This window comes from Cryptomeria japonica, chromosome 4 (genome assembly GCF_030272615.1).
Source record: "Cryptomeria japonica chromosome 4, Sugi_1.0, whole genome shotgun sequence".
Classification (NCBI taxonomy): Eukaryota; Viridiplantae; Streptophyta; class Pinopsida; order Cupressales; family Cupressaceae; genus Cryptomeria; species Cryptomeria japonica.
In genome coordinates, this window is record NC_081408.1 from 223663022 (window position 1) to 223735110 (window position 72089).

Sequence of the window (72089 nt, forward strand, 5' to 3'; positions counted from 1 at the left end):
TTCTTTGATGCTAGCACTACCGGGACTGCACATGGGTTGATGCTCTTCTTGATCAGTCCTTGTTCCAACAACTCTTGCACTTGCATTGCCACCTCCTTGTTTTGGTCAAGTGTGAGCTTATATGCAGCTTTATTAGGTAGGGATGCACCGGGAACAAAGTCTATTTGATGGCTTATAGACCTTCTTGGAGGGAGTGTTGCAGGTGCTCCATCACTCACTATGTCCTTATACTCTTGCAACATTTGCTTCACCTCCTTGGGTACCTCTTCCTGCAACTTGTCTTCCTCCTCCTTTGGCTTCACAAAGATGGCACACCCCACTATCTCCTCCCCATGTAGCAAGTGTAAGAACTCTTTGCCAGTAGTCAATAGGACACTAGGTGTTCTTGAGGTTCCCTCATCATTCTCTATCAAAGACTGAATCTTAAAGGTTTTGCTATCCTTCTTGAAGGAAATGGAGTTCTCCTCTCTATCATAGATCACCTTCCTATCAAATTGTCAGGGTCTACCTAGCAGTAGATGATAGGCATCCATGGGTAACACATCACAAAGGACCTTATCCTTGTATCCTCCAATGGATAATTCTACCCAAGTCTGTTCATTGACAAGCACACTCTGCTCTTGATTCAACCATGTCACCTTGTAAGGGTTAGTGTGGGGTATCCTTGTGAGTTTCAACTTCTTGGCTGCCCCATCTGATATTATGTTATCAGTTGACCCTGAATCAACTATCACCTTGCAAACTTTACCAAGGATCTTGCACCTCACCCTGAACAATGCTCTCCTATGCTTAGGTTCATTCTTAACTGGTTGTCTTATTAAGACCCTGTTGAACATCAGATTTTCACCAGTCTCTGATTCAATGTGATCCACCTTAGGTGTCTTGTTGCTTGTTGTGTCTTCATGAGCATAAGCAACCCTCTTTCCATTGTTTGATGAGATAGGCTTGTTAGGACATCTATAGGCCGGGTGTCCCAATTGACCACAGTTGTAACATTTCATGGTTGCAAAGTAGGAGTTACCCCTGCTGGTACCTCTACCCCTACTTGGACCCCCTTATGCACCTCTTCCTCTAGAATGGTCTCCTCTGAGATTGGTTTCACTACTATGTTCAGTCAACTTGGATTCTCCTTGGTTCCTTTGCTCATTTGCCTTGCTTTGGTAACCACCTCGGTGATTCATTTGATCTCTACCTCTGTCTCTACCCCTATTATTAGAGTCTCCCTTCCTTTTGTTCCTCTCTTCCACCTTGGCAGCAAGCTGATGACATTTTTGGACAGTGGTAGGAATCCATAGGCTTATTTCCTTTTGAATGTTCCACTTTAGGCCACTCAAATACCTAGCCACCTTGATAGATTCCTCTTCTTGGACTTTGGATCTAAGACAAAGCTCTTAAAACTCTTCGGTGTAGTAAGTCACATCAAGGTCTTTTTTCTTCAATCCTTGTCTCTTCTTATGAAGTTGGACTTCATAATCCTCTGGTAAGTATTTCTCCTTGATCTTACTCACCATGGCCTTCCAATTTGCAATAGGTAGCTTCCCCATGCTAACTCTCTCTTCCTGCAGGTACTTCCACCATGTCAAGGCTGCTCCCCTTAGTCTTGATTTGGTAACCTTAACCTTTTGAGCTTCTGTCACTCCTTCACACTCAAAGTGGTTCTCCATATCCTCAATCCATTCCATGATAGTGTCAATGTCCATCCTTCCACTGAAATGTGGCAATCCTTCAAAAGCTTTGGTATTCAAAGCCTTGATGGCCTTTACAAAAGGTTCTTCATTGAACAAGGGATTTGATTAAGGTATAATGTCATCTATGTCAATGGTTTTCTTGCCTTTATCTTTTGTGTCCTCACCCCAAGGTCCATGTGTCCTCTGATCCACCACTTCTTGCAGCTTGTCCCTTATCTCACTCATAGCTTCTTTAAGGAGTCTATTCTTCTCCTTCTGCTCTTCTACCTCCCTAGCCAACTTTTCATTAGTGACCATTATTCTCTCCCCTACTGACTCACTAGAATATAGAGACATGCATGGTCCACCAAATCTTTAACTTGCTCAGATACCAATATGATGGGATAGGATATGGGATAGACTAGCCTAGTCTATGCTTCTAGATCCTTTCCTTGGATCGCCAGGTGTTCTAACCACACCCTAGGGTCTCTAGGACTTCCCTTACTTGTGGAATCCCTTGACTTTGCCCAATCCACTCACCAACAACTTGAATTACTCCTCCTAAGGTCTCACCTACTCATAAGATTCAAAGAACCCTTACTTAGGCTAATAAAGGTTTAGCTCCTTCTTCACCTTCTTAGGTCCTAGCAAGGATAGGACAAGTCTTAGACATGGTTTTCCATCCATTCATGTTCCCCCAAGAGGTTTTCAACTTCCAACTCCTTACCAATTGCACTATTTTGTCTTTTTCCTACAAAATAGGGCTATAAGGAATGTGCCCAATTAGGCCTCCAATCCGGACTTTTAGGGCTCCCTCTTGCAAATGATGCATATGCTTGTGAAACTTCCCAAAAGATCTACTAATCATTTGGAAAGAGCTCAAGGATTTTTCTGGTTTTGGGCCTCCAAGTGTCCGTACACTGCCCTAGGTGAATTTTGGGGTTTTTAAGGGTTTTAAGAGGGTTTTTAGGCCTGTCAGGGTCATAGTGTTGGTTTGATGCTTTTACCACCTTGTCTGGATTGGTGGAAGCTCCTCCTTCTCACCAATGGTTCTCCACACACCCCTCTACAACTCCTCTAAAGGGTGCATCCTCCTCTGACCTTCCTTACTCTCACGAACCTCTGCAACTTTAACCCTTCCTAGCCGGGCACTGTTCAATCTCGCTTAGGAGTGGGTCTTTGGTTGGCTTTGCTGCATCTTCAAGGGCCCTGCTTTCTCTGAGGTAATGTACAGGGTCCGCACTCTCATTCCCCATGGTTTCATGGTGATTCCACAATGGGGAAAGGAGTTGTCAACCCATTTTCTCAAGACAGTCCAAAAACTGGACAGTGACTGAGTAATGCACAAAAATATTTACAAACACATAGAAATATACACACAAACCTACCCTAAGTGCTCAAAATGAATGTACATACACAATGAAAGATTATCAACACCATTTAGTTCATAGATTAATCCATTATCAAACTATTAGTGCTTCTTAAGTGCCGACTGGCAACAAGAACCCAATCACAGTCAAGATTTTTCTCTTGGTCGTACAACACTGACAACCAACCCATCATTTTAGGGTTTGCAACTACATATAATATCCTTCCCTTGGTCTGTGTGCCAAATTTAGGGTTCTCCATGCTAAACTAAGGGTTTTGACATACTAGGTGGAAAAGTTGCTTGACAACTTTGAAAAGTTGTCATGCAACTTTTGAGCAACTTTCTCAATGTTGCTTTCCTTGACTCCTAGGCCTACATTGGGCCATCCTATGGACACCACCATGCTAAGAAGGACCCCAAACACATCAAAGGCACACATACCCTCTACTCCACAAGAAAAGAAAACCTAGGACCTAAATTAGGACCTAATTTAGACTAATGAGCTCATGGCTCTTATTGCATTTACAATGGCTTCTTCAAGAAGCAAGGACACAACAAAATCAAATGGTGGGAGCCCTTTGAAGGGTGCTCCTGCACCACCTCACCTTTTTCATTCAGCTTGTTTCTAAAAATCCACTTTGTATCGATTACATTTTTGTCCTTCGATCTTGGGACCAGTGTCCATGTGTCATTCTTCTTGATTTGATCAATCTCTTCTGTTATAGCATTTATCCAATCTTCACTGTTAAATGCCTCTTTCACTATCCTCGGTTCAAATTCAGATATCAAACATGTGTTCTATCTCAGCTTTTTCCTTGTCATCACTGGATCATTCTTATCTCCTATAATCTGACTTGATGCATGATTCCTTCTGACATACTTGGCTAATATAGGCTTGGTAGATTCTGTATGATCTTCTTCATCACTCGATAACTGGATATTCTCTTCATTTCCTTCAGCAATTTTCTCGCTAGGACTTCTCAGTTGAACATAAACAAATCCTTCATAGTCTTCTGGTTCTTTGGAGTTTCCTTCATCATTTCTTTCTACAAATTCATCAATTTTCACATTTGCACTTTCTACTATTTTTTTAGATGATTTGATTAGACATTTAAATGCTTTTCTTCTAGAAGAATAACCAAGAAATGTTCCTTCTTCACTTTTCTAATCAAACTTACCATTTCTATCATCTTTGTGAACATAGCATCTACTTCCAAAGATTTTAAAGTAACTTACATTAAGTTTCTTGTCATACCAGATTTCATATGGTGTCTTCAAAGTTCCTTTCTTCAGTTGTACTCGGTTCAAGGTGTAAACAGCAGTGCTTATAGCTTCTCTCCAAAAAAATTTTGGTACTTTCTTTTCAATCATCAAGGTTCTGGCACAATCCACAATAGATCTATTTATTCTCTCAGCTATTCCATTTTGTTGTGGAGTTCTCGATGTAGAGACTTGTCTTTTAATACCATGATCATTACAGAATAAGTTGAACTCATCAGAAGTGAACTCTCCTCCTCTATCTGATCTAAGACATTTCAGTTGTCTTCCTGTTTCATTTTCAACTCTTGCCTTGTACCATTTAAATGTTTGAAAAGCTTCTAATTTTTCTTTTAAAAACATTACTGACATCACCCTTGAGTAATCATCCCCAAATAATATGAAATATTTATCACTATAATAACTCTGAACTTTCATAAGACCACAAAGATCAGTATGCACAAGATCTAAAATTCCTTTAGAAGTGTAGGACTTACTTGTAAAACTTGATCTTGTCATTTTACCCATCTTGCATCCTCGGCACATAGCATTCTCAGGTTTCTCAAGACTCGGTAGACCTCTTACTTGGTGCTTCTTACTTATTTTGATCAGATTATCAAAATTTACATGACAAAACCTTTTATGCCATAACCAGGTATCATCTATCTTTGCTTATAGACACTTATTCCGAGTTGAGTCAAGGTGAAATGTGTTACCTTTTGTTTGTGTCCTGGTAGTTGCTAACTTTCCATGCTTGTCATGAACTTTGACAATTCCTTTCTGAAACTCTATTCGGTATCCTGTATTGTTTAGATGTGCTACACTCAACAAATTGTATTTCAAACCTTCAACCCAATAAACATCATTACATTTAGCATTGTCAAGAAGTGTTATAGATCCTTTACCTCTTACTGGACATGGTGCATCATTACCAAATCTTACATAGCCTCCATCGTAATCTTCTAATACAACAAATTTGTATTTATCACCTATCATGTGATGTGAGCATCCACTATCTATGATCCAAGAATCATTAGTATTTATGTGAGATATTAAAGCTTTTTCTTCATACCTTTCTTCATCTGATCCATCTTTGATAGCCACATAAACAACTTCCTCTGTATCAGTTTCATCTGATTTATCATCATTTGATTCCTCATCAACTATTAGGCATGTCTTTTTATCTCTTCTTCTGAAGTCTCGGTGTCCTCTGTAATGATTATCTTTCTGTCTATCATCTTGGTAATCTCTCTTTTCACTAAATTCTTTGTCAGGATAGTTAGAAGCCATGTGTCCTATTCTATCACAGTTAAAACATTTCAAAGACAACTTTCCTTTGTACTTACCTTTTCCTCTCGCTAGCCTTTTGGCTAATAGTGCTTCAAACTCTTCTTGCTTTCTAATTTCTTCATATAGTTTGTGTACCTCTTTCATGTTTTTGCGAAATCTTTCACTTGCTCCACTATGATTCCCTTCAGAATACTTATACTTTCTATCCTTGTAATCATCAGATTCGTCAATATGAAAAGAACTAAATGCGGACTCAACTTTATTTACCGAAGACCCAATGTTATCAAAGTTACTTAACTCAAATGCATGTAGCTTACCAATAGTAGGATCCAAAGAAACTGACATATTGGGTATAGACTTCAATCCATTGATTGCAGAGACTCGGATTGCATAAGCAGGTAGATGGGTTCTCAATAACCTACTTGTGACATCCTTTTCTTCAATGGTTCCTCCTGCTCCTTTAATTTGATTGACAATCTCCTTTAACCTTGTACTATACTAGGTTATGTTCTCACCTTCATTCATTCTCATAGATTCAAGTTGTCCTCTTAGACTGTCCACTTTTTCTCTTTGAACATGTTCATCACCACCGTACACAGATATGAGCTTGTCCCACATTGTTTTGGCATCATTGCAGCCTTCTAGATCATTAAACTCTGAGTCGGTCAATGCAGATGTTATTTCAATCATTGCTTGAATATGTTCTTGCTTCGCCTTTATCTCTTCCATTGTCAATGGATAGGTGTTAGGTGTAATGAAATCATTCTCCAAAAATATACAACATATTCTCCAATTCCTGATAGGTGCAGCTTCATCCTTTTCTGCCATGTAGAGAAACTTGACTTGTTCAGCTTCGGTGCGTCCCTCTTATACATCTTTGGATCTTTTCCTCTAGTGCCTTTAAACTTTACTTCCGAAGTCCAAAGCTCTGATACCAATTGTTAATAAGATGAGAGGGGGGGGTGAATCATATAAACTTAATCTTCAATATATTCAACAGATTCAACCTCGATAACCTTATCAGAAAAACTATAAAACATGCAAACTCATAAATAGATAACACCACAAAACATATAACACTAGATTTAACGTGGAAACCCAAATAGGGAAAAACTATTGTGGGATTTCAGACCCACTAAGAAATATGCTCTTCTAGAGTATGCTCGGTTAAAAGCAAATCCTGTTAAAGATTACAAAACACATTGCTAGATGTGACCCGGTTAAGGGATTTCCCTCAGATCTGTTAGGATCTTCACCTTGTTAGAAGTGACCTTGTTAAAGGGTTTCAAACACTCAGTCAGAATGTCACCTTGCTAGAGGATTTACAAATAAGACTGTTAAGTCCACTCGGTTAAGAGATTTTCTATCACTTACAAATAAACAACAGTAATGAATATGTCTGCAACTTTGCATCTAAAATGTTGAAGCAGATTCTTATTTGCTCAATACAATCTAATCATAGGACTTATCTTGTCCCTCTGCTGGGCTCCTTACTCTGTTATTCAAACAGGTCTTCAAGCTTCTGTGCTCGGTAATCACTATGTAGCATCCCTGTGCTTACACTTGCCCGCATACATTGTTTATCAACAATTCCTTATTTATAAATAATTTGCTAATCGCTTAATCTCCTTGATCACATTTCCCATGATCAATCATAGCCATCAGATCTTCAATCTTGACCAAGTTCAATGTATCCTTCGATCTGAAAAATGTTTTACCTCACCTTAGAACTTGCATACATTTCTTGGAACTTGTGCTAGGGTATTGCGGTTCAATCTGAGTTGTACATCTTCCTGCCAATCTTCCATTGCCATAGATCCTTAACAAACTTCATACACGTTGTATCAATCATTTAATCATATCCAGCTCATCAGCTTCCTTCATTAAATAATGCTTTTATTCATTCAATGCATTATGTTATTACTCAGTTGCAACTCGGTAAATACTAAACTTCACTCGGTAGACATTTCGCCTTCATTAACTGATAGCGATAACCTTAGGGTTTACCGACTAGGTTCCTTAGGGTTTACTGACTAGGTTCTTTGCTCGGTAACATAGTATAGTATTAACCTTACAAACAATAGCATATGTAGGATATCAACACAATCTAAACATCATGATCTCATCATTGTCTAACTTGGTAATAGTTGCCTATTGAATAACTTATTCCTCCCCTTATTCATCACATACTTTTTGTATCTTTTACCGACATCTTAATTCTCTTTAAAACATACTTCTCAAGATATGGCAACATCATACTGAATCAGAAAATCAATTTCTTGGCATCAATGACAAAATAATATTGTTAAGACAGTAAACATCCTTGATCAGTTATAACCATAATCATCAACAACCTTCTCATTATCCTTAATGAAATGCCAACAATCTCTTAGTGTAATTGGAATGCCAACAATCTCCCCTTGTCTGTTATAATGCCAACAACAGTGGTGCGGCCCACTACGAGGGTCGCGGCCCGCACAGGGGGGCATGACCTCCTATGTGGGTCTCGGCCCACACAGTGGTCTGCAGGCCTCTATGAAGCCACGCCCCGCGGGTTTGGTTACCCCCAAATCCGCCCAACATAAGTTTCATTTAATATTTTTTTTTCTTTTTTTAAATTTTTTTTTCTAAATGCTTTCACACACACACACACAGATATATATATATATATATATATATATATATATATATATATATATATGTATATATATATGTATATGTATATGTATATGTATATGTATATGTATATATGTATATGTATATCTATATATATATATATATATTATAGATATAGATATAGATATATATATCTATATCTATATATATATAGATATACACACACATATATATATATACATATATATGTATATATGTATATACATGTATATATATACATGTATATACATGTATATATATATATACATGTATATACATGTATATATATATATATAGATGTATATAGATGTATATATATATATATATACATGTATGTACATGTATATATATACATGTATGTACACACACACACACACACACACACACACACACACACACACACACACACACACACACACACACACACACACACACACACATATATATATATAAACTTAAACAACAATCTGCATTAAAATATAAAAAATATCAGAGTATTAAAGTAAAGAAAAAGCATGTTTATTTCCAGCTTATTAATAGTCTCTTTTTTTTTTTAAGTATATATCTTTTTTTTTTTTTTTTTTTTTTTAACAGATTAGATTAATGCAAAAATAATAGGTATTGAGAATGTAAAATATACATGTATATAAATACTTAAATATACTATTAGTTTCCCTTAACTTAGAGCTAGTTATTTTTAATAGAAATAGAACAGGATAATTTTTATTTCCTTTCAATACATATAGATTTCTTTTGATTTAAAAGTAACAATATTTAGATTTATTTACTTTCCACCAACATGCTTTTACATAATGGAAAAACATGACAAAATTATTTTTATTCACAGTTGCAAATAACATTTTCTAAAATCCATTTAAACAATAAACAACAAGAAATAATGTATTTTCAATAATAACTCTTAAAATATCTATTTATGCTTTCTTTGAGTTTAAACTATAAATGTAAATCAATATTTCATTTCTTATTCAAAAGAGACTACTTTATTAACATTTAGATTTACACTACTTTTTTTAACACAACAACACTACTAGCTTTTAACTATTTTCATTTCTTTTCAAAAGCTTAATAAGGCATAAATAAATTTCTTTCCTAATATATTGCAACAAGTAAATATTAATAAAAACTATCTCAAATATCTATAAGGAAATAACTCTATTTCTTTATTCTTTTCTTTGCAAGAATATGCTCAAGTAAATTTACATCCTTATTTCATAATGAAACTAAGACAAATAATTACATTTAATACATTTGGTAACTTTTACAATAGGTAGATCTCAAACTTAGCCTCTCTTCCCAAATATATACATTTTGCAACTAAATACAAATAAAATTAGGATCAACTCATAGCCTTTTTCTTTCCTTCTCTTTCCAAGCAAACCTGCAATACAAACTTTTAAGCTGTGACCATGGAGGCTTACCTCCCAACCTAGGCTTACTAGAAGCCACCCCCGAGCTTGGAGAACCAAGACCTAAATGGGATACACACAAGCAATACACAAACAAGCATGACAAAACTCACAACAAACATATTCCCATCCCAAGGCTTAACATCATCACATAATGTGAATTTTACATGGGTGAAGGTGGACTAAGTACCTTGAGGAGAAACTGTAAATAGTAGAAACACAAAGCCATTACAAGGCAACCAAGAACACGTCACAAGTTCCAAACTTGTCCCAACCATCCTTATGACCCCCAAGGCATGCAAGCCATCAAATCTCCCCTTATGACCTCCAAATGCATAAACAATAACTATGCAGCAAGGGTCACAAAAATCCCTTGAGGTCACTCTCTTCCAAAGAGAGCCTCTCACTCTAAGGCTGTCAAACAACCCTTCACCCCAAGGCCACTCTACCCTCCCAAGGATGAGATGACCTTGAATACTCTCAAAACATAAATAAAATGCTCCACCAAAATAAAGGGAAGATCACAACAACTTCCTTCATAAATAAAACAACAATGGGAGAAAACAATGAAACATCATGCAATCTTTCAAAATCAACTACAACATACATAGATAGTGATTCATCCAACCTTAAATCTGCCAAAGGAATGCAAGGGATAGTTTGGAGTAGAGCTACTCAAATCCACACTTCTTTCTTCTCAAGCCTTAACCAAAATCCTATACTAAACTTTCCAAAACTTTTGGATTTTTGTCTCCAAAAATGGAGAGTGGGTGATTACCATCCTAAGTCTCAAACCCTTGCCTAAGAAGGCTTCTCTCACTCTTTCCAACCTCTTGGATAGAGTGTGAGCTCACATTGGTTGGTCTTCCCAACCTCTTACAGGTTACTAAAACTGGCAACTGAAAAAGGTAAGAGAAAGTGGGGAAGAGAGACTAACACAAGAAAGGAAGGTTATCTAACCTAGGAGGAATCCTCCAAGTTGGATTTTCGCTCATCTTGGGAGAACCAATTTTTGAGGCATCAAATCAATCACTTGGGAGTGGTTATATGCTTAAAAATACCCCTAACCAATAGGTATACCCTATGGACATTTGGAAAAACCCCTAAACTAACCCTAGGAGTCCATTTGTCCCCTTAGAAACCCTCTTGAAGTTAACCTACGGGTCAAACTTGAGTTGACCACTCCAAGGACTCTCTACCCAAGGCAAATCTAGGACCACACTCAAATATTTGAAAAAGGCTTTGGTTGAAACAATCTCCCTCCAAGAGACATTTCATATTCAAAACACTATTCAGCACGTGTCAAGTGACACAATAAAATACATTACTTAATCACACATGGAAATTGTCTCTTGTTGGTTAATAAATACAATTTAACACACATGCAACCATTTACGTTTACGAATAAAATACGATACATACGGGGTGTTATCTTTCCAAATAGACAACCCCTGGTTTTACAAATGCACAAAGGTCTAGGCTTGATTCTCCATATTGTTTCCATGGTCACATGGATAATTTTCCTGCGCATCTCAATTAAACATTAGTAATTCCCAAATAACCACATATAAATTTAACATATGAAAAGGAATACAATTCAATCACTCCGCATATAATTGCCATAATACAAATCAATTTACCATATATCCAATGAAATACACATAAAGCAATTCACTTAATGACATTATCATAATCCTCATAAATTTCAACCATTCATAAGACATGCATCCATATTTCTAACATCATAATAAGGTTTTGCAAATCAAAATAAATGGCATACATCATATCAGGATAATCCAATCAGTGGATCATATAAGATTTAAATCCATAACACATCAAAATGTACACCGCAAGGTGAAATGATTTTGTAACCTAGTTCAGTTACTTTTCTCACTAATCTATCCGTCTAACATAGCCCATCCTATTGAATTATAGCATTTATTAATAAGGTCAACCATGGTCAACTAAGTTAATCAGAGCTTGATCGAGGAAGGGCTCTACACAAGGGAAAACTGCTGTAATCCCAAGCCTATCCAGTCTCATCCCGGTGAGAACTCTATCTTGAACTGCTAGCCAAGCAAAAGACCCAGATTTAGGAAGATAAGTCAAATGCCAAAAAAGCTAAGAAGGCCAAGGGGAGGAAGAAGAGGGATGGGACAAGGACTTATATCTCTCCTTTACTGAATAAGAACCTGAAGCACTCTTAGTCCAAACCAAGATATCACTCTGAAGCTCTACCTCAAAAGCAACTCTAAGGTCATTAGCAATGGGCAGAAAAGCAATAAACTTTCATCGAGACACTGGGTAAGGACCCGCAAAATCAATATCAAAATAATCAGCAACAAAAACCCCCCAAAGACCAAAAAGAATATCAGACAAAGGAGACCAATCTCGAATGAAAGATAATGCAGGATGACCATTCCAAAATTCATCCCAAAACTGGGCCTTCTTCCCATTATGGACAACCCAAGAAAGATGCGAAAGGATAACCGGTCTACAGCTAACCAAGAAATTCCAAAAAGTTGATCCTTTCGGAAGAGATGAGGCTGTGAAAATCCTTTCTCTAGGAGCCCCCCTTAGATACTTAGCAAACATAATGGAAGCCCATTTACTCGAAGGATCCATGTATAGTTTCCAAACAAGTTTAGCCCCCAAGGCTTTATTCTGGGACACTAAATCTCTGATACCCGCACCCCCCAGCTCCTTAGGAAGGCAAACTTTATCCCAGGCTAAGAGGGGAAGGTTCTTTTTACCCCCAATGTTATCATTCCAAAGAAATGATCTTAAAGACACCTTGAGATCCTGGTCAACTTTGGGGGGAGTTTTCAAAATAGACATCAAGTAAGTAGGAATCGCATTAAGAACTGACTTAATCAAAAGAATCTTACCAGCTAACGTGAATCATTTATGATTCCAGGAAGAAATTATGGAAGATATCGCATGGACCACTTTATCCCAAAAAATAGCCTTATGCAAACCAACAAAAAAAGGAATGCTTGAGTACTTACAAGGGAGGGCACCCACTTGAAAACCCCAAAATTGAGTGAGCCTATTTTTTAACCATAGGGGATACATTTAGAAAAAAGACCTTTGATTTCAAATTATTAACTTTCTGCCCAGAAAAGGAAGAATAAGATTATTTAAAATAAATATTAAATTTGTACTATAGCTGCTTGTCTAAATATTTTAATTCTTTACACTGATTGGCTAAAGTAATTAAACAATTAGACTACATGGATGAAAAAGAACTAATAAGTCTATCATAATTTTGCAACAAACTATATACTAAAAGTTCTTATAATTTGTTTCATTTCCTATAACAATTTTTTAAAAAAAATTATTCTATTTTTATAACAAAACAATAAATAGGGATTGTGTTCAAGCTTATTTTGGTTCTATAACAATGATAAATGGGAAGTTTATTTAAAATTATTCTATTTTTTAATAACAATAATATTAAAAAATTTAACTTGTCTTAAATACTTCAATAACCAATAAACATTCATTTGTTTAAATTTATTTCATTTCTAAATTGTTTGGGATTCCTATTATTATAATCATGGAGATTGTTTATTTTAATTTAAATTAGAATAAGGAGTTGACAATTCAATGGTACAAGTATCTATATAAGATTCATGACACATTTATAACTTCTTTATAATATTTGTCTTGTAGACATCAACTAGAATGGTTTTAGAATTACTTGACTTTTCCAGCACTTCTATGCAAGAGAATAGTGGTCTCCCGATTTGCAACTACTTTAATCCTACACAAGGACATACACAAATATGATCCAATAATCAATGAGATGCTCATTTTCCAACTATAGGTATGTATGCATGCCTCCATTGAGTTAGGAGGCCTCCATAGGAATCACGTACACACACAAACAACAATTCAACCTTTACACACATGATTTACATATCCAAACCTCAAGGGTAGTTCACAACACCTTGGATCCATAACTAGATCTAAAAAAGGGGAAAAGTGGGGATAACCTCTCCTTTATCCTAATACTTTCAAAACACAACAATAAACTATTATCAACTATCATAACCCATTAACTAGAACAAATTCTTAGTTTCATCTTCACAAAACCTACATCACTAATGACAACCAAATGACACAGGAACCTAAAATTATACCCACATAATCAAGAACTCAATAAAGTCATCAACTTAAGGAGTTTGAGTGCCTACCTCTCAAGCATCCAATAGTTAGGTGAATAGTTGATCGAGCTCTCTCCTCCAAGAATCTTCGTAGCAGTCTAGCATACAACTCTCCAATCTTGTCCAACAAGTCAAAATAAAAAATAATCCAAAAAGCCCCTTCTTCATCCACTAAGGGATAATAAATAGGAATTTGAATTTAAATTCTTTGAATGGGGAAGTAAAACATGTCACCTTCTCATTCATTCCCAAAGCACATCCTCCCATAAATGCCCACACATGTGAGAGTTTGGGAATAGTGAAGTGTACTTTGTACACTCATTCCATCAAGCCTTACAAATGTGGCTTACACGTGTGAGACTTTGTGGGCTTTTCCCAACTCATACATGGACTTGAGATAATGGTAGGGGGGAGTGTTACAAGTCACATATTGGTCTAAGTCCAAGACATTGGGTTAAAAAGGTACGTAGCCCATAGGTACCACCCTAGGACCCTAAAAATCTTTAAAAACCATTTAAATTTTGACCTCTTATAGTACTTTAAAATCCCTTACAAGGCTAAATCCAAAATTGCCTACTTGACTCTAAAATCAAACTTGAAAACTTTATGACATCACAACACATATAAACATGGGTTGCCTATAAACATGTCCCTAAACTACATCACACAAATAAATTACAAATGAGACTTTACTCCCTCCAAATGGTCTATAATTAGTGTTAGATAGTCAATCGCATTTATGGTTCCCTAGAGACCTCTATTCCATTGGTCATAGAATTATCCTATAAACTTGATTCAACGTGTTAATATATGCTTGTAGTGATCATAGTCGAACCAAGTTTGTTAAAAACACACATAATCATGTGTGTGATCATTAATCAATTTCATCTAACAACTTAGTGAAAGCTTGTCATCGCATTTAATAATTTACTTCGATTTCAGTCAATATAATCCTCAATTACAATAATTGTTTAAAGTCATCCCGTAAGTAAACACTTTATAAGTAATACTCGTGAATTGAATTATCTCATCATAGATAGCAAAGTATTGAATAAATAATCTCGTATTTTTCATTTCAGATTAGACACCTAATTAACCTCCAATTTTAAAATATCATCAATATACAATTAAGAATATTCTTCGTAAATAAATCATCAATATTGGTTGCAATCATCTAAATTAATCTAATCCGCACATTATGATCTAGTTTAATATATCATTAGGGTAGTAGCCTCTACCTAAATGACCAAGGTATAGGTAAATCAATAATTTCTACTCAATAGAACATGTAACCCTAATGCTTTAGTGTGGGCCTCACTTTGAACACATCCTCATGCATAAACATAATGAAAATCAAGGCGAGTTGTTGGAGTAATTAGGACATTGTCTAATTAATTATATAATTGGGTTCTTTATTAGTTTATTTACTTAAGATAAACTAAGGTTCTTTTTCTTCTTATAGATTATGCTCATAATAGCTTATGTTGTCTCATTCGTTATGATTGTGATGTGTGGCACTAGCTAATTTAATCTTTCTCTAGGGTTTAGATCTAGGGTTGCATCCATCCTTTTATAAGAATTCGCTCATTCATTGGAATCATTCTATCTTATGTGCATCGGTACAATTCTTAGGTTCTTGAGAAAATCCATCTTGCTTGATCTTCATTTGTGACAGGTATTTTGCTTGCAGGTGATTCATGTGCTTGTGGGGTTTAACAAATAACTTCAACTTGGTATTAGAAGTCTAACATTGTATCAAAACTCCCAACCTACTAAGTTACTATCCAAATTTTGAAAGATCCAACCTTAAGATTTTTAAGTGCACTTTAACCTCAAATAGACGTTGTCATCATGTTCATAACATCCCAAAACCTATATGTTGTTTGTTATTTCATCAAAATTTGAGCAGTTAATTTTTTGGGCAATTCTTTTACGACACAAAAATCAAGGCAAGATCCATGAGTGAGAAATAAACTAAACACTTTGGGGCAAAATGGACCTTTCCATTATGCTTGTAATGACTAAAACCCCAAAAACGCATGTCCAAATGTCAATTTTCATCATTATCAAATTTGGACAAGATATTTGATGGGGGCATGCATATCTATATTGACTATACATTATTGAATGGATCTATATGGCAATACAATTCTGTCATTGAATTTAGATCTTCCTTTGTGTGTTTCTAAGGCCATATCTTACACATTCGTACTTCATTTTTGTGAAATAGTTGGCATTGGAAAGATGATTTTGTGCTCTACCCAAATCTAGTACTTGTTTTTCTAAATTTTTCACTAGGTACTTAAAGACGTCATTTATAGTAATTTCTATCTTTTATCATTTCTTTGCTTTAGAAGTTGCAAATGAGTTGGTTTTTCTTGTTGTGGGGGGGGGTTGATTATTCATCTTTTAGATCCTCATGCTACTTAGTTGTTGTCTAATCTAAAAACCAATTCTAAAGGAGGAACCTTCTATTGACAAACTTATGCCCCATAATTATCATACCTACAAAACTCACATGACTAGATTGCTCATATCTAGAGGTTTATGGTCAACCTTAGATGAAAACCCACCAGCTTTGGCTCATCAATTGATCTCTTTTAGCATATGAACAAGATGGATGAGGCTATGGGTTTGATTTACGTGCATGTTCCAAATAGTCTTGTGTTTCACCTTAAGTCTTGCACTACTACATTGGCTATCTAGGTCAAGTTTAAGGATCTTTTTGGGATGATTAATGAGTTCACGAATCTTCATCTTAAGTTAGATTTTACATCTTTGGTACCAGACTATATGGAGAAATTCAAACCCATTAGATCATTTTTACAAGGTTGCGGCAAGCACAAGATTGACAAAGAGTGTAAGATTTTAATTATGTCGAAGCTTTGAAGCTAGTTTTAGGTCTTTAATTCCATATTTTATTCCACCATGGATGATTTGTGTGTAGCCTTCATTCTTCCTTTATTTGAGGTGTTTTTTCAATCTTTGACACCGCAACAGGCTAAGTTGTCACAACTCGTTCCAATTTTTGGTTTTAGATCATAGGCTTTGGTTGCATAGTCATCTACAAGGGAGCACAAGATGAAAAAAAGGCACAAAGATTCCCAATCTAATCAGCAAACTACATAGTCTCATGCACAGGATTCAAATTCTTCTTTTTGTTCCAAGAGGTCTTCATCTAGGAACAACAAGCCAAAGTGTGCATAATGCACCAAGATAGGACATGATGACTATTGTTGTTATGCAAAATAGATAGTTGAGCTAAAGCATCGTCTTCAAAAGCACAAGATTCAGTCACCTTCATTTAGCTTATCCTCTTCTACCACTGCATGACCTATACATTTTGGTCAACTTCTATGGCATATGGTGAACAAGATGAAAGGACATGCTCTATTTGCATCCACATCTTTAGTCTAGCATGTGGCTTCCTGATTATGGGGCCTCTCATCATATGACATCATTTATGGGTATGTTCTCTTCTTTCAAGTATTGTAATTTTCCACACATTTTCATGGGTAATAACAGTTACGTGAGTGTTAATGGAAGAGGGTCTATTGATATTGATGTCAACATGTTCAATGATGTCCTTTGTGTTCCTTCATTATCTTCCAACCTCCTTTCTATCTACCAAATTACTCATAGTGAAATAGGCAAGATAGTCAAGTTCACTTGTAATTTAGTGCTCATTAGAAATTTGCACAATAGAGAACTTATTGCAGTTGGCAGTGTTGATCACACATCATTGTTATATGAGTTCTCTCATTTTTCTTCCATCGAGCTTGTAGTTCCATTGACTAGTCCTCACTCTCATACATCTAGAGTGGATCATATATCTAAGGAGAGGTTTGGTCACTTGAAGCTATGTGAACTTTAGTCATCCACCTTGGTTTTCAAGATTTGTGTTAAGCCTGCTCCACCATTTCTTGCTTCTTCAAGGATTAATTCAATTAGGCAATATCATTGTTCCCTTCAAGTTTTAGCATTGTGGTACGAGTAGTTGCCAAATATTATAGAATTATTTGTTACATCACATACTCTAGACATTGGGGAAATAACTAAGAATATTCACTTCCTCTTTGATGGCAACTTCAACAATTCTTTTCATCAATGACTTCCAAGGTTAGTAATCAAGTATCTTCAAATTTGTTTGGATTCACTTTAGTTGGTTTGTCATATCTTGATCTAGACGTGTGAACAGTGAATAGTCTTCCATTGCACACATCTTGATACAATTCCTTCAATCTGCTTTCATGGAGTTGTTTCTACCTTGGCCATTGGATATGTTTCTTCCTAAGGGGAGGAATGTAGTTTGCCACTCTTGGATCATCATCAGCTTTCATCTTCAAGCATTCACCATTAGCATTGAAGCTTCTTCCTTAAAGGGGGATACATCGTGTCCTCCTTACTCTCCTCTGTGGGGGATAATTATTATATGTTTGTGACCATTTTAGTACTTGGGGGGATTATGTTGATTCTGTACTTAGTCACATGTAGTCTTTTCTATTTCTTTTTTCTCTCTTTTGGAGGGATTTTTTCCCATAGGGTTTTTCTCCTTCTCTCTGGTTGTGAGAGTTTGCATTGGTTTGCACATGGGAACCTAATCAATCCTTGTTGTTAGGATCCATTCATGATTGCATTCATGCATACATCATTATCTCTTTAACTTATCCCTAAGTTAATATTAAGGGGGGGTGTCGGAGTAGTTAGGACATTATCTAATTAGTTATATTATTAAGTCTCGTATTACTTCATTCATTTATGATAACTTAGGATCTTTTTCATTAATGTATTGATAACTTTCCTAAAATAGGACATTATCTAATTAGTTATATTATTAGGTCTCTTATTACTTCATTCATTTATGATAACTTAGGTTCTTTTTCATTAATGTATTGATAACATCTCCTCTCAAGCCCTCTCAAGGATTGATAGCTTGAGATTGGACTGGATCCCTCACATGGATTGATAACTTTGAATCCTAGCCCTTGTTGAGATTATTCAATCTCAACCCTCCATTGCCCTATTTTTCCTATAAATAGAGCCCATTCCTTCTTCAAAAAATCAATTCTTTTGTGCATCAAACTTATAGTCATTTTGCAGGTTAAGGAGCTCTTTGTGTTATCTTCAAATTCATCAATCATTCATCTCATAGAATTTTAGTTTCATTTAGCTTAAATGCATATCCTTTTATATCTTAATTAACTCATCTAATAGCATTTAATCTTCAATTTGGAATTAACCTAGTTTCATATCTTCATCATTGTTAGAAATGTATGTGGGAAAATGCGGTGATGAAAACGAATAAATCGAGATCAGAAGACCCACACACCAATGAGACTCTTGGTGCAAGTATATGAACTAATTGAATTAGTTCAACTTCCCAAGGGGTGCCCCATTCTTCTCTATCTCACAGGATCCCTAAAATCAATGTTTTGCTCTCAAATCATTGAGCAACTGACTTAGGAATGACAACTCCAAGAACGAGTGATATTTGATCTATACGCATGAATGCATTCTAAGATATATATGCTATGTTAAAACTATGATGATTAAGCTAGTATGAAGAAAGTGATATGATAAAGATATTGCTAAATTATCCTACTCATGATATACTATCCTTGCATGGATATACTATTGATATGAAAACAAAATGCTTTTAAATATTTATGATGATGTTTTAACAAAGAGAGACTAAAATGCTTAGTAAATTAGACTATAAGGTAGATGCATGGAACTGGGATCCTGGAATGTGGTATCGGCCTGCAATAGGGGAAAACATCTCAAACATGCACATGAAACATTGCATTGGAGGTTAGAAATCCAAACAAAATAAATTAATGAATCTCAACTCTTTAAAACCGTTCCATGTTCCTCTATCTCTAAAGATCCTCAAGATTCAGGGTGGCCCTCACTTGAAAGAGCACTTGATCTCTTGGAGGACAACCTAGAGAACGAGATTTAAATGATTCTAGGATCAAAATGGATGCAACTAAGATCCTAATCAAAACTAAGATGAAATGCAAGATGCAAGACTAAATGCTCAAGATGATGAAGATATGAAACTAGGTTAATTCCAAATTGAAGATTAAATGTTATTAGATGAGTTAATTAAGCTAGAAAAGGATATGCATTTAAACTAAATGAAACTAAAATGCTATGAGATGAATGATTGATGAACTTGAACATAACAAAGAGAGCTCCTTAACCTACAAAATGACTCCTTAACCTACAAAATGACTATAAGTTTGATGCACAAAAGACTTGATTTTTTGAGGAAGGAATGGGCTCTATTTATAGGGAAAATAGGGCAATGGAGGGTTGAGATTGAATAATCTCAACAAGGGCTAGGATTGAAAATTATCAATCCATTTGAGGGATTCAGTCCAATCTCATCAGCGACTTCCAAGGTTAGTCAACTTCAACAATTAATTGAACAAGTTAATGTGGTCACACGTTAACTCAAAGAGAGGCAAAATGTAGACACCTAAAATTTGCACAACAAATTAAATAAATTTTATTCATTTAATTATCCTTAATTCTTCCAATTAATTAAATTAAGATTTAATTAATATCCATATTCTTCTAATTAACCTATTAATCAAATTAAAGATTTGATTAAACCTCTTTCTTCTAAAACCTAATCCATTAATTAAACTAAGGTTTGATTAAATACCTTTAGCCATTTAATTAAATAAATCTAGTTTATTTAATTAAAATCATCTTTCTCATTTAATTAAATCCCCCTTTTAGCCCATTTAATTAAATTTACATTTAATTAAATCCCCCCACTTGCAAAATCCTACAAATGCAAGTTGCAACCAATAATTGAAATAAATCAATTTTATTTTAATTAAATCTTATTTTCCCTCACCCACTTGCCCTTTTCCTACATCTCCCACTTGCTTCCTAATTATCCTTCTAGAAACCTCATAATCCCATCCTAATCGTGTTAAATCTCCTAATCATGTCCTTTCCCTAAATTTGAGGAGGTCACTTCTCAAATTTGGAAGAAAGTCTTCTAAATGCATTAAAGACTTTATTTATTCAACAAGCTAACTTGTTGAGTTCCCCAAATTTGGAAGGACTCTTACAAATTTGTCCTCAAAGTCTTCCTAACCATTAATGGTTAACTCAACCTTCCCACACGGTTGGAGACTTTCTCTCTAAATTAACCTTCATCTAACTCAAGGGTCTCATCAAGCACGCACGGCTTTGACCCTAGTTATCCTATTAACCCTTGCACAAGAGTTTATCCCTTGGGTAAAGGGTTTATCCATTGGTTATCCACTAACCTAACCATAACCTTACTTCCTAAGGTAACCTTCATGTCTCCTCGGACATTTAATGTCTCTTACATCTCCTCTCAAGCCCTCTCAAGGTGACATTTGTCAACTTGAGATTGGACTGAATCCCTCACATGGATTGATAACTTTCAATCTTAGCCCTTGTTGAGATTATTCAATCTCAACCCTCCATTGCCCTATTTTCCTTATAAATAGAGCCCATTCCTTCTTCAAAAAATCAAGTCTTTTGTGCATCAAACTATAGTCATTTTGCAGGTTAAGGAGCTCTCTTTATTATCTTCAAGTTCATCAATCGTCTCATAGCATTTTAGTTTCATTTAGCTTAAATGCATATCCTTTTCTAGCTTAAATAACTCATCTAATAGCATTTAATCTTCAATTTGGAATTAACCTAGTTTCATATCTTCATCATCTTGAGCATTTAGTCTTGCATCTTGCATTTCATCTTAATCCATCATCTTACTAGGATCTTAGTTGCATCCATTTTGATCCTAGAATCATTTAATTCTCATTCTCTAGGTTGTCATCCAAGAGATCAAGTGCTCTTCCAAGTGAGGGTCACCTTGAATCTTGAAGATCTTTAGAGATAAAGGAGCATGGAACAATTTTAAAGAATTTAGATTCATTATCTTGCTTTATTTGGATTTTTAACCTCTAATGCAATGTTTCATGTGTATGTTTAAAGTGTTTTCCCCTATTGCAAGCTGATATCATATTCCAAGCATACACATTCATTATAATCATTCAATCTTTTATGCATCAATACAATTCTTAGGTTGTTGAGAAAATCCATCTTGTTTGATCTCCATTTGTGACAGGGGTTTTTCTTACAGGTGATTTATTGGCTTGTCAAGTTGAACAAATAACTCCAACACAAGCAAGAGATAAAATCATATATTGAAACTTAGACATGTTTTTGAAGGACTAAATATAAGTTTAGTTGACATCTTTTTTAGTTTACAAATAAAAAATAATATTATTTTCCCCAACAAAGACAAAATTCAAAATTTCATTATATTCTTGAAACTAAAACTAATATACTCAAATTGTAATTTTTTTCTAATATTATCATGGGTTTTGATTCTTTATTCTATTGGTGATATGACGTTTTAAATTTGTATTTAACTATATAAATAAATTTATATTTTAATTAAATTAATATTCTCAAATTGTACTTCTCAATTTAAAGAAAATATCCCTTTTTCTTTTTCCTAAAAATAATCTCAATAATTAGATATAATGAATGCTATACTCCCGCAAAAGATAAAAAAGGTTTGTCATCATTTCACCTAATCAAAATTTAGAATATATCACTTGAAGGCTCTTTATTTACATAGAATGAAAACTCTTCCAGTATTTTATGAATTCGATTGTATGATGAAATCCATTCTTTAATCAATGGATACTAACAAGGTACAATGCTCATCTTCTAAATATATAATGGAAGCATCTTGTTGTGGCGGTGAATCATCTTGCCATCATGATGATGTATCCATACTTGGTGATACTTCTTGTTCTTTCGCATCCAACTCATCGTCTTCATAATCAGCATACAATTTCTATAAAAAAGAATAACACTAAAAATGTTAAATAGTTTTAAAAAATAATATTAATATAAAATAATCATATATTTGAAATTGCAATATATCAATTAAATGTATGATACAACTTTTTGGAAGCCCAAAACGATGTTATTTTTTCATTTATTTACATTTTTAACAAAGTATAGTTGTCTGTGCCATCTCCTAAATTCAAATGTATGCCTCATCTATGTAGCATACATACCTTAACCTTTAAGCCTACTCATTTTGTGTTTTAGCAAATGGGATTTTGAATAGAACCATTATATCAAAACTAGTATAGATATCTTAAATACATATATCTAAAGAAATGTCGAAAGATATTAATTAGAACTATTTTATTTACCTTAAAATTATTTTATTTCACTTTAAATTATATTTATTACAGACAAAAATAGTTAAATTATATTGTATCTACATTCTTTATTTTAAAAATCATCAAAAATAAAAATTTATAAAATATTTTTTTTAAAAGAATATTGTAATTATGAAATGGTAGATTTTTTATATTTGTCTAAAACTTATAATTTTGATATGAATAAATATATTTTATTTTATATGGTGTTTATTTTTAAAATATTAAGTTTATAATTCATATTAATATTTTGACATGTGAATGGTTGTCATATTTAAGCTAAAAGATAAAAGTTAACATTAACACACTCATGTCATTTCACTCCATCCCTTGCTGCCATTGTAGAATGTCTCTCGACATTAATAAAGTATAATTAACAGCTAGAAACATTATTTCGTAAAAATCCATATAAAATGTTAATTTTTAAAATTAAGATTCAAATAAATATTCTTCAACACTTTCATCATCCAAGATATTCTCTATAAGGGTGATATATAGGATTGCAACATTTCATGTAGCTACTCTCAGTGTATAAAGTTGATTGTACTTCTATAGAGGTAAATGCATGATTAATTCTTTTTAACTGAAACATAAACATAACATGCAAGAATTTAATTTTATGGTGATATATAGGATTGCAACATTTCATGTAGCTACTCTCAGAGTATAAAGTTGATTGTACTTCTATAGAGGTAAATGCATGATTAATTCTTTATAACTGAAACATAAACATAACATGCAAGAATTTAATTTTTCTTATTGTTTTAAATATGAGAAATCGTCATTCTAATAGTTAAAAAAGTTAAGAGTAGAGAACTTAAAGTTTTGATTTGAATTTTTGAATCTGAAATATATCAAAATTATTATTTTATTTAAATATTAGAATCCAGAATATATCAGTGTTAGTGAATAATCTTAACAATATCAAATATTGTGTTATTGTGAAATTCAAAGAAATATTTTGAATGTTAGTGAAACTTTAAAATAACAATTAGGTATAATTGTTATTTTAATATTTTTCTATTGTGAACTCATCATGTGTCGTTTGCAACTTATATTTTTTCAATCCTAACATCATCTAGCACTTTATTATTAAATTAAATTTTAATTTTAAAAATTAGAATTAATTACTAAAAAGGGGAAAAAACCTCTCCTCAATTTATGAAAGGGGGCTCCCTTTATTTGACTTAAATCCATATTCACAAGTTGCTATGCCAAAATTTGTAATATGAAACATGTAAGAATATAAGATGTGTTCCACAGTCAAAGATGATTTCTTGACCATAAAAACCCTCGATGAAGGATTTTCCTAATTTTGTTTACAATTTTACCAATGAAGAGTAATAAAGTTGGCTAGAAGAAACTCATGTTGGAATTGTTTGTTGTTGCGTCAAAAGCGCGAACTATCAACACTCGCTACAAACGTCACAGCTAACCCAGATCCACGAGAGGCTCACTGCCATGCCACGAATCTGGAGGTCAGCATTGAACGCCTCACTAACATCTCACTAACAAGGGGGCAGCTCACTACCAACAATCCCCCCTCAACGCGACCCGAGGGATTCAAACGCGTGGACCATGGCTCTGATACCAGTTGTTGGAATCGTTTGTTGTTGCATCAAAAGCTTGAATTATCAACGCTCGCTACAAACGCCACACCTAACCCAGATCCATAGGAGGCTCACTGTCATGTCACGAATCCCAAGGTCAGCGTTGAATGCCTCACTAATGCCTCACTGACAAGGGGGCAGCTCACTGCCAACAACTCAAACAAATTACTCTTTTATTTAGATGAAAAGTTAGGAGAGGAAGACATGTGTATTAGACAATGGGGGAGGGGATATCAACAAAGTAAGAAGTTGGAAACCTAAACCTTCTTTAGAAAAGTGTGATGTAGATTTCTCACGAGCCTTAATACTTTGTTACATACATCTTAAACCATGTCCATTGTATCCATGTTTAGAAAGGATTTTAAAACAAAATCCATATTTTTCCCAAATCAAGTGTAGGATATTTATTGGGTATTGAAATGTTAGGAGTAGAGGATTCACTCTTAGTTTCAATTGGGTTGAAGTATAAAGAGCCCCAATCATCATCAAGATGTGTTAGAAGAAGAAGAGGTCGAAATATATTTATAAGAAGCCTCCATAAATGAAACACAAGACTCCTTTGAGGCTTCATATTTCATTTTGGGGACTTTATACTCTCCACGGAAGGAAATTGTAAAGTATAATGAACCCTAAATATTTTCTAAGAAATCATTTTTGATAGGAGACTATGGTGTAGAAGGAACCATAATATTAAGGAAGATATGCATCCTACATCTTTTCAACATCACTGTGCAATTTTTTTATCAAATTTCACGATGTACATCTTGTTTTTTGAAAATGAATTTAAGTGAGAAATTAAGAGTAGAAGGGGCTACTTACAGAGCATGGAGTCATGGTCTACATAGAAGAAGATTATAAAAGTATCAAGCAAGACATGGATAGGTGTGGGTAGTATCACAAAACCTATCTTAACAAGTAATGTGATTGTACCTAATAACTAACTACCAACATTATCAAATCCACAAATAGAGATAGAATTAGGTTGAATGAGGGAGGTGTACACTTTGATCTTATGCAATAGGTTTATGCTACAAACATTAAATCTTGATCCATTATCAACTATGGTGCATCTTATTGTATTTCCATTGATGACCACAATAATCATGAGGGGAGCATATTGATTTTGAACTTTGAAAGGAGGTAAGTCATATTGTGAGAACACAATATCCATTTGTTTCATGTATACAATCAAGAAAGGTTGCTACATCATTCAATTAAGAAGAGGGTGAGACAACTACCTTATGTAAGGCTTCTCAGTAATACCGATGCAAAAGCATATGGATTTCAAAGAATCGATGTTGTTCAATTAATCAAGGAGACAAAGCTCCTTTAAATAGAGTTACAAAGATGATGTTTCTAAAAGAAACAATCATTAGCTAGAGGCAAAATTAGAAACAACTTAAATGACCATTACTATCACAAAGAGAAAGATATTATTCTAGTACCCTCCCTTAATGGTCATCGTTCTAACTACCAAGAGAAATAACAGAGAAGGTTGCCCCCCTCTTCTCAGAACACACTGCAACGGAAGACAAGAGCCTGCCACTAACTCTGCCACTTGAGATGAGTCTGCCACCAACCCTCCCAAAAACTGCAGGACTTCTGGAGATACCCAAAACAACACCAACCGTCCAACCTGATGTTAGAGAACTGTTCCTCCCTGTAACTAAAGACACACCAAGAATAGTTGTCACGATTTTGAGGAAAAAATCGACAAACCCTCCAAACTATTGTAGATGAGCAAGATGCCTGAAAATAGACTGCAAGACTAGTGCAGATGTTCGCACAACAACTCTAGGTGCGACTAAAAACAGACTGCAGCAAAGTACAATTTTTGAGGAAACAATCATAAACCCTCCCATGATTTTTTTTATAGGGACAAAAAATATTTAAAAACCCAAAGACTTTTTTTAAGGGAAAAAAATATTAAAACCCATCAGAATTTTTTTCAGGTAAAAAAATATTAAAAACCGAAACAAACATCGATGCCCATAAGCCATCTTCACGCTTTTCGAGGCACGAAAAATGAGGTACTAAGAAGATGCTGAGTGCACAAAACCTGAGGTACGAGGTTCAATGCACTGAGACAAGTCCAAGCACAAATTCCAATGCAAAAAATAGAGGCAGATACAGGTACAAACTTCAAAACACAGCTGAAGTACGGTTGGCACAAATTTCGAGAAAATTTTACGGTTGACCCAAAAAAATCCAAAAATTTTTGTGAAAAAACCCAGAAAGAATCTGAAATCAGAATTAAAATCTGTTGACACGAAATTTGAGGCACAGAAAACGATGCACCCACAAAATTCTGAAACAACCCAGTTGAGCTCTCGAAAAACCCACAAAAAATCTGCAATCGGAAAAAAAAATCGACTTGATCTGAAGGGTAAAAACCCTAATAAAAAATGCAGATTTCCGTCCAAAAATGGCAAAAAAAAAAATTGCAGGTGGAAAAAATCACGTCACGCGCAGAGGACTAATGACGTCGTGGGACGAATGTCTGGTTAAAAAGAAATCCGCCACAGAATACACGAAGAACAGTAGAAAAAACCGCCTGAAAGAAAACCCTTTAGAAAAAAAAAATGAATTTCAAATTCTGAAAAAATCACAGGCCCTAGATTTGTTTTTTCAGTGATGAAAAATTTCATTCGAAAATTTTTAGAAAAGACAAAATTTTTCCATCTGCTTTGATACCATAATACAGATGCAAAAGCATATGGATTTCAAAGAATCGATGTTGTTCAATTAATCAAGGAGACAAAGCTCTTTTAAATAGAGTTACAAAGGTGATGTTTCTAAAAGAAACAATCATTAACTAGAGGCAAAATTAGAAACAACTTAAATGACTATTAATAACACAGAGAAAGATATTATTCTAATACTTAGAGCATCATGTGGTATGTAGTTGAAGTTTGGAATAAATCCCAAAGGGAGATCTTAGCTGGAGTAGCATAAAAGCTACTCAAAAAGATTACACTCCTTATCAACATGTTAAGAAAAACGAGGAGGTGGAGGAAGAAAAGGTTGAGAAGTAGGAAGAACAATTGAATCTTGCTTGTTATTATGAGTGTTATGTGTGTGAGCTACTACATGATAATCAAGTTGTTGATTAAGTATGGCACTTTGAGTGAGTTTTTCTTGTCAAGTTTAAGAAATAGTTGGGAGGTCTAGTTGGATTCTTAGCACCTTCTAGAACAAGCATAGGTTTATTTGAGGTTGAGGGGCATCTCGATGAAGATGGACAACAATTTAAGGTTTCAAATGACTAGAAACATGAATAGCATTCACTTGATGGGCGTTGTATTCACTAAAGCTTCATCTTTGAGCAAGAAAGCATTAAAAACATTGCTCGTGATATCTTCCTCTTGTACCAAAATATCCTTATGAATAAGATCAATTTTGGGAGAGTGACAAGCATGATTCATCAATTTTTCATCTCCATAGGAGACGTCATTAAAATGAATAGTAGGTAAAGTGTCATTAAGGGAAGTCTTAATGGTATCGTCCTCTTGCACTAAAATATCCTCATGGGTGGGACCAATTTTGGGAGAGGGACAAGCATGATTCGTCAATTCTTCAGCCTTAGAAGGGAGTGTAAATGATGTTCAATTTTCAATTCAATATGCAAGTTATATTCTAATTGATATTATCTTGTTCTATGTATTATCTATTTATATTATAAATATGACTATCTTCTTTTGTATGGCAGGTGAGAGGAGCATTTATTGATTTCGATGTCCTTTCTCACAAATGCTATTTGACATATATATGCAAGCTGGGTACGATCAAGCAATGCCTTGACCGGTCATGTCTTTTAGACATGACCGATCAAGACATTGATTGATTGTGCCCCTTTGATCGTGTCCCTTTGCTAATCGCAGTAATTACAAACAGTGTATGTTTAACAACCAATACCAATCAGTGTATGCTTATCTTAACAACCGATACCAATCGGTGTATGCTTAACTTAACAGCCTGATACCAATCGGTGTGTATTTACCTTGCCACCCAATATTAATCAGTGCATACATCACCCGATATCAATTGGTGCAAGCTTATATTGACACACGATAATAATCGATGTTTGGTTGATATGATAATCATTTGTTTACTGTTAAATATGTTAACCGATATAAATCGAATTGCATTGGTTAGCCTGATTTAATAATCAATGAACACAAATAATATAACCGATATTAAATCGAGATTCTATGCTATAGGATGATTATCGTTAGTTAAGCATTTGATCGAACTAAGTAGATTGATCATATACAAATGAAGAATGGTTATCAAATGAAGGATTAATAGCTTGAAGTTTTTCATCATAATTATCGATAGGATAAATGATTGAATGAGAGACTTCATTTATCTCTCATTCAATCATTTATCTTACCGAAGCTATCATGCATTAACAGGGAGAGCATTGAGAAAGGTGCTAGTGTTATCATCCTCTTGCCTCAAAATTAACAGGGAGAGCATTGAGAAAGGTGCTAGTGTTATCATCCTCTTGCCTCAAAATTAACAGGGAGAGCATTGAGAAAGGTGCTAGTGTTATCATCCTCTTGCCTCAAAATGTCCTTATGGTTGGGAAGATCTTTAAGAGAGGGATGAAGTTTCATAAGAAGAGCTAAGAAATTATCACATCCATAAAATGGCTTCATTGTGAGTTACACAACTAGTTAAGCTAGCAATGAGATAGTAAAACAAACAAGTTTTCTTTCTAACAATGAAATAGAAAATATTTTATCAAGCAATAGAAGAACATAAGCAATAGATTTGACAAATGAATGCCTCTAAATATAAAAATTTCATGCAAAAAACAAACCAAAAATAAAAAATAAAAAATATGTAAGTGTAGGAAATGTCGAATTCACCAAAATGAAATATATCAAAATGAGATCCTAACCTAGGATCCAAATCAATATTATTCATTGGAGGAAATAGCCACCAAGATCCACCATTAGTACCACAAGACAGTTAAATGTTTTGCATGATTATTTCCTCTTTTTGTGTTTGATTTAATTTGATATGAATATGCAATGACTAGGTAAAACATTAGGAAATTGAGAATATTCAGTATAAACAGATAGATACATAACAGTAAGCTCAAATCTAGAAATAAGGTGCAGAGAGTAACCTATCACTAAAATCTAAGCCTGAAAATGTCAAACTATGAAGTGTCTTATTCCTATAGGTGATTATCAAATAAGGTTCTAAATTTTGAATCACAATGCCCTGTAGATCACCTCCTCCAAAATTCATCCAAGAAGTATTAAACTATGAAGCTAATTAGACTAGTCCTAGGGTTTTCACTTGTTCGGAGTCTAGAACTATGTGCCTCAATCTACTCTATGTGACTTTGTATCTTTTTGTCGTCGGATCTATAACCTGCACACAAAGAGAGTGATAATGTTGTGATGTAAAGGGGATTGCCTAAGTCAAACCTCATGTTGGTGTATCTATCTCCACAATAGCTATGATGATGAAAAATATAGCTTACCCTTGGTAGGGCATAGGCTAAATTTGAATTGAAATGATAATACCTTAGAATTGACAATGGTGGTGATGTAATGCACTTTAGACAAATCGTCTAAGTGTTGAGCAATAACATGACAAATCATAACAAAATCATTCATAAAACATACTTGAAGATAAGGTGTTGTAGCTTGATCCTCCTTGTACCCAAATCTCCTCTTGAATGAAATTACTAGATGATGAAATGAATCAGAGATGATGCCTTTATATAGGGTTCTTAAGGTATTTTCACCTTTAGGTCGACTTGCAATGGTCATATCAAAATATCAAGATTAGATCACAAATGGCAGTAATAGATACTCTAAAATTTTCAAATTTGGGCCCCTTTTAGAGGGACTAAGGCACTTGGCACCATAGTTCACCCAGAAAAGGGCAAACTAAAGGTGGTTGTAGAGTGCATAGGCTCGGGACATAGGATCGTGTCACCTCATGAGCATATGACGACAATTTGGATGAGATAAGGCCAAAATAGATTAAAAATGGCCTAGAAAAAAGCACACTAAAGCAAGGGCCTAAAACGAGTGACAAATTGTAAAGGGGTTACAATTTATAACACTACAAAAGAAATGCCCCAAAAGATGGTGCAAGAGCAGTTTGCTAATATTTTGAAGGGGTGACTTGAAAGCACTATTATTATTTTTTTACTTTTGAATGGAAGAGGAAAACAAACATGTACGGAGCCCAAGCATATAACTACTTTAGCATAGCAATACTTGGGAACATGTCGACTAGGGGCGCCCTAGTAAGCTCCTTAATGACACTGGTAAACAACTCGCAAAAAAATTTAACATATTTAGATTCAAATAAATAGGAGTTGGGAAACAATTTCCTCTTTTTTAAAAAGAACAAAATCTATACATAGAATATCTGTTGAATATCACAGCCAATTGAGAGGGGGGGAATCAGTTGTCAATTAAAATCTTTCACTTATTCCACAGAAACAAATACGGTAAACAAATTCTTGATTACTTAATAGATATAAGCATGAAAGAGCACACAAATGAAACGTGCACAAGAAACACAAGATTTTACGTGGAAAACCCAAGAAGGGAAAAACCACAGAGAATGCCAATTCTTGATTATGAAACACCTGTTATGGTGACACCAGTTAAGGTGATTTTTACAAGGGGTGGCTAACTACCAGAATGTTCACTGCAGGTGGGCTCACTACCCACCTAAAACTGCCAGAAAAAGAGAGGGGCTCACTGCTTAGAAGAAGAAAGAAAGAAAAAGAAAGAATCCACCACTGAAGCACAATTGTCACTCAGCTGCAATGTCGAAAGAAACTTTTGGCTCACTGCCCCTGGTACTAAACAGCATCAACACACAACCACACTGCTCAACCACACTTTCACACACAACCTCAAACAAATTTGCATCAATAGGAGATAGATCTTCTTTTCATTCCACTTGCTTCTATATGTTCTTCATTACCATCATCCTTTATTTATACTAATCTCTGAAGTAGAAGTCTTCCAAGTCGGCCAAAGAGATTACTGGAACCCAAAATGAAATAGGTCTACATTAAACATTCTTGCAGTGGAAAGGAATGAGAAATGGACCACACCACAATGCATTACATCGATTAAAAACAACACATTATCCATACATAATAATCACCGAAGCGGAAACAAAATCATTCAAGGTCAACTGGACCCGGAATTCGCAACCATGACTCCGAAGCACATCACCACGTCCCAAATCGGGATAACAAAGATAAATATATGAAAAGCTTGAATCCAAGATATCATCATCAAAAATAGAAATGCAAAGCACTACAAACATTGTCAAATATCATGATCACTAAGCACACTTCTAGAGCACAACTTTCAAATCACCAACTCACAAGCATGACATCCCAAGGCAATATCCAACAACACACCAAAGCTTCATGACTACAACTGCAACATATCAGAAATGCAGAGCATAAACCAATCACACATGCAAAGAATCAATGTGTTGACATCAATGGTAACCATACTGAGACATCATCAACTTGACATTTGCAACAATATCTAATGGTAAACCAAATATGGAATGAAGAGCACTAGCAAATTAAAATTACACATCAATAAAGAGGTAACCAAATCATCAATAAATTAGTAGCAAAAGAAAAATTGGGAACTCGCCATAGAGATGGAATGAAGAGCACTAGCAAATAAAAAATTACACATATCAATAAAGAGGTAGCCAAATCATCAATAAATTAGTAGCAAAAGAAAAATTGGGAACTCACCATAGAGATGGAATGAAGAGAAAATTGCAATATGCCAATTGAAAATGATCTCCCACCTTTTTCTTCCAAATTTAGTGTGTATTACCCTCAACCCTAGAAAGAAATTTTTTCCCAAGATCTCCTTGCCCTCACTCTTGACTAGCATTTTTCAAGTTATCTCCCCCATAAGGCGCTTTCTCCTCACGACGGTGTAAAAAAATGAAGATACCTAAATCAGATTTTGTCTCTTCAAGCAAGAACAAAAAATTCTCAAATAAATTGCCCAATTTACCTTTTGCCATGCATGGATTAATTTGGTCCATTGACTTTAGGGTTGCCATTTACAAGTTAGCATGGAGGCACAATAAATTTTTAAAAAATTTAAAGTAACATGGTTCACTCTCTTTTTTAAAAAATCATTGTTTGTTTTACTTTTTTTTTATATATTTGCTTTTTGCATATAAAATCAACTGCTAAGTGGTGCAGGAGCACCTAGTTGAGTAAAACTCCCATTTTTGAGTTTTTAATGCTTTCATGTTTGTAATGTCTTGTGTTAGGTTGATAATGTTATTTTAGGTTGTTATGAGTCATGTGTAGTGGTTTTGATCTCATTTTGGGCTCAAGAGATCAAATTTTACATTTCATGCTTTGAGTTGACAATTTTTGGCAAAAAAGTGCAAAATTGCTAAAAAGGTCTTCTAATGCTTTCAAAAGCATTGAAACATGTTCGATAAGTGTTTTTAGGCATGTCTAAGTTGTTTAAACAAGTTGATAAGGCTAGATTGTCAAAAATACCTTTTTGAGCAAGAAATGTTGTCATTTGGCTCAAAAAGTTGTCAAAGTTGTCATTTTTGTGTTTTTCTTGCAAAACGTGGTTGTGGAAGCCTTCTGTCCGTACTGAGCTTGATAACCAACTTGTTGGACTATAAAAACACCTCTCGTTGCTTTAAAGAAGGTTGGTGATTGTTTAAACAAGTGTTTCTTCAATAAAATCATGAGATAATGGCTTTATGACTGGTTTTTGTATCTTTAGTGCAATGATCCGTACTGTAGCTTCTTAATCCGTACTGTACTTTTGGGAAAGTGTGCATAGTACTTGTAGTACTTGTTGTATTGGTTTCCTTTGTAAATTGGTTTGTACAAAAATATTTGCAAACTGTGTGCTCGCTGCCCTGTCAAGGGTTTGAAGTTCCAAAATGACTCCACTTGACTAATCCATGCTTGGGATCCCACAATATGGATTCAATCAAGTTGGCACTCATGTATATATTGTACATATGCTTTGTTTTAAGCCAAAATGGTGGTTGGAAGAAGGATTTGAGTGAATACTAGGCAAGTATTGATTACTCGGCTAGTAGTGTGTTTAAAACTCAAGATTTGCACCCAAAGTCTAATTTGGAGTGAACAAATACATGAGGCAAAGGTTAGGACATTTGGCCAATGGTGTGTAAGATCACATTTGCTCCTTGGTTTAGCTTGATCCTATTAAACTTTATCTTTTTGTAAGCAAACAGTGAGTTCACTGTTTTTATGACTTGTATTTGACAAAATGCTCATGGAATGCTTTAAGAGCATAATCCAAGCCTTGAATCATGAAGGCAATGTGATAGGAGGTTTGTTTAATGTTTGAAGACCTCATTGAGGTTCTGTACAAGTTGATACTTCTTGTAAAACAGGTCCAAAAAGTGCAGCAGCAGTCTGATTGGTAAAGGGCAGCAAGTTGACAATCACAGTGACAAATTGACTGATTTTGCAATTGTTGGCCAAGTGTTTGGTAAAACGCTTGTATGGAAAGGGCAGGGAAAGATCTGAATTGCTATGGCAGAGGTCTCCAAGCAGTATGGGAGGATGAAACAAGTTTGATGGAGTGAATCCATGGTGGAAGCACCCAAACCCTCTTGAAACCCTATGTTTAAGTCTAAAATGGTGGACAGTCATTAAACCACTTTGAAGGAGTCCAAAACCAAATAAATCTCTTAGCTTAGACCTAATCCACACTAACCAAATCATTTCCCATGGTCAAAAAGCCCATCGTTGGGTGTCATGAGCAAAATTTGGCCAATTAGGCCTCCACGGGCTAGTAGCCCTTTGTTGCATAACACACAAATGACAGTTTTTGAAATAATGCTCAAATATGATTGTAAGGAGGAGTTGGGGGCTTGTGAAACTTTGCAAGAACATTAACAAACAGTCAAACAAGTGATATTTGGAGCCTTGAGCAGTGTGCAACCTCTTTTGGAGGTTTTTGACCTTTGGTTGGAGGTTGAGTAGCTAAGGGCTATGAGCCTAAAACCAATTTGTGAGCATCAAACTTTGAAGGAAACTTTGCTGCCCTTACTTGTCCTTGCAAATGACTCCTAAAGCTCTCTGAAACAAAGGATTGAATGCCTAAGAACAGAGATTGAGGGTGTGTAGATGGGTGTAGTAAGAAATTTGAGTAGATTTGAGCATGGGAGTGGGTTTTCACCAAAGGGAGAGTTTGTTAGGTAAGTGATACATGAGGTGCTTGGTACCATAACCACAAGAAGGACTTAATTAACACATACAACAGACTCAACGAGTCTTTGGGTAACAAATTGAACCTTTGGAGCAAATAAGCTTTTCGAACACTTTCCTAGCAATCTCCCTATCAGTAAGCCATTTAATAATTATAATTATAAAAGCATATTTAATTATTCCCAATAATAGTAAAAAAATGACAATTATTATTAAGGTTAAGTATTTATAAAATGTACATTAATTATCTAAACTAATTTATTATCAAGTAATATTAGTGATTAATACTAATTGTATGTTTAGATTTTCTTAATGTAATTTGTTTATGCAAATTAATTTAACAAACTATTGTAAAATAAAAATGGCTCGATATATAACTTATATTTTTGCAACAGTGTAAGTTTAACTAATATATACAATTTTAACATAAGGGTCGTGACAGATCATTGGGTTGTAAAATACCTTGCTCGTGACGACCCAAACCATTTCCTTGATATTTAACACGTTGAACCATTTGATGAGGAATGGGATATATCTCCTGAAAATATTCAAGAAGAGTATCTTTGTTATTAGGTTCCTCTATATAGACCCACTAATTAATGTCCTCTTCAATTTATTCCTAATCCAATGTAGCTATGGATTGAAAGACAATGGATCCATAGCTCATAGTAATAGGTGATTGTTGCTTCTTCTAAAGAGGTGGTTTCCCAACAACATTAAGGGTAAGAGACATAAAGTATACATTGAGTGTATTGTTTAATTCATATTCTCCAGAACCTTTCTTATTGACCTTGATCTTAGAAAAGGTGAATTCAAGGGTAGTGGATGGATTGGATGATGAGGATAACATGTTAGGAACGATATAGGAGGATGGCAAGCTTGTGTTTGATATCACAATCTCTATTCCAATGCAATTATGGGAATGAGGGAATGAAGCCTCAAGAGCACAACAATACTCAAAAGGATGGGGATCAACATAAATTGTAACATGTATGCCATAATGAGGAATTTCAAGTAGTGATGGTAGGTGGAAGGGACAACATGTATGGAATGAATCCATGGTTGACTAAGGAGAGGATCATATGGAAGATCAAGGTCAATGACATGACATGTTGTGTATTGTAGTGCCAAATACACCTGAATAGGGAGACAAATAGTACTCTCAAACCCTCATTTTACATTATCATAGGATTTGATAGTAATCACTTCAAGCTCTAAATCAGCTTGAGTGCATTGCACTTATTTTATGAGCTTCAATGTACAAAGATATAAGGCAAAATCATTATCCAAAATGACTCATTTGACCTTGTGTTTTGCAATGAGGATTTCAATATGAAGGGAACAATTATGGGATGGATCAATAGGCAGCATATCATTTTGGCTAAAAGCTAGGTGATATGTGGATGAGAGATGGCCTACTAATGCTCGGAATTGGGTAGAATCAATATTTGTAGGTACACAAGCCTATTGTAAAGCTTTAACCACGATCTCTTGATGCATAGGTGACGATTTCAAGAAATCTCAAATAGATATATGTGTAGGGCTCTTCCCAAGATGGTCAAGGATGTCATTATGGGAGCTTTGTGCAAATAGATTAGATGGGCCCTCAACAGAAATCCTACCATTTATAGTGGTTACAACACATTGGGGTTCTTTAGCTTTTATTTTGATCATAACCACATGTGAAACTCCTTGAGTGACACAATTAACCATGTTATCATAGTTAAAGGGGACCTTGATATAACTCATATTATTGGTCCTATTATTTTGATTATTCCCTTGATCATTATTTGAACCACAATTAGTGGTAGATGAACTAGATCCTTAAGAATGCTTTAGAAAGGCATTCTGGTACATCTGAATCTGGGCATTAGACAAAGAGGATTGAATCCCCTCCACAACTAGATCACCCTTATCAATAAGATCCTAGATGTAATTCCTAAGCTTCATGCACTTGTTAGTGCATTTTAACTTAATCCTATGATAGTCATAATGTTCATTATCATTAAACTATGTAGACTTTGGTTTGGACTCGTCAAATGGTTGATTTATGGAGAATGTAACCATGTTTGACTACACCAATTTGTATAAAATAGCATCTAGAGGTTCTCCAAGAAGAGTGAAGTTATGTTTGCATTTATTTTGATTGTTTGAGCAAGGTGCACCTTGAGGGACCTATATGGTGTCTAAACCAAGATGGGAGGTTGTTTTTTTGGTTAACATTTGAAGTGTTGGCAACCTAGACATGTTTAGTGTTAATGAAACCATCATTGACAATATTTGTTTGTTTTTTAATTGAGGTTTGTCATTCTTGTCCTTGTAATTTGTTTTTATTTTTATTTTTAAATAGAGGTTTGTCATTGTTCTCTTTGTATATTTAACCAAACCTTTATCTATATGTGTCTTCTCAATAGTGACACCATTCTCTATAATCTCGTCAAATAAGGATACTCGATTTATAAATGGAAGGTCATTTCTTGATTTAACTTTTGCACAAAGATGTTGGCCAACTATTTTTCAAGTAAAGGCCATGGAAGAAAGTTGGTAAGAGCCCTCCATATTTGTAGGTAGCCAACAAAATTTCATCCATTACATTGTTTTTTGTTACAAAGATTAAACGTGGTAACCTCATATTATAGATTGTAGGATAAATGGGCTACAAACTTTTTCAATAGCTCTACAAAGGTAGTCACAAACTCATGGGGAAGGTGTAAGAACCACTCCAAGGCTTGACCACCCAAGTTATGAGGAACAAGCAAAGAAGGTAGTTACCATTGTAAGCCACCTCTTGGAAAACCATGAAGAACTCCTTACCTGAGATGATTTGTTGATGTTGGAATGCTTGTGATATCAAATGCTCCTACATTAGACACATTGAATAACAAGTTTGTAAGAATAGCTCATAAAATGGATTTGATTAGTAGAACTACCCTACTAGGTTGTGCCCAACCTACAACAAACTCCATCATTGGGGTAGGTTCATCAAGTCTTCTTCCTTCGCCTCTTGTAGAATTTGTCGAGGACAAATATTGTCTTCCTCCACCTAACTTGCTCTTCATTTTTATTCCCTCTATGGGGTTTATCCCACCATAGCCCAACTAGTTCCTCTAGATATACTCTACTCCCTTCTTCTCTCTCATGGAAATAACCAACAATAGTTGACCTCCTTCAAATACCCCTCCACTCAATATTCTTTATCTCTTTAATTAACTCTATTCTCACTCTAGTGGGATTCAAAACTTTATGCTTTAGCATTCTCAACCAAAGTTCTTCCATCTCTACCTCATCTACACCATCGTCTCCTTTATCCTCTATTGCAATGTCTTCCATCTACTTGTCCTCAGCTACACTTTCACCTTCCAATGATTCATGTCCTCTAAAGGACACTCAATAGCTTATGCACTATTATCTCATTCTTCAACTTCTACTACACTATCTTTTTCACCACTCTCTATTGTAACCTCTTCTTTATGCACAACTTTAGCCATCAACACCAATAGAATAGTAATCTGGGTGGGCCCCTACAATTCTATGGCCCTACAATCGAGCTACCTTTCATGCCTTCACCAAGGCACACTATTGCAACTACACCTTCTACCGTCTCATCCTCTTCTTCATCTTTTATGGCAGTAAAATTCTTCATGCTTTATTGCATTGCATCTTCAATTCCTTTCTCCATGTCTCTCATGCCTTCAATAGGGCATGCTTCTACTATTGCAATCTCTTCTTTTTCCTTTACTCTCCTCTCTTCTGCCACCATTTTGGTCTCTTTCAAATCCCAATGTCTCCTTTATCTCATTAATGCTAACTTTGTACATTTTTCCCTCCTTAACCACATCAAAATTCTTAATGGCCTTCCTAGGACAAACCCAGTACTCTTCATTCATGCAATCTAACATACACTCAAGCACACATCAACTTACTAACCATCAGAGAGTACTCCCTTTGCAATTATAGGTTCCTCTCACACTCACAACAAATCCCACTCTCACAATCACCTATCTTCTACCCAACAAAGATTCTAGAAGATGCTTACCTTACCCACTCTCTCTTAATTGAGGAAAAGGACACCTTGTGTCCAACCGTATCTCTACTGGAGGGCAACAACACACTCTTAGTCATAGGACTCCTACAAAAAAACTCACATAACCTCAACCCTCTCACATGCAGTCCCAAGGTGATTGCCAACTCTAATCTACCACATGATGCAATCATGGTTGGGGAGTATTACCATACCATCTAATCACATAGACCACACAACCCACAATACATGAGAGAACACATACATAGTCAAATTATTTTTCTTCTATGTATATGCTCCAAGAAATACATTATATTACATTGTAGGTATGGCATTATTTTCATGATTGTTCTATCTACCCTTCTCACTGATGCAAGAGCATCCATGATGTAAGGGCAATCCTACATCAGCGGAAAAATATTTTATTTTTATTTTTCTAAGGTTTTTGTTGAATATTGTTGTAGGATGAATAAATTTGTAATAAAAGGCCAATATTTAGTAAATATTTGTGGTCGTAGTTTGAAGGCAAGTTTAGCTAAGTGATTCAAATTTGAATGTGGCATATACTTCTTCAAACTTGGAATACTCCTCTTTAGGTCTAATCTTTTGGGAGTTACCATTTTAACCACTCATAATTTCCTTCCTAAATGATAGCAATTCAAAATGGATGCCAAAATGACTTATTGGTCGGTTTCTAATTTGGGTGTCATGTTGAGTAGAGTAGGTGGCCTAGTTGAGTGGTACTATTGGCAAGTTTGGAGGTGTTGGAAATGCATCTAATGGCATAATTTATGCAATTTTTAAAATGAGCATATGTTTCCCCCTTGGTTTGGCAATAGCAAATGGTATAAATATCCAATTTTTATTTCAAAGGGGGTCTTTTGAAGAACTCTAAGTGGAGAAGCAAGTTTGTAGAGAAGAAGACCAATTTCAAGGAGAGATTTTATGGCAGCTCTTGGTCAAGTTTATATTTACTATTTTAGATTGGTTTTATGTCAAATTTGTTGATGTTTTCATCAACCCATGTGGTTGCAAATCAATGTAATTTCAGCTATGCTTTGGTATTGTGTCAATTCAGGAGTTTTTGAATGAGAAGCATGAGACATTTCATGCAAACTTTGAGTTAATTTTTAGAATTGTTTATGGTTGAGAGTTTGTGAGAGAAGGTTTGTGTACCCCTTACATCAGTGGTATCAGAGCGAGAGTTCCTGCGTGAGTAGGTAGAGCGTTGAATGTGAGGCAGTTTGTACCAAGTCCTGAGGGTGGAGTGTCTGACTTGTTTTGTGTGTGTGTGTATGTAACTTGCAGCAAAAGCTACATAGAGGATTTGTCGAATAGAGGTTCTTGAGTGTGTATATAGATCGCCAAAGTGAGGCAGTTTGCACCATAACCTAAGGGTGTTGGTAAGAGGATCTTTGAGAAGTTGAAGATGGAAAAGAGGAAGAAGAAAAGGACCTTTTGTTGTTGGATGAATTTTATGAATTCCTAGACTTAAGGAGATTAGAGAAAGACTTTGGAAAATTAGAGAGAACGAGAAGAAATAAGAATTGGAATGATAAATTTGTAGCAGCAAGTGGATGGAATAAGAGCAAAAATTGAAAGCAAAAAAGAAAAGAAGAATAAATGTTAGAGTAAAACTAATCATTTATCTAATGATGTTTTGACTACAAGAAAGAAGGAAGATGTAGCAAAGTTCCTCGCATATGGCACAAAAGAAGAGGGCAATAGAGAACTTGGAAGGTCTAATATTTGAGAAAGGTGAAGGTAGAGTTGCAATAACATGTCTATATGAGGGCATTATATTGTGGTGAGTGAGGTTGCAATGGAGAAATGTCTTTGGAAATGCATGAAAGAAGAAAAGAAGAGGTTGCAGTCATGGGTAGTGTTGCAGCAAAGATAGAGAAAAATGAAACTGAAGATGTGTCAAAAGCTGTGAAATGTCCTTTGGAGGGCATGAGGATGATGGAGAGCATGAAGCAACATAGTAAGAGATATTAGTTCAAGTTATTGCAACTGAGGAAGCTAGAGAGGTGTATGTTAGGGTAGAGAGTGCATAGGAGATTGTACAATGCATTTGGTGGAGGTCGTTGGCTCAAGTGGGTTAAAACCCATGAAGAAGAGACAAGGATTGTTGGGTGGTGAGATGAGGAAGAATATTGTGTGGAGCAACATTTGGAGGAGGAGGTTGGATTATGGTGGATTTGATTCCACATTGCGAAAGAAGAGAAGTTGTTGGAGGAGAAGAATGCTTGTTCCAGCTAGGTGCTAGAAGAGAAGGAAGAAGCAAGTAGAGGTACCAAATTCAATGATGAAGTTAGTTGAAGATAGCTTGCACTCTAAAAGGGTGGTTTTACCACTCAAAAAATTCTTACCCTAGATGTCTGATGCTGGAGCATCCATGGTGCAAGGGCAATCCTACATCACCAAAAAATTATTTTAATTTAATTTTCCTAAGGTTTTTGTTCAATAATGTTGAAGGATGAATAAATTTGTTAAAAAAAGCTAATAATTAGTAAACATTTGTGGTCATAGTTTGAAGATAAGTTTAGCTAGGTGATTCAAATTTGAATATGGCATATTCTTCTTCAAAATTAGGATATTCCTCTTTGGGCATGATCTTTTGAGAATTACCATTTTGACCACTCATTATTTTCCTCCTAAAGGACAACAATTCAAAATGGATGCCAAAATGAGTTATTGTTTACTTTCTAATTTGGGGGTCATATTTAGTGGAGTAGGTGGATTGGTAAAATTGGTAGGTTTGGAGGTGGAGTGGAAATGCATCTAAAGGCATTAAATGCAATTTCTAAAATTAGAATATATTTCCCTCTTGGTTTTGGCAGCAGCAAATGGTTTATAATATCCCATTTTTTTATTTTAAAGTGGCTCTTTTGAAGAACTCCAAGTGGAAAAGCAAGTTTGTAGAGAAGAAGACCAAATTAAAGAGAGATTGTGTGGCAGCTCTTGCTTATTTATGTTTGTTGTTTTGGATCAATTTTATATCAAATTTGTAGATGTTTCATTAGCCCATGTGGTTACAAATCAATGTAATTTCAATTATGTTTTTTTATTGTATCAATTAAGGAGTTCCTGAATGAGAAACTTGAGACATTTCTTATAGATTTTGAGTTAATTTCTAGCATTTTCTAAGTTGCATTGTTTATTGTTGAGAGTTTGTTTGAAAGGATTTTTGTACCCCTTGCATAAATTTCTCTCTTTGCTAGTAGACTCAATGGGAGACTCTCCCTACCATCATCATCTTCTCGATTTCCTCAATTTTTTGTGTTAGCCATCTTCTTATGACCACTTTGAAATCTCTAACTCTACCAAATACTTTATCCTAGAATCTCTTTTTTGCGGAAAGAGTTGTACCTGAAAATAGTCACTCTCCAATTAGCATGTGTAGTCGTCACCTAACAATTGCATACTCAAGAATGAGCTCCACATCCTAACAAGTCAAGTCATGTGTCACTCCCTCAATTACACTCATTTTTGGTTGCTTTTGCCATTATAATGGCTTTTGACATTGTTGTCCATGCACCTATTGCTATCACACCCAAAGCACCCTTTGTCAAGGGTTAAGAGCATTGAGAGAACATGAAATCTCTCCTTTAGGAATTCAAGCTTCCTTGGGAACCCAAGCACTTTCCCCCTTAAGCTAAAAAGGTTATAAACTTGGTTGAGACCTTAATATTTTATTTTCTTCCTAACAAGCATCGAGGGTCTCAATAAAACTTTGGCCTCCTTGATGTTAGGACTTGGGATGGGAACAAGAACAAGTTGGAGGTTTTGGGTGTTCCTGAAACTTGCGTATCTTTTAAAAAACCCTCTTAGCCTTGTCAAGGTTTTCTAGACCACCAAGAACTTCACAATCTTCAAAATATTCTATTTTTTATGATAATTATATACTCTATAGGAACTCCACTATTCTTTTGCCATTAGCAATTTCCTCATAAATTGGAACAACCTTTTAAAATGCGTGAAAGAAAGAACAAAATCATTGATGTCAATAATTAGGCATTTTGAGCGAGCTTGAAACTTTGTTAAGGCTTTTGAGTGTTACCAAATCTAGTCATACAATTGATTTGTTGCCAATTTGGGCATAACCTTTGATTTGTCCCAACTTTGCCTAGACTTAGCCAATTTCACCCACACTTGAAAATAAAACACTCTTTTAGTCTTTTTACAAGATGGACTCTTCACTTTCCCACTAAACTAAGGAATAATCTCATCTTGGTTTCACTAGGAACTAGAACTCATTAGCAGTTTTGGAGGTTCCTAGAACTAGCTAAACTTCTAACTTGTTCCTAACAAAAGCAAAACTTCCCATTTGCCATAACTTGGCCAGATCAACTCCTTTTATCACCAAATTGAAACTATAAAGACCCATTGAGCTCCTTGACAAGATGGTGCTCTTAGATAGTCAAATTCCATCCTAAAAATCCCTCCTAAATAAAAACACCAAAAAAAGGAAAATAAAGCAAACATAATTAGAAAAACATTTTTTTCTTGATTTTGGATCACTTGTGAGCCCAAATGCTCTTGCATCATTATAGTATTCAAATGTAGAATATATATGCATAACGTATCCCTTCATTCCAATAACATAACACAACCTACAAAAACACAACCTACAAAAGATACAATCTATTATCCCAAAGCCTAAATAAATAGGTAGATATAAACAAGAAAACCATAAATAGTTTCTAATATGGTACGTTCAAATGATGAACCAAGTAGTCAACATCCAAAAGAGACGTCATGACATGTGTCTAGGAGTGATAAGCATCTTCTCACAAGTTGTAATATTACAAGTTGTTAGATGCATCAAAGAATTGTAAAGGGGAGTTATGCATATGAACCAGCTTATGATGTGTATTATGACACATCATAAAACAGCTTTGATTGGAGAATTTAATTTAGTCCCTAGTTTTGGGTGTTTTTAGCTTCTCCATCCAAGGGCAATTAGGTCTACACCCACTTGGTCTACATTCACCAAAATTTCTTCCATGTCCTCATTTTCATTCAGCCCGTCTTCCATCATTTGCAATTCTATCACGTTTGTGCTTTCTGGGTTCTCCTCCTCGATGAAAACCTTCAACCATTCCATTCCAATCCCTCTGTGACATTAGACCTAGAATACATTTCAAAAATTGCACCCCCGTCATCATTGTTGTTCTGAACTTCGACATCTCCAAGAGGTCCATCGAGAAGATAAGCGGGAATCTCTCTATAGCGCATCCATTTCTTCTAACCATATAGCAATTTCTCAGCAATGAAATACCCGCCCTCGACTCCACATGGTTGACAACGTCTTCTATTTCTCCCAGGGATCGCTTCCAAATTAGCTTGTCGCAAAGAGGATTGTTGCCATTCATCTCGCTAGTGTTGAGAACAGATGCCAAAAACATGGCCGAGATATCAGAGTTACTCTAAATTGGTGGTTCAACCCCAAGCACCACTTTAATGACATGGCCAACCAACCCGTGGCTCACCTTGAACACCCTGAGCATCCCCTGTTCTGTTACTTCGTCCAAAAATGTCGTCTACCTCTTGTCGAAAACCAATCTAGCCGGTGTGTCAATCTTGCCTTGCTCACCAGCTAAATTCTGTGAAGTTGCATTTGGCATGGGTATTAAAATAGCCATGATTATCATCTCTGCACGCTTTTGTCTCGAGCCTCCCGAAGCCTCCATCTCCAAAACATAAATGCTCCCATCTTACCACCCCCTCCTCACCAACTTCCATGATTTCCATATCGTCCTTTCCCTTCCACTTAGTGTCATTGTGAAATTTGACCCTGCCTTGTAACCATTATGCTTGAGTCATTCGCACAACACCCACCTCTGCCACATTCTTTGCCAACTCATCTGCCATGCCATTAGCCTTCCTGCATACATGGTTGATTTTGTATGCCTCAAACTCCTCTAATTTGTTGATCGACACAAGCCATTCCCCCAACCACCAATTTTGAGTGCATCCTTGTTTGATAGATTTAATGGTAAGAAGTGACTCGCCCTCCAAAGTGTATCTTGCTCGCTCTTTACTTCTGAGCATATTGCAAGGCCATGACGGCCACCTGAAATTTGGTCTTTATTGTTCATCCCCTTCCTTAGGTATTTATTTGGATTTTGATGGAATGATTCTTCCTTGATGGTTGTGGAGTACACATCCCGTTCCACAACATCTAGTGTTGGAATTCTGAGTAGTGACTCTTGGACTTCCATTGTGACTTCTAAGTTGATTTGAATTGAATTAATAGATTTTTAGTTCGATGTGTTGATTGAGGAAGTCCAAAAAAAAATACTACTAATAATATATCAAACTCTTCAATTAATATACCATTCTCTAAATTATCATATTGAAAGAGAAAAAAAAAACAGTATCACATTAAATAATGCAAAATTAGGGGAGAGGATGCACCCTAACTTCACGCTTCTCAAAATCTTAAGTGGAAATTTCTAATCACTCCCATTTTTTTATAGCAGCTTACTTGGCAAGTCCCCTGCTTATAACTAAAGTTTTAGGGCCACATCATCAAATATGATGCCACATCAGCATGCTTTTTGCCAAGGTGTCCAAAACAGCCCAAAGAAAAAGGTGAGACCAATAAGCGTGCAAAAGGTTCCCCAATACTTGTGCAATTGATGTGGCATCACATGATTGGTTGTTTTTTACAACAAAAGGTATATTTCATTCAATTATCGGTACTCATTATCAGCAACAACTACTTTAGAGTCACAACTATTGATATGATGTTGTACAAAAATTGAACATTAAATCAGCAAGTATAAGATATTAAATCAACAACTTCTATCACAACAATTGAAACAGGCTAGTCCCTCTCCCCTAAACATAAAACAACTCAAACATTCCTATCACTTGACTAAGAGAGATGGTTTTTCAACTTACCGACACCACTTCGTTTAGTTCTTCCGCCCCCTTGTGTGGACCGTCGAGATGATCTAGGTAACCACCAAAACACACAACAGGTTTAATTTTCTTCATGAAGAAAGAATTCATATTTAAATAAATAAAAACACTTATTCTGTACTATTTACAGGTGTACCTGCAATGCGATATATGGCGAGCTCCATTAAAAAAGAAACTTCCTTAAAATTCTTCTTTCGGTACTCGGCAAAGCAGTCGAACTTGGAAGCCGTTCGCACTGTTTTCAATACTAAAGCGGGAGGGTTGCTCTCCACAAAACCTTCGCTGAAAATAAAAGGCAACACAGCTTCCTGAAATTTTTCCACATCATGATCTACAGCAAGCTCGAAAACTCCACGAATATCTCTAAACACATTACTTTCAAGAAATCGTTCACATATGGCCGTCAAAAGAGGCAGATCATACTTATGAGAAGCCCTGTAAAGTGCAACGCTATGACATTCCAAGCTTCTTTGATTTACTCTGCCTGTATACAAAAAATTAATTAACGGACGCAATTCTTCAACTGTCATATCTGATATTTTCGCTTTACCGCAAACAGACTCGGGCATTCCTGCCCTCAGCATCGTCTTGAAAACTTTGGACTTCCCTGCCTGCCAAAAAGTGACATATCAACATAACATTTAACTGAGAAATAATTTAGGGTTTGTAAACGGCGAGGGTTTCTAACATACCATAACGGCTTTATGTGCCCTCAAAATTCCTCCATCGCTTCCTTCCAATGAGAGATCGGCGAAAGGTTGAAGGAATACATCTTTGTCCCAGGTTTGTAAGAATTCATGGTCAGGGTGAAATTTCTGAGCTTTGACACATTCGTCACAGTAAAGAAATTGTGCGACATTAATATTACGCCTAATAAACCCTAACTCTCTATCACATGAGTTGCATAAAAGATGAGAATTTGCCTTTATGTGCTGCATTTGCAGCACAGAAAAAGCAATTGTAGAAAACGTACAGTGAGAAACACAGGGAGAGCAACAATCGATTCCTTCGATCCGGCAATGGAGCTTGGCGGAGGCAGAGTAAGGTAAAACAGAGATTAAAGCGTTGAAACAAGGAGAGCTGGTAGGCAAAAATGGGAGATGCTTTTCTGGAAGTAAAGTTGCTTAAAAGGCGATTATTATCGCATCTAATCCTTTTCCCTAATAGAAACCTTACTTACCTAGCTTTTCCTCAAAAATAGATTTGAAGAAAGCGTAGAGCATTCATCATGAACAAGTTGCCTTAATTTCTAAGTTATCTAGCTAGGTGAAAGCATTCAACAAGTTAAGAATTTTCGAGTATTTTTATGGTCTAAATTTTAATTCAGACACGAGATCTTTCTTAGGGCTGGTTTGGGGATGGTTGGTTTGGAGATGGTGGGACTTAGTCTATGAGTTCATATTATTACTTTAATTTGTTTAAAATTCAAAATGAAAATGAAGATAAAGATAACGAAGATGAAGGTGTAATGTATTTTGTTGATGTGTGGGGCAAATCATATGACCAAGATCCTCCAGCTCATCCCCATGGTTTTACTTTGTGATTTTGTTCTATGTTGTCATAGCTTTTGAGGTTGTCTGTGTGACTCTCGGGTGTGATCTTATTTTCACCCATCCTTTTTTTTTTAATGTATATTATATTTTCTAATTAATATTATGTTGACACACTTATCCATCAATTAAATGATTTAATTTTGATTTGTTATGTGACTTTTAATTTGAGAAGGATGATATCATTCAATAAATCGGTAATTTTAAGGCTATTTTAAAACCACGCTCAATTTAATGGTTAGAATTGAATTTTGGTTATTAAAAATAGAACAACTATTTATCATTTTTTTTTATAAGAATGAAGTGTAAAATTGTTAGTAATTTTTTTACTATTAAAGAGTGTTCTTTTAAGTTGAGTGATTATTTTGGAGATCCTAAAATAACAATAGGATATATGTTAGCATGGATCTCAGCAATCCTTTTTTTGGGTTTTCAATCTTAAAATATAAATTTAATCAATGAGAAATCAAATAAATAATTTTGTATTGGAAGTTATGAGTTCAAAAGTTGGTGTCTTCATTGATCTATCATGGTTAGAATTTTAGTTCAAGATTTTTTGTCGTCTCATTGATAGTGAATAAGATCATAGAATTTTTATGTTAGTGATGATTTGGTATTGTAAGATTTAGGACCCATTTCAAGGCACTTATGGAAAAAATTGTTTGTTGTAGTTTGTTTCTTGGCTAAATTTGGGATGTGTAGGTTGTGGGTCTTGATTTAATTCATGGACATGGCTGAGAAAATATGGTGATTGATTTCATGTTTTCATTGCTAATAAGCTTAGTATTCCCACTAATATAGTTTATTCATCAACACACATGTCTATGTTATGTAGGTGTAGGAGTTTATGTACATTTTTAAGAGCGTTGATTTACCATTGATTAAATCATGGTCAAATTAAATATTTTTTACCACTATTCATTTGAACATCTTTCTCAATTAGGTCTTTCAATTATTTATAGTGATATTCATTGTTAAGAGTAATTCTAACAATTCTTGTGGTGTGGAACAGGTATTTGGATCATACTTGGCTTCTTTATAATTCCTCACTATCATTTCAATTGATAATTTTGTTATCATGAAAGGAAGCTAGTGCAATTCCACCTTTATAAGGTGAAACCTTTTACTATAATTCCTCTTAGGGGGGATGTTCATGGTAGAATTGGAAAGTAAATGTCACCTTACTAAATAACCTATTTATGTTAATTTCGGGGTGAATCTAGAGTTAATGTAAATCCCTTTTATCAAGCCATTTATAATTTATTAATTTATGTAATGCATGTAGGTGCATGTTAAAGTATAGATTCTTGAATGAACAACTTAACTTGCATGTTATTAATTGTAGGGATAGTTATATATAAAAGGCTAGGTCAACCGATCACATTCACAATATAGACATCTCTTAAAATTGAGTTTATTATATTCTTTGAATCTTTAGGGAAATTCACCCCAATATCCTTCACTCTATGTATGGTTCTTTATGACTAAGCATGGAATGTTGCATATAATAAAAAGTGTTTGTCAAATAAGAAGACCCTATAGCTTTATACATTTAACATAAATTAAAATTATTAAAATTAGTTTTATTCATATCGTCAAACAAATTTTGATAAAAGAATGAACCCATGCCCTTCCTTGAATAATATCTTTGATTTACTCTTCTTATATTCTCTTTATTTTATATGTTTTATCACTCATTTTATAGGATATCAAAATCATGAGTTTGAAATTTAAATACAAGAAATCATTCTCAACTACTTTATCCGTGATTCTAAAAAGGTTCCTAAATGTGGTGCTTAAGATTGGGAGATAAAAACTTTGCTATTTTCAAATCAATATTGGTAAAATTATTATAGGAATTAACCTAGAGTAGAAAATGCATACAGTCTTATGTGATAATTATCAAAATAGCATTAGGTTTAAATAGTTGACAATTGCTAGTTAGTAAATCTACATAAACACACCCCATGTGCCCAACTAGAGCATGGGTGGTTTGGTATTAATATATCATAGCTTGAACATGGAGAATAGTTAAAAGGAAATGTAGAATAGAAAGAAAAAAATTAGAATATAGACTGATTAGGGATCAAAAGAGATGGATTTATCAATTAATAAGCAATTGGTGGTTTCAATGAATCATCATTTAGACTTCTCATAGTTACTTTATTTCCAAAAAATGATATATACAGACTTCTCATAGTTACTTTATTTCCACAAAAATGATATATACAAGTCAAGACATAGATAGAATATTAGATATGATGACACAATAATTAAAGTGACCTGTATAGTAAAGGGTAGATGGGAATGTTAGGAACCGGGAAGGACAACTGAGAGGGGGGGGGGGGGGGGGGGGGGGTGAATCAGTTGTTAATAAATTACAAATCAAAACCAATTAATCCAACTTGAAATTTAGTGTCGGCAAACCAAACTTAAATGTCGGTGAGACAGATTAACAATTATAGCAATACCAATATAACTTAATGCATGAAACAGAAAGAGAAACAACATCCACAACACATGACACAGAGATTTTGACGTGGAAACCCTGTGAGGGGAAAAACCACGGTGGGAAACCTTACCCGCAATCAGATGATACTACTGCAGATAGTAAGTGTATACAAATGGGGTCTGCACATGCAAAAAGGCCAACCGCCTAGAGCTCACTGCTTAATCACAAAATAGGAGTCACGCTAACTACAATTGGATGGTTAAATCCAATAACAATGTACTGCTTCAGAATAACATCTCCAATGCTGGATTTTGTGCCAGTTTAAGCTCTGAACATGAGTGTCAAACACCTTCATAACCTTTCCTTCAACCTTCAGATAATGTCTGTGTGATTCGTACAAGGATTTGCTTATTTTTTGCTCTTCAATATTCACGCACACTCATCATGATTGATCTTCAATAAGATCTTACAATTATATATACAAAACCTAAGACCTTATGTTAAGGTCGGCTTAATAAAGATATTACAATTAAATCAATTTACAAATAAGTCTTGATGCGATACAATATGTCGTCTCAATGCATTTACCACATTATCCAATCAATAAATCATTTCCAAGACGTGTAATGCGGATCAGGAATAGATATCATGTACCGGTCCATAACCTAGACCTATCTGTCAGTAAAGGCAAATCTATCAACCTGATTAGACCAATAAGTAAAACACCAAATCCAAACATCCAATCCATATCTTCGACATAACCAAATGAACTCCAGATGATAAAAAGTTATCATCGTTGTCGGTGAATAATATAACCTGTTGGTGAACATATACTGGTGATTGTGCATAAGCCACTAACCATGTCGGTGAACACAATATGTCGGTTCAACAATAAACCAATGTAACCATAGTGCCAAATCAACAATGTAGACCTCCAAGAAGATAAGTGTTGACATCAATGGTAAAACCAATGCAACACATGATGAAGTCATCCATAATACAAACAATCTCCCCCTTTGGCATTGATGGCAACACTAGACGGAAAAACATCTAAGTGCCAAAAACAAAATGCCAAAAACCAATAAACCAACAATCTCCCAAAATAGGTCAATAAAAAGTTTTGTCCCAAAACAGAAACCAAAACCAAAAATACATCTCTCCCCAAAGTACAAAGTTTTTCCATAGATATCTCTCCCCCTTTGAAATCAAATGCCAAAGCAGTTAAGAGTCAAAGATCTTAACATACAGCCAACTACTCCCCCTGAGAAGTAGCTCTCCTTCATCAAAGCCAAAAAAAGATATTTTTGTTAGTTCCTGGCGGTTTGATGCCAATCTTCATCATTCAAGTTTTTGTAGGTGGGGAAATTACCCCAAGCTGCTCTCCGAGATATTCAAAAGTTTCCTTAGGCAAAGGCTTTGTAAAGATATCTGTAATTTGCTCTTTAGTATTCACATAAACCAATCTCACTTCATTTTCTTCAACATTCTCTTTTAGAAAATTGTACTTAATAGAATCATGTTTTGTCTTAGAGTGAAATACCAGATTCTTTGATATATCAATTGCTATTGAATTATCACAATAGATAGTTATTGGTTCTTTGCATTTTACCTTTATATCCTTCAACATTTGCTTGATCCATAATACCTGAGTACAATTAGTTGTTGCTGCAACATATTCTGATTCTGTTGTAGATAATGATGTACAAGTCTGCTTCTTGCTTATCCATGAAATCAATCTTCTGCCAAGAAAGAATGCACCGCTAGTGGTACTCTTTCTGTCATCTACATCTCCTGCCCAATTACCATCTGTGTATGCACATAAATCAAAAAAATTATCCTTAGGATACCATAAACCAAGATTTGTTGTGCCTTGTAGGTACCGAAAAATCCTTTTAACTGTTGATTCATGATTTTCTTTAGGATTGCTTTGAAATCTTGAAACAATACATACTACATTCATTATATTAGGTCTGGTTTGTGTCAAATACAGTAATTCTCCAATCATAGATATGTACCTTGTCGGATTAATAGAAGTTGAATCATCCTTTAATGTTAATTTATCAATTGTAGTCATAGGAGTACTTACCGGTTTGGAGTTTTCCATACCAAATTTCTTCAAGAGTTCCTTCAAGTATTTTGTTTGACATGTGAATATACCTGTATCTGTTTGTGAAATCTGCAAACCTTAAAAAAAAATTATCTTTCCAATCATAGACATTTCAAATTCTTCCTGCATCTTGTTAGCAAAGTCTTTACATAACTCTTCTTCCCCTCCAAAAATGATATCATCCACAAAAAAATCAATAACCAAAATATCATCATTGGTAACTTTGTCATACAAATTGTTGTCAAAATTACCTTTTGTGTATCCAAGTTTTAAAATATATTTATCCAATCTAGCATACCAAGCTCTAGGAACTTGCTTTAATCCATATAAAGCTTTCCTTAACTTGCAAACCATATCCTTATCACTTGTCAATGAAAATCCATCAAGTTGTTCAATGTAAACTTCCTCCTCAAGATCTCCATTCAAAAATGCACATTTTACATCCATTTGATAAACGTTATAGTTCTTGTGAGCTGCAAATGCAAAAAATAGTCTAACTGCCTCAATTTTGGCTACCGGTGCAAAGGTTTCATTATAGTCAATTCCTTCTTTTTGTGAATAACCTTTACAAACTAATCTTTCTTTGTTTCTGATTACTTCACCATCCTCATTAATTTTATTTCTATATACCCATTTAGTTCCAACTACATTTTTGTCTTTAGGTCAGGAAACTAATGTCCAAGTATTATTCTTTTCAATATGTTCTAATTCTTCTTCAATTGCTTTTATCCAATGATTATCTTGACATGCTTCAATAACAAATGTTGGTTCAACTTGAGAAATTAAACATACCTCTTCATTTGCCAATCTTCCTCTTGTCATAACACCTTCATTTTTGTTTCCAATTATCTGATTCTTTGAATGATTCAATCTTACATACCTGGGTTTATTCTAATTTCCACTTACATATTGTTGTTCTTCAATCATAGTAGAGTTTTTTGATGATGTCGGTGTGACTAGATCTTCACTCTGTACCGGTCCAATCTGTGTCGGTTCATTTATAATAATTTCAACTATCGATTCTACAAATCTTGAATCTCCTCTAAAATTATCATCTATCTTCACATTAGTACTCTCAATGATTTTATGTAACCTTTTATTATAATAGCTATATGCCTTGCTTCTAGAAGAATAACCAAGAAATGTTTCTTCATTACTTCTAAGATCAAATTTACCAATATACTCATCTCTTCTAATGTAACATTTGCTTCCAAATATTCTAAAATATTTAAGAGTAGGAGTATGACCAAACCATAGTTCATAAGGGGTCTTACCGGTTTCACTTTTGATGCGAACTCTGTTGAAAGTGTAAACCATTGTATTCACTGCTTCTCTCTAGTACACATGAGGTAGATTTGCTTCCATCAACATGGTTCTAGCTACATCCAGAATAGTTATGTTCTTCATTTCCACAACTTCATTCAGTTGGGGTGTCTGGGGTACTGATAGTTGTCTTTTGATTCCATTCACTTCACAGAATGCATTAAATTCTCTAGATGTAAATTCTCCTCCTTGATGTGATCTTAAACATTTGATTTTCTTGTCGGTTTTATTCTCTACCATTGTCTTGTATATCTTGAATCTTCCAAAAGCTTTTGATTTATGTTGGTATTTTGGTATGGTTTTGTCATTGATGTCAACACCCACTAAACCTTATCAACTCTAGCACTTTGGAGAATCAGCAACATTCACCAATATCTGGTACACCGACAGGATATAATGATCACCAACACTTGGAATGGCATGGAAAACACTTGGTTATGTCGAAGACATCGTTTGGACACCTTGTCTTGGAGATTTGATTATTGGTATATTCATATTTGCATATTTTCTATTACCGGCAAATAGGTCCAGGTTATACACCGGCAGGATTATCTTTTCTAGATCAGCATGGCACGCTATGGAGATGACTTATTATTGGTGTAAATGCATTAAGCTGACATGTTGAATTGGTTATTGCATCGGGCATTAATTTATTTGTAAACTGATTTTATTGTAATCTCTCTTACAGCCGACCTACTAAAATTGGTCCTAGGTTATAATATAAATGTAAGATCTTATTTGTAAGATCGGATGTGGAATGCGAAGAAGAATTGTGTGAAGGTATATGCGAGATTAAGCAGAGCTATACACACAGACATCATTTGAAGGTGAAGCAAGGCTTTTGTGAAAGCATATCAGAACTACACTAGTACTGAATCCAGCATATGAAGATGTTATTTTGAGCAGTACATCCTTATTGGATTTAACCATCCAATTGTAGTCAATGTGACTCCTATTTTGTGTTTGAGCAGTGAGCTCTAGGCTCTTGGCCTTTCTACATGTGCAGACCCCATTTGTATACACTTACTATCTGCAGTAGTATCATCTGATTGTGGGTAAGGTTTCCCACCGTGGTTTTTCCCCTTACAGGGTTTCCACATACAAATATTTCATGCTAATGTGGTCCAGCTAGAACCAAAAGCTTGCAAGGTCATAGATATTTCATGCTAATCATTGATGACTATTCTAGAATGTGTTGGGTTACTTTTCTAAGAGAAAAAACAGAAGCACTTGGGAAGTTAAAACTGTTCAAAGCAATGGTAAAAAATGAAACCAGTAAGAAATCAAATGTCTAAGATCAGATCAAGGAGGATAATTTACATCTAAGGAATTTAATGCATTCTGTGAAGTATATGGAATCAGAAGACAACTATCAGCACCTCGAACACTACAACAAAATGGAGTTGTTGAAAGGAAAAATAGAACCATCTTGGATGCTGCTAGAAGTATGTTATCAGAAGAAAATCTACCACATGTATATTGGAGAGAAGCAGGTAAGTACAACGGTCTATACATTCAACAAAGTTCACATCAAAGGTGAAACCGGTAAGACCCCTCATGAACTATGGTTTGGTATTACTCCCACTCTTAAATATTTCAGAATACTTGGAAGTAAATGCTATATTAGAAGGGATGAGTATATTGACAAATTTGATCCTAGAAGTGATGAAGGAATATTTCTTGGTTATTCATCTAAAAGTAAAGCATATAGATGTTTTAACAAAAGATTGCAGAAAATTGTTGAGAGTATAAATGTGAAGATTGATGAACAATTCAGAGGAACTTCAAGGTATATAGATTCTGAACCGCCAACAGAAATTCTAACAAATGAACCTACACTAAACCCACCGGTACAGAATGAAGATCCAGTTACACCGGTATCATCTAAAAATTCCACTGTGACTGAGGAACAACAACAAACAAAGACACCCCGGTATGTAAGACTGAATCATTCTAAAGATCAGATAATTGGAAATAAGTATAAAGGAGTTATGACAAGAGGAAGATTGGAAAATGAAGAGGTATGTCTTATTTCTCAATCTGAACCATCATCAGTTAACGAGGCATGTGAAGATAAACACTGGATTAAAGCTATGGAAGCTGAATTAGAACAAATTGAGAAGAATAACACTTGGGCATTAGTTCCCCGGCCTAAAGATAAAAATGTAATTGGAACCAAATGGGTATTCAAAAACAAACTTAATGAAGATGGTAAGGTTGTCAGAAATAAAGCAAGACTAGTGTGTAAGGGATATTCTCAGAAAGAAGGAATTGATTACAATGAGACCTTTGCACTGGTAGCCAGAATTGAGGCAGTCAAATTATTTTTGGCTTTTGCAGCACACAAGAACTACAAAGTATATCAAATGGATATTAAATATGCATTTCTGAATGGAGATCTTGAAGAATAAGTTTACATTGAACAACCTGATGGTTTTTCTTTGACAGATAACAAACACATGGTTTGCAAGTTAAAGAAAGCTTTGTATGGATTGAAACAAGCTCCAAGAGCTTGGTATGCAAGATTGGATAAATATCTTTTGAAGATAGGTTTTTCTAAAGGTAATGTTGACAACAACTTATATTCTAAAGTGACTAATGATGACATCTTGGTTATAGAAGTTTTTGTTGATGATATAATCTTTGGAGGAGAAGATGGACTATGTAAAGAATTTTCTATTGAAATGCAGCAAGAATTTGAAATGTCTATGATTGGAGAAATAAAATTCTTTTTAGGATTGCAGATTTCACAGACTGGCAAAGGTATATTCTTGAGTCAATCCAAGTACTTAAAGGAGTTACTAAAGAAATTTGGGATGGATAACTCTAAACCGGTAAGCACACCTATGACTACAAATGACAAACTATCTCTAAGGGATGAATCTACACCTGTTAATCCAACTAGGTACAAATCTATGATAGGAGGTTTACTGTATTTGACACAAACTAGACCTAATATCATGAATGCAGTATGTATTGTTTCAAGATTTTAGAGTAATCCTAGAGAAAATCATGAATCAGAAGTAAAAAGGATTTTTTGGTACTTACAAGGCACTACAAATCTTGGATTATGGTATCCTAGAGATAATAACTTTGAATTATGTGCATACACAGATGCAAATTGCGCAGGAGATGTGGATGATAGAAAAAGCACCACAGGAGGAGCATTTTTTCTTGGAAGCGGACTAGTTTCTTGGTTGAGTAAGAAACAAAGTTGTACATCCTTATAAACAACAGAATCAGAATATGTGGCAGCAGCAACTAATTGTACACCGGTATTATGGCTTAAACAAATGTTGAAAGACATAAAGGTAAAATGCAAGGAACCTATTACTATCTATTGTGACAACACTGCAACAATAAATATATGTAAGAATCCGGTACTACATTCTCAAACCAAACATGTTTCTATCAAACTGAATTTTCTAAGGGAGAATGTTGAAGCAAAAGAAATTAAACTGGTTTATGTGAATACTAAAGAGCAGATTGTAGATATTTCCGCTAAACCTCTGCCTAAGGAGACTTTTGAATATCTTAGAGATCAACTTGGGGTCATTCTCCCACCGGTAGATACTTAGAGAGTTGATGTTTGTCATCAACCGATATAATTAACAGAGAAATCTTTTACTCTGGCTTTGATGAGGAAGCTACTTCTCAGGGGGAGTAGTTGGTATACTAAATTGGTTGGTATTTTGTATATAAACTTGGTTTTATAGTAACTTTGGCATTTGATGTCAAAGGGGGAGAGATTGGTATTGAAAAATACAAGGAAACACATGTCACTCTTAGGGGGATAGATTGTTACTTTGGGAGAGATTACTTATATTTTGGTAATTGTTGGTATTTTGGTATTTGGCATTTCTATTTGGCACTTTGATGGTTTTTCCATCTTGTGTTGCCATCAATGCCAAAGGGGGAGATTGATGGTATTTTGGTATGGTTTTTTCATTGATGTCAACACCTACTAAACCTTATCAACTCTGACACTTTGGAGAATCGACAACATTCACCGGCAAGCAAATGACTTATGCATAGTCACCGGTATCTGGTACACCGGAAGGATATAATGATCACCGGTACTTGGAATGGCATGGAAAACACTTGGTTATGTCGAAGACATTGTTTGGACACCTTGTCTTAGAGATTTGATTATTGGTATATTCATATTTGCATATTTGTTGTTACCAGCAAATAGGTCCAGGTTATACACTGGCAGGATTATCTTTTTCAGATCGGCATGGCACGCTATGGAGATGACTTATTATTGTTGTAAATACATTAAGCCGACGTGTTGAATCAGTTATTGCATCGAGAATTAATTTATTTGTAAATTGATTTTATTGTAATATCTCTTAGAGTCGACCTACTAAAATTGGTCCTAGGTTATAAGATAAATGTAAGATCTTATTTGTAAGATCGGATGTGGAATGCGAAGAAGAATTATGTGAAGGTATATGGGAGATTAAGCAGAGCTATACACGCAGACATCATTTGAAGGTGAAGCAAGGCTTTTGTGAAAGCATATCAGAACTACACCGGTACTAAATCCAGCATATGAAGATGCTATTTTGAGCAGTACATCCTTATTGGATTTAACCATCCAATTGTAGTCAGTGTGACTCCTATTTTGTGTTTGAGCAGTGAGCTCTCGACGCTTGGCCTTTCTGCATGTGCAGACCCCATTTGTAAACACTTACTATCTGTAGTAGTATCATCTGATTGTGGGTAAGGTTTCCCACCATGGTTTTTCCCCTTACAGGGTTTCCACGTACAAATGTTGGTGTTAAGTATTGTGGATGACTTTGTCTTTTTGTTTCATGCATTAATCTTTACCAGTATTACAATTATCTAATAAAACTATCCACCGATATAAAAGATTGGTTCACCGGTATTAAGCAGTAAGTTGGTTAAGTTGTTTTTGTTTTGAATTTATTTGACAACTGATTCCCCCCCCCTCTCAGTTGTCTCCGGGCCTAACAATTTCTCCCTGGGAAAGGTAACCCAATACTTCTAGAATAATCATCAATTATTAGCATAAAGTATTTATCTCCCTAAAGACTTCTTGTTCTTGCTGGACCACATAAATCCGTATGAATTAAATCAAGAATATTATTGGATTTCTCAGTAATTCTCTTAAATGTTGTTCTAACTTGTTTTCCCATTTGACATTCCTTACATACTGGATTATGAGGTTTTACAATCTTAGGTAAATCCCTTACTACCTTAGTTGAACTGATCTTTACAATGCAATCAAAATCCATATGAGAGTCTTTTATGCCATAACCAACTTTCATCAATGTGTGCAATCAAACATGTCTTATCACTAGTATTCAAATGAAAGATATTACCTTTAGTCTGATTATCGGTTGCAATCTCCAATCCAGTTATGTTTATGATTTTGCATTTTTTCGTTCTTAAATTGTAACTGAAATCCTTTTTCCACTAACTGACCAACACTCAAAATGTTATTCTTTAAACCTTCTACATAATAAACATTGTCAGTATTATGCTTATCATCCAAAGATATAATGCCTCTTCCTTTGATTAAACAAGATTTATCATCTCCAAATTTTACTAGATGTCCATGAATTTCCTGTAATGATAAGAATTTGTTTTTATCACCAGTCATATGATGTGAGCATCCACTATCTATTATCCATTCATCCTTTTCTTCATTTTTTGTTTCCAGTGCCTGATCTACCGATTTGACAATAAGTGTCAGTTGATCTTCTTTTATTGCAACAAAATCCCATCCATTATCTGTTGGATCTTCATCTGAGTCATCTGTAACACCTTCATCTACATAGTAACATGACTTATCTCTATTTTTCTTAAATCTGTATCTCTGATATTCGGGGTTAGGTTTATATGGTCTATTTGCTTCCTCCCTTAGTCTTGCATGTCTGTCAAGACACCTAAAAGTCATATGACCAACTTTATTGCAATTAAAACATTTGAAAGGTGCTTTACCTTCATACTTACTTCCTGCTGGACCTTTAGGCATCTTCCTTCCAAATAGTGCTTCAAGTTCTTCAAGTTCTTCATTTTCTCTTCTCATATCTTCAAGTTCTTTTGCATAAAGTGTTTTTCAATCAGTTTTGTCAGATGATGATGATGATGATGATGCTTTGAAAGATAAATCAGTCTTGACTGTAGCAATAGGACCAAACTCTTCAAGCTCAAATGTTGAAAGCTTTCCAACCAAGGTATCTCTAGAGAATGATGTATTAGGCATTGTTCTCAACTCATTAATAGCAGTCACTTTCATTTTGTAAGCCGGTGGAAATGCTCTTAAAAATTTAGAAACAATCTCATCTTCACTTAAGGATCCTCCACAATATTGTATTCCTAAAACAATTTCATTAACTATTTCCATAAATGCAAAAATTCTTTCATCTTCTTCCATTTTTAAATTTCCATACCCGACCAGGTAACATTCCAGTTTTGCAATCTTGACAGTAGTATCTCATTCATTCAATGTTTCCATTTTATCTCAAATAGCTTTAGCAATAGATTGATCTAATAATCTCATGATTTGTTGATCTGATAATGCGCTCAGAAGTGCTTTTCTTGCTTTGCAATCATTCTCCAAGTCTTTAGCCAATGTTGGTGGATGAGGTTGATTCAGAGTAGGATCAACACAGTCATTCTTAGTAACATCCCATATATCTCCTCCAATGCAGTTCAGATGTGTTTCCATTCTGATCCTCCATATACCATAGTTAGTTCCATCAAGTTTCAGAAAATCCTTCCTGAAAATATTTGTTGCCATAGAATCTCCTCAAGTTGTTAGGCTTCCACAAAAAGAGAACTTAGCTCTAGTACCAATTGTTAGGAACTGGGAAGGACAACTAAGAGGGGGGGGTGAATCAATTGTTAATAAATTACAAATCAAAACCAATTAATCCAACTTGAAACTTAGTGTCAACAAACCAAACTTAAATGTCGGTGAGATAGATTAACAGTTATAGTAGTACCGATATAACTTAATGCATGAAAAAAAAAGAGAAATAACATCCACAACATATGACACAGATATTTTGACGTGGAAACCCTATGAGGGAAAAAACCATGGTGAGAAACCTTACCCATAATTAGATGATACTACTGCAAATAGTAAGTGTATACAAATGGGGTCTGCACATGCAAAAAGACCAACCGCCTAGAGTTCACTGCTCAGTCACAAAATAGGAGTCACACTGACTACAATTGGATGGTTAAATCCAATAACAATGTTTTGCTTTAGAATAGCATCTCCAATGTTGGATTCAATACCAGTTTAAGCTCTAAACATGAGTGTTAAACACCTTCATAACCTTTCCTTCAACCTTTAGATAATGTCAATGTGATTCGCACAAGGATCTTCTTATTTTCGCTCTTCAATATTTGCACACACTCATCATGATCGATCTTCAATATGATCTTGCAATCATATATACAAAACCTAATACCTTATGTTAAGGTCGACTCAATAAAGATATTACAATTAAATCAATTTATAAACAAGTCTTGATGCGATACAATATGTCAGCTCAATGTATTTACCACATTATCCAATCAATAAACCATTTCCAAGACGTGTCGTGCGGATCTAGAATAGATATCATGTACCGGTTCATAACCTAGACCTATCTGTCGGTAAAGGCAAATCTGTCAACCTGATTAGACCAATAAGAAAAACACCAAATCCAAAATCAAATCCATGTCTTCGACATAACCAAATGATCTCCAGATGATAACAAGTTATCATCACTGCCGGTGAACAATATAAGCTGTTGGTGAACATATATCGGTGATTGTGCATAAGCCACTAACCATGTTGGTGAACACAATATGTCAGTTCAACAATAAACCAATATAACCATAGTTCCAAATCAACAATGTAGACCTCCAAGAAGATAAGTGTTGACATCAATGACAAAACCAATGCAACACATGACGAAGTCATCCATAATACTAACAGGGAAGTGATACAAAATATCTCAGCTTCAAGAAGATTTAGTTCAATCCTTTCCCACCCTTTAAGGAATATCCATCTTACAATAATGATTGAAAATATAAAATCTTATACCTGCAAGGATGGTGTGTTGGTTATGCATGGCATGACCTTTAGAATCTAAATATATATTGTGATTATAATATTGTTAATTTTTTTCTTTTTTTCATTATTAAGAATGATATTTGTAGGTGTAATATAATTTATTACTTGGTGAAACACTATAGAAATGGAGGTTAGTATAAACAAATAGGAAATCATGTTAGTATGAAGCTTTCAACCATAAGCAAAACATGAAGACAAATCCATTCAAAGCATTATCAAAGAAGATTAGTACAAGAAACTAATTAGGAAATAAATAAACAAACATGAATATTACTCCCTCATGATGCTCCCTATGCCATGACTCTTCCTTGTCCTTCTCCTCTCTGAGATCCTACTGCTATGTGAAGTATGCCCTTAGCTTGAACACTAGCACAAAGGGATGTCCAATGGAGTATGGGAGATGATTGATTATTTCAAGTATGGATGGAGCTTGTGAATGGAGAAATAATGTCAAATAGCAATTCCAACTAGTAGAAGAGCTAAAACATTATACAAATCATTCAAATTCTAAGAAAAATAACAATGCATGGATAACTCTTGTGTGTGTGACTCCTCAACAATGAAGGAATGAGCTCTATTTATAGGAAAACATAGGAAAATGAAGGGTTGAGATTGAATTGTTTGAGGAAGGGTTAGGATTGCTTGAGGAAGTGTTGATCCTCAATCCATGTGCTCTTTTATAAGTCAATCACACACTGGCAAGTGTCAACAAGGGAAGGATTGAGAGGAGAGGGGTACAAAGCATTAAATGCTTGAAGACTTGAAGGAAGCCATTAAAGGCTTAAGAGGACTCTAGAAGGAAGCCATTAAAGGCTTAAGAAGGCTTTAAAAGGAAACCCTTAAAGGCTTAAAGACTTTAAAGGAAGTAATTAAAGGCTTGAATACTCTAGAAGGAAACCATTAAAGGCTTGAAGACTCTAGAAGTAAGTCATTAAAGGATTAAGAAGACTTTAGAAAGAAACCATCAAAGGCTTAAAGACTTTAAAGGAAGACATTAAAGGCTTGAAGACTCTAGAAGGAAACCATTAAAGGCTTGAAGACTCTAGAAGGAAGCTATTAAAGGCTTGAGTTGATGGGTTTTGGGTTAACCATTGGTTTAGGAATGTGAAAACCATTAATGTGTGATTAGGCTAATGATACGGGTGTAGATGTATAAATCTGACCACTTTCCTAAGTGAATATTTAATATTCATTTTAACATCATTCCTCTATTTAATTAAATTCTTCACATTCATCTATTTAATTAAATGAATTACTCAATTTATTAAATTAAATTCACCTAAGCTTTTTCTAACCTTTAATTAAATAAATTACTTTATTTAATTAATTCTCCTTTCTCCCTCTTTAATTAAAAATTACTTTTAATTAAATTGATCCTTGCGCATGACTCTGACAGAGAAAGGGAAAAATTGTAACTGAAGTGAAGAAAAATTAGGCTTGTGTAAGCCCACCATAGATTCTATTTTTCACTAGCTTTCTTCTTGCGAGTCATTGATAATTTCTTGCAGGTTTAGAAGAAGTTAAAGTAGGAATTTAATTCTTTCTAGCTTTTTAAGTTGGATAAAAAGAATTCACTCTCCTTTAAGTTTAAAAAGAATCTCATCTTTTCTTTTGTGTTTAAAATTTACTACATCTTCATTTGGGTTTTAAAAGGAATTTCATTGTCAGATAAAAAGAACAACAAAACAAACTTTTTATTTTTGCAAGTTAGGCAAAAACACTTCATTTGGGTTTAAAAAGAACAACAAAATTTTCTTTTTAGTTTGCAAAAGGTAAAAATAATCACATTTTCCTTTGGTGCATAAAAATAATTCATATTCATTTTGCAAAGGATAAAAAGAACTTCATTTTATTTTGTGCAAAGCAAAGGAGTATTTCATTTCGCGATTTTCCTTTTGTTGACCAACATCATGATTTATTTTGTTGACCAGGATTTCACTTTCCTAGATTAACAAACAAATTGCTATGAGGAACTAAAAAGAACATCATGCTTGTTGGAGCAACATCTCCAAATAGAAAGTTAAAAAATCATTGCTTTGAAGGATAAAAAGAACTTTGTTTGCTTTGTCTTGAAAGTGGAAGGTATATGCTCTCCCCTTAACTGGGTGACCAAAAAGACAAACCACTCTTAAAATCTTTCTTTACTTCAAGCATTTTAAATCCTTTAGCAGGCATGCCCTCCCAAGTTGCTCTTAGAGCGCCATTAATGGTTAGTGAGAGGGGAACGACCTAAGTGGGAAACGACTTTATCGCCGAGTGTTCCAACCCACTATAATCAAATGTGGAGGCTGCAAAAGTCACCTTCAACGATTTTTCTCAGTGATTAGCCTTCCCCCAGTATCATTAAGATACGTAAAGCCTTTGGTCTAAAGGTTGGGAAGCCTCTTGAGGGATTTTATCACTAAAGACTGAACAAAAGCCTGATTAAAAACCTTAGTGCTAGAAACTTTGAGCCGAGTCAGTTACCAGACATTTTCAACATCATAGTGCAAGGGTGGGGAAGAATTTGCCCCCAAGATCACTCACCATATATCTCCCAAGATAACTACTCAATTGTGAAGAAATTCACTTTGAGTTAATTTCTGGCAAAAGATTAAAAAAACGGGTGCCCTCTAGGGGTGACATGGTTGTTTGAGTTGACGGGGTATCGAGACTAGTGGGCTATGATGTTGTTGATGACCCTTGAATAAATATTCTATGTGATTTGTCTTATTTGTTATCTAAACCAGTGAAAACATCAGGGATTTGAACACATCCTCACAGAACATACGCTACTTATTTAGCATAGGCAAAATTGTTATCTCTTCTATGTGTCGTGTTTTCAAGTTATTTTTCATAAAATCATCCATCAAAATCACAAGTGATAAAATTCAAAACTACAAAAACAAAGCAATCAGGACAGTAGCACATAGGAACAACATCCTAGCGCGTAGTGACCATTCTATAGCGCATTCCAATCTAAAATTAGCGTTTTCATCAGTCAAATTAGCGCATAACCAGTATCATACTAGTGAAATTTCCAGTAGCACTTTCCAACATCAGTCTAGCACATTTAGACATCAGCATAGCGCATTCAAGACATATCATAGTACTTTCAATCCAAACAACAACACATAATCAGGACATATTAGCGCATAACCCATCCAGGGCAATCATTTTCAAACAGTCTAAACTAGTGTGTAGGAGAGGCAGCATAGCGCATAGAGAGATTTATGTAGTGCATCTTGAACTTTCTTTAGCGCATTCAATTCCTGTCTTAGCGCGTGATCAAAACTAGGAAAAATAGAGAGCAAATCAGTCATCTTGCGAAAATTTTATCAATAGTTTCACATACCCTTTCAGGGCCTTTAGCAAACTCAGTAGTCAAATTTTGAATCTGATCATCAGTGAGAAAATTTCCAAACTCAACAAAACATTTTTAGAACAAGTTTTTCAAATCATCAACTAAGCTTGAGATAAGACTTCATCCAACAAAATCAAGAAGTATCAAAAACAGTGATCAAAGTTTCACCATCCAACGGATTCTATCAAAAACAAATACCTAGTTTAATTCTTAAGTTATCAAATCAAGTTTCCATATCAGGAGACTTTATCCATATCATTTGACACACTTTGTCTTGGAGGCGAATCTAACTAAACCTCTACTTGATAAAGTAAACTTGAGTATTCAAGCGAAGTATCCAAATCCAACATCAACATCAACCTTTGATCATTTGTGTATGACCAATTCTCATATTTTGAGAAGAACAAGTGTTCATCGCAAAACTAAGTTGAAGAAGAGACAACCTAGTTCTAAGGCACTTATGAGAAGGAATAAATTTCTCTATATCAATCGCCAACTCTTTGCATCACATCATGCATTCTTGCGTCACGTGCGATTGTATATCCAAGGCAAAATAAACAAATTTGACAAAGAACCTTTGAGAAGTAGAGCTTACATTTAGAAAGTGGCATTCAACCAATGCCTAAATCATGGAGGAAGGATCAACCCCGCTTTATTGCCACAATTTTGTATCACATATAACGAAGCTCGACCTGAACCGCCAACACCACCCAAAACTCCCATAGAAGACGAAGAATTCATCATGGTAGAAATTTACTAAATGCCCATTGTCAATCAATCTCAGAGAAACAAACAAAGAAAATCACAACCAGAATCAAGTATGGGTCGTAAATTATCCAACCCTTTTCATGAGTATGCCAATATGGGCGAAACAGAGATCACCGAGGAACTTCTCCAAGAGTCTCAAGAAAACCCATCATTCCAAAGGCTCATGGAAAGACTTATTGAAGAAGACAAGGAAAAATATATACTCATGCTAAATAGAAAAGGAGTTAAACTTCTTGAAGATTTTGATACCGAAAACTTAAGGAATGTGGACGTAAGAATTTTAAGAACAAGGTCTAGAAATTATTCCTATCAAGACCAACAAAGAGAAGAAGAAACACATGATTTGGAAAACATACGTGAGCAAGACAACACCCATGAACACAACCATGTCCGCAATCGGGAAAATCTTAATGACAGAGGAATCTCTCCCTCGAAGTACAAATGCACCCATGGTCGCTCTTACACAACAAATCCAAATGCTACAAAGACAAATGCATGACATGCAACAAGGAACCACAGTGCGATACTCAGATAAAATTTGTCCTTATTCTTTTGACAGGAGATTGAACATGGTACCTATTCCCCCAAATTCAGATATACCAAAGTATGACAAATACAATGGTAAAAGTGATCCCCGTGATCACGTTCAAGAATTTTGTACCATAAGCCTAGAGTTTTCTCATGATGACACTTACTTAATGAGACTATTCCCAAGAAGTTTGGGAGGGCAAACCATGGAGTGGTTGTCTAAACTTACACCTCCCATCAGATCATTTGATGGGTTGGTAAACAAATTTATCACACAATACTCCTATAACATTCAACATGCAATCACCATGCTAGATGTGTGTAACACCAAACAAAAGAACAACAAAACCTTCATGGTGTTTCTTCAGCGGTGGAGATGCATGGTTTCAAGATATCCTCGAGACGTGCCTGAAAAGGAAAAGATGGAGATATTTATCGATAATCTAAATAGTGAGATGAGTTATCAACTCAAACTCCAATGCATACCATCTTTTGCCAAGTTGATAGAAAACGGAATCCAAGTGGAGGAAGCCTGCATCAAGAAAGGAACATTGAAGTTCTTTAAGGAAGGAGTTAACTCGTCAAACACTAACCCCTTTAACAATCAAAACAAAAAGAACACTTTAGACAAATCCATATTTTGGACAAGCAAAGTCGTTGTTAATGATGGGGTAGTTGATGTTAATAATGTGAAGTCCAAACAACCAGTGTTGGCTTTATCAGGTAACCTACCATCTAACAAAAATTAAAAGAAGTGTTAATCAAGGCACTAACACTTATCCACAGAATACCAATCAATGAACTTCGGCATCAAACACCAACAACACTAACCAAGGCAATAACACTAACCAAGGCAACGACACTAATTGAGGGAATAATGCAAACCAGAGAGGCAACACCAACGCTTTCCTGTAGAGATGCATCTACACATCGTTAGGGAAAACCTTAGAATCAACGTTTAGAGAACTCTTGGTGAATAAGATTATAACATTGCCATTCGTAAACAACTTTGAACCCCAGGTCAAACCACCTTAGTGGAATGATGCGCATTTCTGTGATTTTCATCACAACAAAGGACATCACACAAATGATTGTATGAGGCTTAAGAACATCATTCGGGACATGATCGATAGAGGTGATTTAATAGTGGATGGTCACAAAACAAATGGTGACCATGGCACCTTTAAAATTCCTCTTCCGAATTACAATAAGGGAGGAGCTTCAACATCAAACGATACCAGAGGAGCTTATATAAATCACTATACAATAACACCATCAATCACATATCGACAGATGACAACCAGAGCACAAAAATATGTCTTGAAAGGGAATACATGAACATCCACAACTATCCCCAAGACTCAATATAACTTGGTTGATCAACTGCAGCGAACTCCCACTCAGATATCCATACTCGAGTTGCTCAAACTCTTGACAAAACACAAAGATATCTTAGAGAAAGCTCTTGTCGAAACAAACATTCCTATATATCTGAACATTGATCGATTCCAAGCCATGGTGGCTCATATGACAGGGCCTCATAACCTTACATTTTACGAACAAGATGATGTCTCCTTGAATCATCCGCATAATACTCCTCTCCATATCAAAGTCTTAGTCTATAAACATTGAGATAAAAGAGTGTTAATAGATGGAGGAGTTACTCTCAATATCTGTACTTTAAAGCTTATCTGTGCATTGGGCTTCTCTGAGCAGTCTATTGATCCAAACAAGAAGATCACCATCAAGGCCTATGATGATGAAGAAAGTTTATCCAAAGGAATAGTGATACTACCTATTTAGGTAGGACCAATACAAAAGGACACCATGTGCCAAGTCTTAGACATAGACTTAACATACAATATTCTATTGGGTCATCCATGGATACGTGAAATGCAAGTAGTACCTTCGACATACCATCAATGTATCAAGTTCCCGTACAATGGAAAATAAATTTCCATATCTGCAGATAATAACACTTTTCAGCATTGCAATGCTATGGGGGCATCTCAAGACAACCTAGTTCCACACAACGGGGAAGCCCAATCTTCCTTAGCATTCGATCATCATCTGGAAAAAATCAAGTCTTTATCCATAGACTTCAAATAAAAGATGAAAAACAAAGATCAAGGCATGGGGGAATACTCCTTTGAACCCATGTGCCTATCAAAATTGCCAACATCGCCAAAAACTTATAGACAACCTTCTCCATCAACACATCAAGCAACACAACCCATCACCAAAATCTTATGGACAACCTTCTGCATCAACACATCAAGCAACACATCACATCACCAAATTTGATGGAAAATTTATCCAATTGGGCACACTAGCAAATGAATCAGAAGAGAAAGACATCCTTAGTTGGCTATACATAGATGAAGAAGAAGCCAAAGCTGCTACCATAGAGGTGGCCATACCAACACAACAATATGAAAAAAGATTTCGGATCATGCAACAGATGGGAAACAACAGCAAAGGACCTATAGGCAAGTGTCAAGAAGGCATTACAGAACCTCTGCAACTTCCTTCACAATTTGCACGAGATAAAACAGGACTAGGATATGGACAACATGTACCACCTAGACAAAAGCAAATAAATATCTAAAATGTCAGTGGAGAGAAAAGAATAAATATCATGAAAACTCATGGCAAGAGTCACTACACCAAGCAGCAGAAACGACAAGGAAAGAGCAAGAAAATGAGAAATGATAGGAGGAACTAGCCATTCAAAGGGAAGAAGCTTCTTATAAGAAAGTGCATCATGTGCAAGAACCTGATCAAACCAAGGTAGAGCCACTGCTCAAAGAAATTACTATTCATCGAAGGGAAACAGTGTATGAACAAATGCAAAAGGTACAAGAAGGCTCCGAATCCGAATAAAAAAAAACTACAAGACTAGTATAAATTGTTAGATATCTTTTCTCGCCATACAACATACCTATTAGAAGCAACAAGATACTCTGGGACAGTAATTCTGAAAATGATTCTAATGAATATGAATGGGGTAGCTATTCTGATGTTACTGAGGATATTGAGGTAGATACCATCCATTCATACACACCCCTTTCTCAGGAGGGACAAGGCGCAAAATCTCAACCACTTGAATTCAGACCATGACATATCTACAAGGCTAATGAGAACGAGCAGCAACAATACAAACAAGGCTACATCGAAGACCTTGACAATATCATAAACCTAACCAATATCCCAAACAACTATAACAATGCCTATATCATGACACTTACCGCAACCAATCTCAACCCTTCAAATGACTCCTTACCACTTGTATATCCTGATCTCATAGGCTGGGAATAAACTAAACACCATGATATACCAATTTTCCTGGATGATGAATCCATTATCCAATATCTATGTTCAATCAACCCACAAACGTGCTCTACCAGCAAACAAAATAATGATATATGCAATTAGGGGAGCGCCAAGTCACTTAGTCGCAAAAATGAAAGAAACAAAGGATCTAATGTTGAAAACCAGTCAATGGCAGTATTAGATCACAAAAAAGTAAAAATAAAGGACGTATCTATAGGTGAAAACCTTTTTGAGGCACCTAAGGATGGGAGACTTAAAACTCTTCCTAAATATTATCAAGAAAGGTCACCCATATTGATTGAGCCAACTCAATCAATAATCATCGATACTGAAGCAGTAGTCAAAGACATACACCTAGCAAAATCACTGACAGAAGAAGAGCAACCAGATTTTATCAAATTCTTCAAGGAAAAGAAAATCAACTTTGCTTGGTCCTATGTTGATATGCCTGGAATAGATCCAAACCTGATCATGCATCATTTATCCATCGCTCCAGGAGCTAAGCTAGTCGAACAAAAATTAAGATAAATGAATCTGCATGTAGCACTATTGGTCAAAGTTGAACTAAAGAAGTTATTAGACGTCAGATTCATTTGACCTATAGACTATGCTAAATGGATTTCAAACATTGTACCAGTTTCAAAGCTTGATGAAAGCATCAGAATATGCACAAATTTTAGGGATGTCAACAAAGCATGTCCAAAGGATGACTTTCCTTTGCCAAGCATCGACATAATTGTGGATTTAACAGCAGGCCACACATTGTTATCATTAATGGATGGTTTCTCTGGCTATAATCAAATCAAAATTGCCCCAGAGGATCAAGATAAAATTGCACTCACTTGTCCATGGGGAACATATTATTGGAATGTCATGCCTTTCGGCTCAAAAAATGTTGGGGCAACTTATCAAAGAGTCATGAAGACAATCTTCCATGATATGATGCATACCTTGATGGAGGACTATGTGGATGATTTACTGGCTAAATCATTCACCCGGGCAGAACATCTGGGCATATTAGATAAAATATTTCAAAGATTGGAACAGTTCAAGGTCAGACTAAACCCTAAGAAGTGTGTCTTTGGGGTCACATCAGACAAACTATTAGGCTACATTATGTCAGAAAAGGGCATTGAAGTAGATCTAGCAAAGGTACAGGCCATCATGGAGATGCCACCTCTCAGGAACATTAGCCAACTCAAATCTTTACAAGGATGGATGCAGTCTATCAGGTGATTCATAGCTCAACTAGTGGAAAAATGTCTACCATTCAATCATCTGCTACATAAGAACAAACCTTTTAGATGGGAAGACAAGTGTGCGGAATCATTCCACTAGCTCAAGCAATATCTGATGAATCTGCCAGTTTTGGTACCACCAATAGCAAGCAAGCCGCTCATTCTCTACATATCAACAACTGAAGTATCATTGGGGGCACTTCTAGGACAAGAGGATCTGAAAGGTAAGGAATGAGCTATTTATTAAATCAACAAAACATTAAATGGATATGAGCTAAATTATACATTCATTGAGAAGGCTTGCTTAACTGTGGTATTCACCTTTCAAAACTTCTGCCACTACATGCTAGCTCACACAATCAAGCTCATAGAAAAAATTGACTCTCAAGTATTTACTCAACAAAGCAACTCTTACAGGTCGATTGGCTAAATGGGTCATGATTCTCAGTGAGTTTGATATCCAGTACACAAAATGTTGGGCTATCAAAGGACAAGTAATTGCAGATCAATTGGCTGAAGCACCACTACCAGATCAACAACCAATGCAGGTGGAATTTCCAGACATGGATGTACTCACTGTCACACCCAAACAATGGACCTTGTACTTTGACGATTCCTATACCCAACATGGATCGGGTGTCGATATCTTGTTCATCACTCCAGAAGGGCACACAATTCCATGATCTTATAGACCGATGTTTCCATGCACCAACAACATTGTTGAATATGAAGCCCTGATAACATGAATCAAAATGGTGGAATGGAAAATCATGAAATTGAGAGTCTATGGGGATTCTCAATTAGTCATCAATCATATCAATGATGAATATCAAACAAAGGATGATAAGTTGCTACCATATAAGAGAATGGTGGATGATTTCAAACAGTACTTTGCACACATCACCTTTGAGAAAATACCAAGGTTGGACAACATAGTGGTCGATGCAATGGCCACTATCGCTTCACTGCTACAAATTCCAGAGAAACAGAGTCATTACGAGTTCCTGGTAGAGCAATTGTTTTCCCCAGCCTATGACAATTCTGCATCCCAAGTCATATATGCCTTTACTAGTTCAGACTCCCCTCTATATGGGACAATTTATGATTATCTTAAGAGCAATACCCTTCCACTCAACCTATCTCACAACCAAAAATGCATCTTCATCTGACAAGTGGCCCGTTATACCTTAACTACTGACACCCTTTACTGTCGAGGTCTAGATGGTACTCTTCTTCAATGCCTCGATCGTAATGAATCTGACTCTTCCTTGTACGAGCTTCATGAGGTATCTATGGTACGCATTCAAGTCGTCCTACTCTTGCCAAGAAACATCTGAAAATGGGATATTATTGGTCGACAATGGAGAATGAGACTTATCAATTTGCAAAAAAATGTCCTAAGTGCCAAATTCATGGCAATCTTATCCATGCACCAACACAGGACCTACAGTCATTTACTACAT

At 35.2% G+C, this 72089-nt stretch overlaps 1 protein-coding gene across 5 annotated transcripts; it reads right to left on the minus strand.

Moving 5' to 3' along the window:
- Positions 1-22400: 22400 nt before the first annotated feature.
- On the minus strand, positions 22401-47130 carry LOC131069768 (BTB/POZ domain-containing protein At1g01640). 5 transcript variants are annotated; one of them, XM_058005323.2, is made up of 5 exons: positions 46576-47128; positions 46307-46494; positions 46020-46165; positions 45863-45915; positions 22401-22697 (listed from the first exon to the last, which is right to left on the minus strand). In XM_058005323.2, exons 1-5 carry the CDS (start codon positions 46819-46821, stop codon positions 22617-22619), a joined length of 714 nt encoding a protein of 237 aa, XP_057861306.2. In that variant the 5' UTR covers positions 46822-47128; the 3' UTR covers positions 22401-22616. The 5 variants fall into 5 exon arrangements, with proteins under 5 accessions (XP_057861306.2, XP_057861307.2, XP_057861303.2 ...); XM_058005324.2 differs by having other exon boundaries at positions 46020-46494; positions 46576-46698; positions 46857-47122; XM_058005320.2 differs by having other exon boundaries at positions 46020-46494; positions 46576-47124.
- Between the last annotated feature and the right edge of the window lie 24959 nt (positions 47131-72089).

Coding starts and splice junctions, on each gene's coding strand:
- LOC131069768 (XM_058005320.2), bottom strand. CDS start 46,821: ATGCAGCACATAAAGGCAAATTCTCATCTTTTATGCAACTCATGTGAT. Junction 45,916..46,019: donor CGCCATATATCGCATTGCAG/GTACACCTGTAA, acceptor GTGGTTACCTAG/ATCATCTCGACGGTCCACAC. Junction 22,698..45,862: donor AACTAAACGAAGTGGTGTCG/GTAAGTTGAAAA, acceptor TCTTTTTTATAG/AAATTGTATGCTGATTATGA.